General features: G+C 33.8%; 5 protein-coding genes across 5 annotated transcripts; 1 reads left to right on the forward strand and 4 right to left on the reverse strand.

Annotated features, from left to right (window-relative positions):
* Positions 1–24387: 24387 nt before the first annotated feature.
* On the reverse strand, positions 24388–26293 carry LOC115695523 (uncharacterized). The gene has a single exon (XM_030622581.2). The coding sequence runs from the start codon at positions 25934–25936 to the stop codon at positions 24998–25000; it is 939 nt and encodes a 312-aa protein (XP_030478441.1). The 5' UTR covers positions 25937–26293; the 3' UTR covers positions 24388–24997.
* Positions 26294–28967: 2674 nt separating this feature from the next.
* LOC115695524 (uncharacterized) lies at positions 28968–29643 on the reverse strand. The gene is made up of 2 exons (XM_061118309.1): positions 29085–29643; positions 28968–29002 (listed from the first exon to the last, which is right to left on the reverse strand). The coding sequence occupies exons 1-2, from the start codon at positions 29641–29643 to the stop codon at positions 28968–28970; spliced, it is 594 nt and encodes a 197-aa protein (XP_060974292.1).
* Positions 29644–41103: 11460 nt separating this feature from the next.
* LOC133039414 (uncharacterized) lies at positions 41104–42322 on the forward strand. Its single transcript, XM_061118310.1, has 2 exons — positions 41104–41404; positions 41489–42322. The coding sequence occupies exon 2, from the start codon at positions 41543–41545 to the stop codon at positions 42320–42322; it is 780 nt and encodes a 259-aa protein (XP_060974293.1). The 5' UTR covers positions 41104–41404; positions 41489–41542.
* Positions 42323–54379: 12057 nt separating this feature from the next.
* LOC115695884 (ribosome-inactivating protein gelonin-like) lies at positions 54380–56441 on the reverse strand. Its single transcript, XM_030622983.2, has 2 exons — positions 56313–56441; positions 54380–55478 (listed from the first exon to the last, which is right to left on the reverse strand). The coding sequence occupies exon 2, from the start codon at positions 55445–55447 to the stop codon at positions 54551–54553; it is 897 nt and encodes a 298-aa protein (XP_030478843.2). The 5' UTR covers positions 55448–55478; positions 56313–56441; the 3' UTR covers positions 54380–54550.
* A 6732-nt stretch (positions 56442–63173) lies between these two features.
* Positions 63174–63923, reverse strand: LOC115695892 (agglutinin-1-like). The gene has a single exon (XM_061118311.1). The coding sequence runs from the start codon at positions 63921–63923 to the stop codon at positions 63174–63176; it is 750 nt and encodes a 249-aa protein (XP_060974294.1).
* Positions 63924–72089: the final 8166 nt, after the last annotated feature.

The following is a 72089-nucleotide window of genomic DNA, read 5'->3' on the forward strand; positions in this document are numbered from 1 at the left end:
TTGTTAGAATTTTCTATATCTTTTTGCTCTACATTCTCAGTAACTATATACTAAAAATAATGATCATTATTTTTTTATTTTTTTTTAGGATGTAAAACCAAGATTTTATAATAACTTATATAAATAAAATTAGGTAGTTCAATTTGATTTGAATTATCGGTGAGGCTTCTGAATTTGTGGTCGAGCCAAAGAATAATAAACGGTCTAGATTCACTGGAACATTGATACTAAATTCATTCGGTCTCAAATAGTTGTTTTGATTGGTTAAAATCGCAAATTTCGAATTGTATGGACTGCCTTAATCTCTTTTATATATATAAAATCAAAATAACTAAAGTTCAACTATATAACTAATATTTTAAAGTACTTCACTTTGTACTTCATTATAATATGTTAAATCTGTATGTTTAGGTTCTATACACGTGTCCTTATGTCTTTAGTCAATTAGTTAGGTAGTTAGTTGTTAACAGGTTTAGCAGTTAAGTTTGTTAACTCCTCAGTCTTAACTCGAGTGTGTAAGTATTTTGTTAGTAGAGGTATTTAGCCTATGAATACCTTTAACTTCTTAACCGTAAAGTAATTGAGTCATCATTGTAAATACTCAGTATAATAAATATATAATTCTATCAGAAAGGTTTTACCTTGTGTGTGTGCTTATGTTCTATAAGTTGTGAGTGTTCTCAGATTGTTCTTGGAGCCATTCCTGACATGTGGGATTGAGCTCGAATTATAAGAGGTGATATCTGAGCTTGCAGATCGAAGAGGAACCTTGTTTTGGCTTGAAGGTTCAAGATTTTGGTGATCAAGCAAGAAAATGGAAAATGCGAAGTTTGATCTTGAAAAGTTCACAAGGAAGAATAATTTTGGTTTGTGGAATGTGAAAATGAGAGCCTTGCTAGTTCAACAAGGTCTGCAATTAGCTTTGTTGGGAGAGAAGGGTATGCCTGAAGATCTCACCTAAAAATAGAAAATAAAGATTCTCGAGAAAGCACATAGTGCTATAATTCTGAGTCTTAGTGATAAAGTTCTAAGGGAAGTGTCGAAGGAAGACTCGACTGCAGGGATATGGTTGAAACTGGAAAGTCTTTACGTGATAAAATTGTTAGCAAACAGATTTTTTCTTAAAAAGAAAATGTACTCTTTTAAGATGATGCTAGGATAGGAAATTGAAGATCATCTTGATGATTTCAATAAGGTGATCCTTGACTTGGAGAATATTGGAATTAAAGTTGAGGATGAGGATCAGGCCATCATTGTGCTAAATTCTCTTCCCACAGAGAATTATGAACACTTTGTGGATACCATGATATTGTATGGTAAGGATTCATTGACATGAGAGGAAGTCCAAAATCCATTAATGTCAATGGAATTGAAGAGAAAAGCAGAATAGCAAGATGAAAGTGTTGGAGATGGATTATTGATTCGAGGAAAAGAGTCTAAGAAGGAGAACAAGGACCAGAATAACATAGGGAAAGGTTAATCAAAATCCAAGTTTCAAAGGAGATATTTCATCATCAAACCATCTCACCTGAAGAATGATTGTCCAATCTTGAAGGATTACAAATTCAAGAAATTAATATGGAAATGCAGGCATTGTTTTAGATGTAGAAGACAGAGATGGCTATGATAGTGTCAGTATGTTAGCCATCTCAAAGAACAAGTCAGAAGTGAACTGGATCATAGATTTTGGATGTTCATTTCACATCTGCCCTGTCAAAGAACATTTCATTGAATATAGAAATGTTCAAAGTGGAACTGTCAAACTGGGAGACAATAGAGCTTGTGCAATTGCTGGTATTGGGATAGTCAAGTTGGAACCGGAAGATGGCAAAATTGTTGAGTTGAAATAGGTCAGACATGTACAAGATATTAAGAGAAAATTAATTTCTCTGTCCATATTAGACCAAGAAGATTTCAATGTCAAGATTGAAAATGGCACTTTGAAGGCTATGAAAGGTTCTTTAATTATCATACAAGGCAAGATTGTTAATGATATCTATGTCTTACAAGGGACCACAAAGAAAAGTCAAGCTAATGTTCTTGCAACTGATGGAGAGGATCAGACCTTAGTATGACATAGAAGGCTTGGTCATGTTAGTTATGGTGGTTTGAAGATACTAGGCAAGAAAGGTATTCTTGGACAGATTCATGTCAACCCTATAAGACTTTGTTAGTAGTGTGTTCTTGGCAAAGCAGCCAAGGTGAAACTTAGGGTAGAGATAAACACAAATCCAAATCTATTTTAGACTATCTACACGCAGATTTATGGGGATCATCTAGAACACTTTCAAGAGGTGGAGCCAGGTATTTTCTCACCTTCATAGATCATGACCTTTCTAGGCTTGTGTGGGACTATATTTTAAAGAACAAGATTAATGATGCCTTCAGTAAGTTAAGGAACGAAAAACCATGCTTGAAACTCAAATTGAAAGGAAGATAAAGAAGTTGAGAACTGACAATGGTTTGGAGTTTTGTGCAGACCAGTTTAATGATTATTCCAAGAAACTTGGAATTGGTAGGCACAAGTCTGTTCCTAGAAACCCCCATGGAAATGACCTTGCTGAGAGAATGAACAAAACAATTCTAGAAAAGGTAAGATGCACGCTCATCTACTCAGGACTACCAAAATAATTTTGGGCTGAAGCTGTTGTTACAGCTTGTTATTTGATTAACAAATGCCCTTCCTTTGCTATTGACTTTAAAACTCCAATGGAGGTATGGGTAGGAGTCTCAGCTAGCTATGATCACTTGAGGGTTTTTGGTTGTCTTGCCTATGCTCATATAAGGCAATATAAACTTGAGCCTAGGGCAAAAAGATGTATCTTTCTAGGGTACCCTGAAAAGGGTGAAAGGTTACAAGCTGTGGAACATTGAAGATTAGAAGAATGTGGTCAGTAGAGATGTGACTTTTGATGAGATGACATTGTATAAGGATCTTAATGCTTGAGGAGAAAAGCTCATCACATCCATTAAGAAACCAACGGAGAAAATTCAGTTTTAGGTGGATTTGGACAAAAAGTATAATGGAATGTAGAACCAAAAGTTGGAATGGAAGATGAGAATGAAGCTGAGAAAGTGCAAGAAGGTGATGATGACACTGAGGATGATCTTTTGGCAAGAGATAGAGAAAAAAGAACCATAAGACCACCATACAGATTTGGTTATGTAGATGTGGTTCACTATGCCTTGAACATTGCTGGTATTGACTATGAGGAGCCAAAGTCTTATGAAGAAGCAATGTTATCAGAAGATCAAAATGAATGGGATAATGCTATGAGTCAGGAAGCGGTGTCTCTAAAGAAGAATGGTACCTGGATTCTAGTGATAAGGCCTACTTGAAGCAAGATTTTATAAGCTGCAAATGGATTTACAAATATGAGGAAGGAATTCTAGGTGTTGAAAAGCCTAGATTCAAGGCCATATTGGTGGCAAGAGATTTCACACAAAGGGAAGGAATTGATTATAATGAAATTCTCTCCCCTGTAGTGAAACATACCTCAATAAGGCTACTGCTCATCATAGTTGCAACTGAAGACCTAAAGTTAGAACAGTTGGATGTAAAAATAACTTTTCTTCATTGAGATCTTGAAGAACCGATCTATATGAAACAACCTAAATGCTTTGAGTTCAAGGGAAAGGAGGACCATGTGTGCTCACTTAAGAGATCACTTTATGGACTCAAGCAAAGTCCAAGGCAATGGTACAAGAGATTTGATGACTTTGTTCTAAAATTTGGCTTTAAGAGAAGTGCCTATGACAATTGTGTCTATGTAAATAGCTCTAAAGCAGTTGTGTATCTTCTTCTATATGTAGATGTCATGCTTATTGCAACTAAGAATATGGAAGAGATAAACAATGTAAAGAAGGTTTTGAACAAAAATTTGAAATGAAAGACCTTGGACCAGCAAAGAAAATTTTGGGGATTGAAATCATTAGAGACATAAAGCTGAGAAGAATTAAACTGGCTCAGAGTGGATACGTCTCCAAGATTCTAAAGATTTGGTTTCAACAATGTGAAACCAATCTCACACAGACATTTAAACTCACCAAAAGTCAAACTTCAACAACAGATGAAGACCTCAGTTATACGAAAAACATACCCTACACTAGCATAGTTGGAAGCATCATGTATTTGATGGTGTGCACTAGGCCAGACTTATACTATGGGGTAAGTTTGGTGAGCAAATTTATGAGCTAACCAGAAAGAGAGCACTAGGAACACTAATTAATAAGGTGGAGAATCGTTAAATCTGTATGTCTAGATTTTATACATGTGTCCTTATGTTTTTAGTCAATTAGTTAGGTAGTTAGTTGTTAACAGGTTCAACAGTTAAGTCTGTTAAGTCCCAAGTCTTAACTCGAGTATGTAAGTATACTGTTAGGAGAGGCATGCATTAGCCTATAAATACCTCTAACCTCTTAACTGTAAAGTAGTTGATTCATCATTGTAAATACTCAATATAATAAAGATATAATTTCATCAGAAAGGTTTTATCTTGTGTGTATGTGCGCTTATGTTTTGTGAGTTGTTAGTGTTCTCATATTGTTCTTGGAGCCATTCATGGCATGTGGGACTGAGCTCAAAAGACAACACAATAGAAAATAGAAGTCCTCGTATGTATTTATGCCAAACAAAAACTTAATTTGTGTCTTCAAATGTTACATTATTATGCATTCACCTTTATGAGAGCATAATTAAATGTGTGTATGAAATAGGAAAATGTTCAAATAGACATTTTAAAAGAGAGTGAGAAAAGATACCTACATTTTTCTCATGGGATCGAGAACTCGTGTGGATTCGCTCCTAATAAGGTGAGGTGTGAATTTTTTTAATATAAGCTTAATTTCTATATAATTCATCCAGTCTCCATTAAGAAATATGCAAGCATAAGCATAGAAATACAACAAGAGCACGGACTAATATTCTTAACGAAAACAAAAATATGGGAAGTACTCCTCGCTAATTTTTTGTTCAGTGTGCATCCCACATTCTATATATTATAATAAGATTATGATTAGGCATCAGTAGTGTCTAGCACTTTCTATAGATGACGTTTAATGATTGGTTAGTGATATTCCTTAAAATTTATTTTCTCAAGTTATATAGGATTTGATACTTGATTATATCGATAGCAGTATGACACCAAAAAGGATGCTAGACACCACTGGTATCTTTTAGCAATTTTCATTAGAATAATTAATGAAGGAGTAGTTATAGTTAAGTTATTTATGATATTAATTTTAGATTAAGTTTAGTGTATTTTTAATTTAATTTTACTCGTATTTGGAGCAATTTTATGCTTGTTATTTTTTATTTTCGCAGATTTAAAATAGAAGAAGATTTGAAAAATATCAATAGAAAAAGATAAAAGATCGCAGAAAAATATCAATGTGAAAAATCGGAATCCTTACTAGAAGAAAAAGATATTACGTACGCGTGGAAAAATGGGGGCATTGGAGCACACAGGTTGCGACCCAGCAAATGGGCACTGTGACCGCCCATTTAAAAGCCAACATCCCACCAGCCACACGGGCCGCAACCCAGCAAAGTGGCGTTGCGGCCTGCCCCTCTAATGCAGCAATGTTATCTTTTCTCTCACGTGGGCCTGGGGTTCACTACTTCAATGCTGAATAGGATTTTCAGCATGTGCATTTTCTATCTTTTTAGTCCCTCAATGCCTATATAAGGAGTGAATTTTAATTGATTTTGTCAAGCAATTGGGAAGGAGATAAACAGCAGAATATAGAACACGAATTTCAGAGACCGAAGTCAATACTGGAGGCATTCTTCAGAGGGTTTTCATGACATTAGTTTCTTCTCTTTTCTTAAGTTAATATGTGTGATTTTGCTTCCATGAACATCCGTAGTTAAACACTTGATTAGGATTTTAGATGGATATTGTTTGACATTGCTTTATGGTTTTAATATGATTAATTTATTTTCCTCCAGTTTCTATGTATTCTATTTCATTCGTACTTAATTACTTTTAATTTTTTGGCCATCAATTAATTTTTTTATGATTTCGATGCGAGATTTGAGAAGTGAGTTTCGATTATGCTACAGTAAAAAAGAATTGAATTTCGATATAGGACGGGAGTACATGTATGGTTTAAATAGCTTATAGGATTTCTGTGTTTAATGTCTGTTACATGTTTGATTTATCACGATAGAAAATTTGCATGTAATTGAGATTTATATATCTGAGAAGACTATAAATTACCTTAGTAAACATAATATTGCATAGAAATTGATAATAGGAAGATAATCATATTAAGCCATATTCAATAGATACAATTGAAATCGAAACCCTAATTTTTATTAACTGTTAATTTCCTTACTTATTTATTTGCTTAATGATCTCTTAATTTTATTTAACCATATAGAAGTAAGAATTTAATTTTAAAGTACTTAACTATAATTCCTATGGGATCGACCTCACTCTTTGTTAGTCTGTTACTTGTTACATATACTTGCGTGTTGAAAATACCACAACAGTTACAAAAAAATATGATAGGGATATATGTGGGATTATCTCATGGCTTAGTCATTGACAACTATACTTTCCTTATATTTGACCAAGAAACTGTTATATCATTATTAGGTTTATTCACAATTAATATTGCATTTACTCATTAATTAAGTCATAATTAACATATTCAAACAATATTTAGTCTCCGGCTGACCACCACCAATCACAACCACCTCCGACACCACCCAAACATCATATAAAATATGAAATGAATATATATATATAGAGTACATATAATATAAACTCTTAATAAACACACTAATTAAGTTTCACACAACAACAACTATACTCCTTCATTACAACATTTTGTGGCTTTGAATTTTTTTCATTTCTTTTCTAGAATTATTAGAATATTTGGCTTCAATCTATATAATAATTATACAATTTAAAAATTATAATAATCAAAATATTACTCTTGTTGTTCATAAACGTTACAATATATATAGTAGCTATAGATATAACCTAGCAAATACATATAAATATAATATATATGAAATGAAATGAAAACGGTAAAATGGACTATATTTCCTTTTGAAAACAATGCATTAACTCCAAATAACCCTACATAAAAAGAGAACCAATGTCACATTAATCTTCACACACACACACCAAAAAGAAATTAAGTTCATTTCTCTCACTCTCTCTTACTAGCTCATATTCATGGAGAGATTAATTGGTGGTTCTTCGGAGGATATAATTATGAAGGCCATCATGCCTCCTCCTCCTCCTCCTTCTACTCAAGATCTGAAGCTCTCCGTCGAAAAATGGTTTTCATCGGGAATTGGTGGCAGTGCTGGTACTGGTGTTGGTGCTAGTAGTAGTACTAGTTCAAATAGTACTAGTACTACTACTAGAGAACTCAGTCTCTTCAATTCTTTTCTTTCTGACCAACGAGCAGAAGAAAAGAATGAAGAAGCAATAATTGTTGGGAGGATGTTTCCATGCAAGTATTGCAATAGACAATTCGATACCTCTCAAGGCCTAGGTGGTCACCAAAACTGTCACAAAAGAGAGCGTATCATGGAGAAACAACATCAATACATGATCGATACTCATAAAGGACCTCGTCGTGGTGGGCCTCGTGGGCGATATGGCCGCTACGCACCATATTATTATCCAACCAACTCTTCTCCTGGCTCTTGTGGTCATTGCAAGCATAGATCTATGGCCAATAATATCCTTAATGATCCCTATCAATGGCCACCTCCTCGTGTTTACAAAAACCGGTCATTTTGTGTATGTTCTGGTAGAGGCTGCGGTGAAACTGGTGACGGCGGCTCGGGGTCCAAGAAACCCTCCAAGGAGACTATGGAGACTAATGATGATAATACCAATGGTTCCAGTGATAATTCTTCAGGAGGGATTGATTTGACTCTTAAACTTTAATTATTATATTAGTTTTATTGTTGTTGTTTGGTTTTAATTATTTGTCTAGACACATATGAAACATAATATTGATTTAGATACATTAATCAATAATCCTCAAACATATAAAGATGTTTGTTGGTTGAATTAGATTAATGTTCAAGAGCTTATTATGTTTTGTTTACTTCTGTTGTTTTTTAATTTGGGTTTTTTAATTATAAACTTTGTTTGTACTTTGAAATGTTAATGCAATTGGTGCATTTCGTTTTCCAATATTATCATTCTAGTTTTCATTAATTAGACAAAAGTTTTCAATTAGTCATCACAAACAAAATATTGGGTAAATTTACTCTTAGATATACAACTAGACAAGTTTGTCTTTATAAATATTGATACATTTAAAATTATTTAGTTAATTAATTAATTAAGAAATATATAGATTCGTATTTGGTTAAAACTTTTTCCAAATTCAATTATACTTTACTTCTATAAAAAAAAAATTCTTCTGTGAGGTGCTATTGCTTAGCACTTTTTAGTTCAAGCATATTTATCTAACATAAATGTAAATATATGATAATAAAAATTAAATATTAAAACTCATTTGAAGATGAACTAGATAATCTTTACTTATATTATACATAATTATGTTTATAATTATATAGTTAATTAGTACATATACATTAATTTGTTGTATTTATTAACTGCAAGGAACATTAAAACTAAACACGCGCAAAAAATGCACGTGTCTTTGTTTAGAATTTAAAAATTAAAAACCGTTAATTTAATCTATTTAAATGGAAGTCTTGTGATCAAATTACGGCGCAAAAAAAATTAATCACTACGAATGATATGAATTTGTTTCCTTTAACACGATCTACATTAATTTTAATATCTCGATCACTTTGTTATGTCATGACTCTCTAACTTGTTTTTAAAAATCTAATAAGATTTCGTTTAAAAGTGGAAATTGATGAACCGTTAAAGTCTGGTGATCAAACAACAAATTATGATTCAAATGAATTAATCACTAAAAATGATATAATAACCTACTTTGGACTTATTTATTATACGATCTACATTAATTTTAATATCTCGATCTCATATCAAACCTAATTAGTTTCCCGAAATCTAACAAGATAAGGTAACGGAAATTGCTTTTTGTTTCTACATAAATTTTAATAATTGTTTAAACATACAAGTGTGTGGGTGTTTGATTCAGAGAATAATAAAAATAAAGTTACAAAACACATAAAATTTTGTGAACAACAAAAAACTTTTTGCCACAGTTTTTGTATTTTAAATCACTTTATTCAACTATTTATTTTCAACTTTCAAAATATGTCTTTCTTTTAATATATTATTAATTTTTAATTAAATCTTTTTAAAAAAAAAATAATGTAAAACCTGTTTTTAACCAAACATTTTTATGAAAATTACTAAAAAAAATCTTGTGTTATAATTTTGTTAAAATATTATTTAAATAATATAAATTTGGATACTAATGTTATACAATAGTACTAAAAAATAAATAAAAATTTATACTGTACTTATGAAATTTCAGACCCTTCTAAGTTGAAACATATACTTATGCTGAAAGGTTGGGAATATCACATAAGTTTTAAAGATAATTTTTTTTTACTATCTAGTGTATTATGTTGAATATAACTATACTATGTTTTATAAGCTAAAAAAGTTAGAACAAAAAACAAATTAAGAGATAAATTAGTGGTATGTGAAAAAAGTAAATATATATATATAAAAGAAAATAAAGAGAAGGAAGTAAGAAGTACAAATAAAATAATGTGTCTATACACAAATTTATCCTTCCAAAAAAGTGTAAAGAAAGTTAAGAAGTGTCGAGAATCATGGGGTTCCATCTCAAAATCAATTAGCAATGAGTGGAGTAGCTCATGTTCTTTTATATGGCTCAATTCTCTACCATTTATTCTATGTGGGACAATGTCCACAACATTCCTCCTCAAGATGATGGCTATTTTTTTGCTCATCAATCTTGAACCGTATCAGAGTGGACATGGGGTATGGCTCTGATACAATGTTGAGAATCATGAGATTCCATCTCAAAACCAATTGACAATGAGTGGAGTAGCCCATGTTCTTTTATATGGCTCAATTCTCTACCATTTATTCTATGTGGGACAATGTCCACAACAAGAAGAAACAAATATGATTACAAGAGTATTCTCATTAATTAATTGTAATTTTTATCTTTTCCTTTTCACCAAACAAAAAATGCATTTTTTTTTCTTCTTATGTTCTTTCTTAATTTCTACTATATTAATTTATGCTTCTCTTTTAATTTCTTTCCTCAAATGCTAAATATATGGGATTAGTATTAAGAATTGGGGTTTCTAAAGCATGTCTCCAATAAAGGAAAATAAAAAGGTAGATACATGTGAGAGCTAATTTGAAATTAAAATAATTAATTTATGGATATGAATAAGAAAAATAATAAAGGGAAAGAGAAAAACACAGAATAGGTATGTGAGTTTTTTTTTTTTTTGATTTTTTTGTTATTATTGTTGTGATAAGATTAACATAATAATACCATATTTCTTCTCATAAAAGAGCCCGAGTTAGAATTTCACCAACCCTAGTATGTAAAAATTAACTAAAAAATAAATAGATTTTAACCTCAATAAATTAAGTGTTTATCTCCATATTATTTTATGAATGAATTTAATTTTAACACTCTAAATTTTGAAACAAATCACAACTAAACATAGCATTTAATATGGTGTCTATCTCTAAATATTTTTTATTGTCTGTTAGGGTTTCTCTTCCTAAATCCTTAGCCACTTGTTGTCGTTTTTTCTTTGGCTAGGCTCGTTGGCCCTCCTTGGGCTTAGACGTGGCTTGGTCAGGGTCTGTGATTTTTCTACTACAATTAATCTTGTCTCTGTGATATAGTTTTGGGGTTTGTTTAGTTTACTATGATTAGTCTTATCTCTGTGACATGGTTTGGTTTTATTTTATTTCGTTGTTGGTTTATCTTTTTGTTCTTCTATTATGTCTCGCCATCAAATTTTTATTAGCGGTTGGGAATAACAAGTTCTCTAAAGTTGAAGAGAATTGTTAGTGGTGCAACTACATATCTTGCCAATAGTTGAATGCTCAAGCTAAAGGGTTGAATGAACTTTTTATAGCAAATCTATTGTTTTGAGTGGTCGAGAAAATAAATATAAGTATTTTTAAGGTTAACTGTGATGTTACAATCTTTTTCGTCTGACTTAATTTTGTAAAGCGCGATCCAGGAATTAGGTGGCCGGTTAGTTGGCTTATTCTTCTGATTTTAATCCTAGTTGTGTTTTCATTGGGAAAGATGTCCCGATTGGATTGCAGATTGCTATTAATAAAATTGCATGATTTCTTCAGACAAAAATAACAATTAATTTATTTGCGTGCTGTTGTAAAAGAAGAATTTCATGTTTAATGAAAGTTAATTTTTATTAAAAAAAAAATAGCAATTAATCGAATTCAGAATGGGGCTATAGTAGGGTTTCCTTTCTTCCTTGTTGCAACCTCGAAGGTTAGGTTTCTTCTTGGCCATGGTTGTACCATATCGTGATTGGGGCTATGCTAAACTGTGGCTCTAGTTGAGAGGATTGGCTTGTAGTTCCAATCTCGTCACATGTGTAGTTGTTATGTGGGTTGGGGTCCCGTTCTGACAGCAGCTTAAGTCCTCTGATAGCTTCCTTTCATGGTTTCCAGAGGAATGCTCCTTTGCATAAGGTTCGTTGCATGAGGTTAACGAAGGAAGGCTTCGACGAATCAGTAGGCATTGGTGTGGGAGGCTTTGCCTGCGGGTGGGGGCACTGGTTGGGTTTTGGGGACTGTTAGAGATACACATGATTAATTCCCTTAAGTCCTTGTTAGTTAGTCCGTTATTATGGTTGGCACTGTTTGTTTACAGCTGTCATATTCTGTTATTTTCAGCTCCTTTGTACTCTGTTGTAACCGACTTAGTCTTTCATATATAAAAGGTTTCCAAGCCTGCATTTCAAGGCAGAGCTTCATTCATTCACTTCATTCTCTTCATTCCATAGTTTTCTCTCTTGCTTCATATCTCAACATGGTATCAGATGCTTAGGCTTTAATGGCGTCCAAAGGAACCGAGCAATCTACTCGAAGCAACACACCAGAAGCTCCATCAACTACTGCTGCTGAAATTCCACATTTCCTCCCCAACAACAATCTTCTTCCACTAACTCTGCGCCTGGATCGATCGAATTACACGTTCTGGCGATCGTTAGTTCTTGCTGCCACTCGAGCCTACAATCTCGATGGTTACATTCTTGGAACCAACCCACCTCCAGCTCAAACTACTGCATGTAACAACCCTAACCCAGACTATGCTCAATGGATTCGTCTTGATCAATTCTTGATGCATTGGCTCATGAATTCTATCACTGAACATATGTTGGGTTATGTGATCAACTGTCGTACCTCGTCCGAGATCTGGACTGTCTTTGCACAGCTCTTTGCCACAACATCTCGTGCTAGACTCCTCCAAATTCGTGGCCTTCTCCAATCCACCAAGAAAGGATCCTCAACCATTGATGAATACATTTTAAAAATGAAAGGATATGCTGACTCCCTTGCAGCTGCTGGTCAAGCCATTTCAGATGAGGATCTTGCTCTCTATGTTCTTGGTGGCCTTGGCCAAGAATATGAATCTGTTGTGGTAAATTTAACCTCCAGATCTGAACCGTTAACTCTTCAAGAAATTCAATTCATGTTGCACAGTTAAGAAGTTCGACTACAACAACTCTCTGCTACTGCCTTAAACACAGTCCAAGCAAATCTTGCTAATCTCTCTGTTAATGGAACCACTCGTGGCCGTGGATACCGTGGTGCTTACAGAGGTGGTCGTGGTTACCAAGCAAATCGTGGTGGCAGAAGGAATCGGCCTGTGTGTCAACTCTGTGGCCGTGTTGGTCATACAGCTCAAAAGTGCTATCATAGGTTCGATATCACTTACAATGGACCCCCAACACAAGGTGCTTCTACCTCGAATTCTTCTTCAGATAATCCACAGGCAAATATATCTGAATCCTCAATTCTTGAAGAGTCCCCAGGAACTTGGTATCTTGACACCGGAGCAACAAATCACCTGACTTCAGACAATCAACAGCTCAACAATTCCACAGACTATAAAGGAAAGGCAAAAGTTGTTGTAGTTAATGGTGATTCTATCCCAATCTTACATGTTGGTTCTAATAGTATACCCACCCATCTCCCAACTAAATCTCTCTTACTCAAAGACATATTGCATGTCCCTAGTATAACAAAAAATTTGTTAAGTATTTCTCAGTTTATTCATGATAATAATGTTGTGCTTGAATTTGATTCTTTGTGTTGTCTTATCAAGGACAAGACAACGAGGCAAGTTCTTCTAAGGGGTTCCCTTCATAATGGTCTCTACTCCCTGAAAGTGCCTCACAAACACAACATCACAGCTTCAAATACTCAGTCTTTCCCTGCCGATTCAAGATTCAAAGCTACTGCTTTCAATTGTAACACTTCTAGTAATCCTGTTAGGGATAAATCTCAGTTTGCCTCTATTTGGCATTGTCGCCTTGGCCATCCTGCAAAGCAGGTGTTGCACAAGGTTCTAAACTCTGTATGTCCTGAAATAAAATGTAAAGATCACAGCTTTTGTGATGCCTGTCAATTAGGCAAGATGCACCAGTTTACATTCAAATCCACTACCAATAAAACTGTTTCTCCATTTGAAATTGTGCATACGGATGTTTGGGGTCCATCCTTTTATTCCTCAAGAGATGGCTATAAATATTACCTTAGTTGTGTGGATGATTACACTCGTTTTGTTTGGATATACCCTATGCAATCAAAATCTGAAGTCACTATCTTGTTTACTCACTTCCAAAATTTAGTTGAAAGAAGGTTCAATACCAAAATCAAAAGTGTTCAAACTGATCTTGGTAAAGAATACTTGCCTCTTTGCACACATTTTCAAAATCTTGGCATTACCCTTAGGCAATCTTGTGCCCATACGCACCAGCAGCAGGGACGTGTCGAAAGAAAACACAGACGCGTCGTAGATATGGGGCTAACATTGTTGGCTCAGGCCAAAATGCCTCTCACCTTTTGGTGGGAAGCATATGCTGCTGCTGCTTACCTCATTAACAGGTTGCCCACCCAAATTTTACAACATATGACACCATTTGAAAAACTATATAACCATAAGCCTGACTATAATCTCCTAAAGGTCTTCGGGTGTTCTTGTTTTCCCCTCCTCACTCCATACAATCAACACAAAGTTGCCTTTAGATCTAGTAAATGTCTTTTCTTAGGTTACAATAACACTCAAAAAGGTTATAGGTGTCTCCACCCTAGTGGTAAAATATATGTTGCTAGAAGTGTTACATTCAATGAAGCTGAGTTTCCTTACCATGAGTTGTTTTCCTCTAATATTACCTCTGTTCCAACTCCCAATATTACTCCCATACACGGCTTCCCCATACCTCAACATACTCCCAATAACAATAACTACAGAGTCAATACTCCCACAACTTCATCACATGATTGTAATGCCTCTGTTCAAACACCTCACTCCCCTTACCTCAGTACCCCAAACACTGCCACCAGCTCTAGCCAATACACATCAATAGATTCCTCCTTACCATATCCTTTACCTTCTCAGTCATCCTCTCTCACACAACCTGTTTCAGATCAACCACCAATTTCTACCCGTGACAATACTCATCCCATGGTCACTAGATCTAAGGCTGGGGTGTTTAAGCCAAAGACATACATCACTCAAATCAACAATATTTTAGAACCAACCTCTGTAAAACAAGCTCTAAGCGATCCCAAATGGAATAATGCCATGAACCAAGAATTTCATGCTCTCAAGAAAAAGAAAACTTGGATTCTTGTGCCCCCCACTACAGATATGAAAATAATTACTAATAAGTGGCTGTTTAGAATCAAATATAATGCAGATGGATCGGTGAATAAATTAAAGGCTAGACTTGTGGCACGAGGTTTTCAACAAACACCGGGGTTGGACTTTCTTGAAACTTTTAGTCCTGACATCAAGCCATGCACCATTCGAATTATCTTCTCACTTGCTGCAACAAATGGTTGGGATATTCAACAAGTGGATGTTAATAATGCGTTTCTTAATGTTGAATTAAAAGAGGATGTCTACATGCATCAGCCAAAAGGATTCATTGATCAAGAATTTCCTCAACATGTTTGCAAGTTAAATAAAGCTATCTATGGCTTAAAACAGGCCCCTCGCGCCTGGTTTGACACATTAAAATCAACATTACTGCTATGGGGGTTCACCAATTCCACTGCCGATACAAGTTTCTTCTTCTCTCGGAAACACAATAAACTTCTGCTTCTTCTTATGTATGTCGATGACATACTCATCACAGGAGAATGTCCTCCACAGATACAAAGCACGATTCAGGCCCTTCACAACAAATTTGCTCTCAAAATTCTTGGCTCGGTTCACTATTTTCTCGGTTTTGAGGTTCTTCGTGATGACAAGGCCATCTATCTCACTCAAACCAAGTACATCCGTGACCTCTTGACCAAGACTAAAATGCTTGATGCTAAACCCCAAACAACACCCATGTGTGCTAATACCAAGCTGTCTCAAACGTCTGGCACTCCTCTCACAGATCCAAAGCAATACCGCAGTGTCATCGGGGCTCTTCAATATCATGACAAGGCCAGATATTGCGTTTGCCGTAAATAAGCTTAGTTAGTATCTTCAACATCCCACTATAGATCACTGGGGTGCCTGCAAAAGAATCCTTAGGTACCTGGCTGGCACCTCAACAACAGGCTTGACATTCACTGCTGCATCAAGTTTACAATTGCAAGGTTACTCGGACGCGGATTGGGCTGGATGTAGTGATGACAGAAAATCTACCTCTGGCTATTGTATGTTCCTGGGAACCAATCTCATAAGCTGGTGTTCAAAGAAACAAAGTGTAGTTGTCCGTTCAAGTACGAAATCCGAATACCGTGCTCTTGCCCTTGCAACTTCAGAATTAATTTGGTTGGAGGCCATTCTTACAGAATTCTCAATACCGATAACAACTACACCAATATTATGGTGTGACAATATGGGAGCAGGTTCATTGGCCTCTAATCCTGTCTGCCACGCCCGTACTAAACACATCGAGATCGATGTTCATTTTGTCCGCAACAGAGTGCTGGAAAACAAACTTGAGATCAGATATGTTGACTCTCCATATCAGACTGCTGACATTTTAACAAAGCCCCTGCCTACAGATCAATTTGTGTATCTCAGAGACAAGTTGACACTCAAGTCCAATGAGTGCACCTTGATGGGGGATGTTAGAGATACACATGATTAATTCCCTTAAGTCCTTGTTAGTTAGTCCGTTATTATGGTTGGCACTGTTTGTTTACAGCTGTCATATTCTGTTATTTTCAGCTCCTTTGTACTCTGTTGTAACCGACTTAGTCTTTCATATATAAAAGGTTTCCAAGCCTGCATTTCAAGGCAGAGCTTCATTCATTCACTTCATTCTCTTCATTCCATAGTTTTCTCTCTTGCTTCATATCTCAACAGGGACTTTTTGATTTTTTCTTTGTTTTTAGTTTTATAGTTTTATATATTTTGCTTTCTTATTTTGTTGTTTTGATTTATTTGTGTGTACCGCTAATGACCCTGCTACTAATAAGTGTTGGGCCCTGCTCCTCCACCTTGTCGGGCCGCTATCTCACCTTGACTCCCACATTAGTATGATATTGTCCGCTTTGGACCTAAGCCCTCACGGTTTTTGTTTGAGGGCACCTTCCCAAAAGACCTCATAATAATGGAGTAGTTTCCATCCTTATAGACCCATAATTCTTCCCATTCCTAGCCAATGTGGGACTTTGGGTGTATTCCTAAAAATCCTCCCTAGGTACACATACCCGTGGCCTCCTTTCCAGCGAAACTACCTTATGCTGCCACTATCACCAAGCGAACTCGCTACCTGACCATCCCCTTTGTCAGGAAGACTTTCGACACAGGTCCTAACACTGATCTCCACCTTGTACCGTCATTATTATCAACGGAACACGCTACCTGACTACCTCAATATCAGATAGACTTTCGATACAAGGCACTATATAGATCTTCAATCGCGAGGTCATCACATTGAGGGTATCTTCCACACATCGCAAATCCAGCCCACTATCCAAGCACTTGAACCTTTGGCTCTGATACCACTTGTTGGGGCCCACTCTTCCACATTTTCGGGCCGCTACCTCACCTTGACTCCCACATTAGTATCATATTGTCCGTTTTGGGCCTAAGTCCTCACGGTTTTTGTTTTTGGGCACCTTCCCAAAAGGCCTCATACTAATGGAGTAGTGTCCATCCTTATATACCCATAATTATTCTCATTCCTAGCCAATGTGGGACTTTGGTTGCATTCCCAACAATAAAATTTGTGAGTTTCGTGATTGTACACACCTATTTGATCTCTATGAAATTTAGAGAGAGAATGGTGTGAATGAATTGATTGATTTCATCAATAAGAGAAAATGATACAATCAGTTTATATACAACAAGAGCTCTTAGTTGATATTAGTAATAACAAACTAATAACATAATAGGCAAGAAGCCAACTAACTGCTTGAGCTAAACAATCCTAACTAACTTAACTATATTCATCTTTTATAGTCCCTCCAAACTCAAGGTGGTTGTTAAGTTATTTTTAGTATTAAAATTAGATTAATTTTAGTATATTTTTTATTTAGTTTTACTCGTGTTTGGAGCAATTTTATGCTTGTTATCTTTTATTTTTATGGATTTAAAATAGAAGAAGATTTGAAAAACATCAATAAAAAAAAAGATAAAAGATCAGAAAAATATCAGTGTGAAAAATCGGAATCCTAACCAGAAGAAAAAAAGATATTACGCGTTGCACACGTGGGGAAAAGGACACACGGGCCGCGGCCCGCCTCTTGACAGTAGCCTCTCTTGGGTGAAGACCACACACGGGCCGTGGCCCAGCAAAGTGGGCGTCGCGGCCCACCCCTCTTCAGCAGCACAAATATCATTTTTAATTCTCTCACGTGGGCTGAGTGTGGTTTCCTAATTCAATGCTGAATAAGATTTCAGCATGTGCGTTTTTCTATCTTTTTAGTCCCTCAATGCCTATATAAAGGGTGAACTTTAGTTGAGTTGGGGAAGCAATTCAAAAGGAAATAAACAGCAGAATACGGAGTACGAATTTTAGAGATCAACTGCAATACTGGAGGCATTCTTCAAAGAGTTTTCAACATTCTTTTCTTCTCTTTTCTTAAATTAATATGTGTGATTTTGCTTTCATAAACATGAGTAGCTAAACACTTGATTATGGTTTAGATGGGTATTCTTTGACATTGTTTTATGGTTTTAATATGATTTATTTTCCTCCAGTTTTTATGTATTCGATTTCATTCGTACTTAATTACTTTTAATTGCATGGCCATCAATTAAATGTTTCATGATTTCGATGCGAGATCTGAGAAGTGAGTTCGATTATGCTATAGTGAAATAGAACTGAATTTTAATATAGGACGAGAGTACCTGTATGGTTTAGATAGCTTATAGGGCATCTTTGTTTAATGTCTGTTGCATGTTTAATTTATCACGAGAGTAGAAAATTTGCATGCATGTAATTGAGAATTATATATCTGAGAAGACGATACCTTAGTAAACCTACTATTGCATAGAAACTGATAATAGGAAGATAATCATATTAAGCCATATTTAATAGATACAATTAAAATCGAAGCCCTAGTTTTTATTAACTATTAATTTTCTTTATTTATTTATTTGCTTCCTACTTTCGCTAGTTTTCTTATTTTAAATTTTCTCTCTTAATTTTATTTAACCAAATAGAAGTAAGAATTTAATTTTAAAGTACTTAACTACAATTCTCGTGGGATCGACCTCACTCTTTGTAAGTCTATTACTTGTTAACGATACATATACTTGCGTGTTTAATTTACCACAATAGTGGCTTTAGAGACAACATTGAGTTTGATTCTCAATTCTGCAAATCTAGAGCTTGAGATTAATTTGGTGAGGCAATCAGCTAGTTGAACCAAAGTTAGAACATGCTTCACTTGAATTAGTTGCTGCAATACTTTGACCCTAACAAAGTAGAGATTAATCTCTCTATATATATATATGCTTTGTTTGGGCATGGAGGATAGGGCTAGCAGCTAGCAAAATTGTGCTCTGGTTGTCACACCAGAAGGAAGGAACGCCATGTTTCTAAATACACTCTGTTATCAGAGATTGAAAACAGGACACCTCAAAAAATATTTTCTAAGCTGCTAAACTCTGCCATTTTGGCCTTCCCCTTGTCATTTGCTAGATTGGAGGGTCCAGCCCAGAGATGGTTAAACTATCCTGCTGGTGGATTTTTCAGCATTAAGATTCCCTTTCGCTACCATGTTTTGTAGCTGTAAGAAAGTTTATATTGAATCTGGCATGTAGCTTCTTCTTGCTTTACCATTTACCTTTGTTGGTCTAAGACTACTTGTCTTAACCTCACCACCTTTGGGTCCTCCTCATAGCACTTCTCGTATTCTTTTGTCATTATTTTTTTTGTAGCCATCTCTTTGGTCCCTGTCTTGGCTTTCTTAGTAATCTTCGTCGATGGGAGTCTCACCAATGTATTTTTTTTGGTGTTGGATTTTTTGAGGTGGACGGTTATCTACTTTCGACACTTTCGCTACCCCCCACGTCATCGGCCTGAACATCTACTGGAAGGGGCCGATTTAAATTGTCGGTGGTAGCAATTCATTGTCATTGCGAATGGATGTCTTTCCCGACCACATTTCTATATGCAATCATGGTTGTAGAAGACAAAAATGGTAAAGACTTCCTTTCAAGTTCTTAATTAAAACACCAAAATGCTAATCAAGATTCTCAAAAACTGAATTAGTAATAGATTGAGCTTGAAGAAAAAAGATTATAAGTAAAGAATACAAATATTTTTACGTGATTTGAGCGATAATGAGTCTTAGTCCACGAGTCAATATTATTAAGCTCTTTGGAAATTTAAAGACTTAGTACAAAAATTTTCACCGAATTATTTATTTGATAGAATCATATCATCAAATATATAGTATTATATATGTTTTTTATTTTAATGATTAAATTATAATAATATAGCATTTAATAATATCTATGCACAAAATAACAATTTCGCATGTGTATCTTTAGTGTGAAAATTAGTTGTATGTACAAAAAGATAATTGTGTGTAGGTTGTCTACATTCTAATTTGAGGATCCTAAATGTGTTTTTACACTAACAAAGCTACTATTTTTTTCTTTTTTACAATCCTAATTTTTTTTTTTCAATTAAAGTTAATTTCACCAAAAATAAACAATAAAAAATATCTGATTATGATACTAAAATCATGTCTTAATTGTACAACTCATTAATTAGCTAGGCTGAAGAATATTAATTTTCACACTATTATATGTACCTCAAACACAAAAACTAAAAGTAAAAAGTATTTCAAAATAATAATTACTATAAAACACATCCAAATATAAATCATGATATATAGTACTATTCTTTAATTTGGATTTTTTTTTGGTAACATATATGAAGTCTAATTTTAGTAATTAATGCCAAGATTAAACTAATTAAAGTAGTATATATCAACAGTGGAATTAAAAAAAAAAAATCAAAATTCTTAATCACAAATACCTATTTCGACCATTTTCTTTTTTTGTTCATTATTAATATCTTCATTCACTCATTAATTATGCCAATTTGTTTTCACTTACCCTTTCCAACCTATATATATTTAAGTCATATTTATACTGTCGAGTTTCTTTTTTTGTCCATTATTGAAGACAAAGCTAATCCCCAATTTAGAGTATAATAAAACTCAGGAATAACTAAAATTTTATGGAAACAAATTTATTATTCCTTTATAAGATTAAAGATAAAATATATTTTGCAAATTTTTTTAGTAGAACATTTGTAAATTTACGGTTAAAATAGTTAATTATATATATTTGGTGTTTATGTAAATACAACTTGCAAACATGTATAGATGTTTATAAATATAAAAGTTATTGTGGGAAAATTACGATTAATCGTGCAGAATCAAATTAATAAAACTCTAAATAATTAAATGATTAACAATGATAAGATTATCAAATCGAAAACAACAATCGAAAATAAAACAGGGGCAAACAGAGTATGTGGATTTAGAAAACGATAAATGTAGAAAATAAAGAAATCAATACCAAGATATATACTAGTTCAAGTTTAATAGATCAATGTGATCTATAGCTCTACTCCAATTCTGGAACACCACCGTAATTCTCTTTTATTGATTGAGCAAGATTCTCTGTTTAGTCCTCACTAAGTGTTTCAACTCTCACACTTACACTCAAGAATCTTCTTCATCTAGAGAGGATTCTTTTTACAAAACCCAAACCCAATCTCTCTCTTTTCTCTGCACCTCTTTCTACATCTTAACATTTTCTCTTTCAAACTCTCAATCTCATCTAAACAGAGTTCTCCAACTCGTGTATCTAGTCTCTTTCTTAAAATGATAAGTGACAGTGGTATTTATAAGCTTAGGATAAAGATCCCAAAGTCGATAGTTACAAGAAACAAGGTTATTAAGTTAGTTAGAAAATAACTAACTTAACCAACTCTTCTTTGAGTGAAGTCTCCACGTCAGCTTAAGTATCAGAGCTTCTAGGAACATATATGAGCTCCCGAACTCGCGGACCAAGGACACTCGCTGAAGACTCTTTCAGATAGGATATAGCTTGATGGAGTCCACTATCCAAATTTACCATTCCAGGAGACAATTAGCTAACTGGAACTCTTTTCCAAGGAAAGGCTAGTTATCTTGAAGACTGAATCCGAAGTCGACACGATAGTCATCCAGGAATCTCTTCTGGACTCGATTATCAGTCTACAAGACTCCTTCCGGAATGGAAAAGCTAGCTGTCCAGGAACAAGGTCCAAGAGACACCTAACCTTCCAGGGACGACTTTCTAGGTATTAGAGGCTTTTTCATTTGGAGGAACTATATACCACAGTTATTATAAAAACAAAATTTATATTTTAGTAAATAAAATCAATAATATTCTACATTCTTATAAATAAAATCTCTATTTCAATTTTTGTAATGTTCCATATTTTTCATATTAATTATGTAATGGTATCATCATTAACAACATTGTTGTCTCAATGGAGTCCTGTGGTTTTGTGTCCACAAAACAACATTGTTTTTAGTTCAATAATTAGTGATGTTCAGTCTTTATTAGCTGTTGTATTGTAGGTGCTCTTGCAACTTCAGGTACTAGCTCTAATATGAAGTGTATTAGACAGATTCTTGTTCACAATTTTTGAGTGCCGGTATAATAATTAATTTTTTATTTAATGAAATACTTTCTTTCAATATATATGTCAATGCTTTCATTATATTACATTATTTATATAATTTATATGTTTTAAATTTTTAAATTTTACATGCTACAAATTCTTAGTAACATAGATAAAAGAGTTACTAAAAATATATTGAAATTATTGTCATTGATATAACTTAGTGGGATCATACTTTTGTTTACAAAGAAAAAAGGTCCCAAGTTTGAATCCCTTAACTATAATGTCAAAAAAATATTATAAATGTAGACAATTCTTAACAATATGTTACTTTTTGTGATTTTTTTGGCGTCACATTAAATTTGTAATTTGATCACAAGACTTCCATTTTAAGAGATCCAGATGAACGATTTCTAACTTTAAATTATTCATTTTTTCTACATTTCGAGTTGGTATCTAAGGAAGACATTAAAAAATGAGGATCGTAAAAAATAACAATTAAAGAAGTCTAACTAGGTATAGTATTATATTAATGATTCTATCACATATCGTAGTTTATTGACAAAATTAACTGTTTCCAATTTGTAAATAGTAATTGTCAAAGTGTAAGAACACGCGCCTTCTGGGCGTGTTTTATACACATAGTAGCTACGTACTTCTTTCGTGCATGCATGGATTATCTATTAATGAACAACATACGTAGTTTCTCTTTTTTCAAATAATTATAAATATAAAAAATTTATGAGGCTTTTTTTTTTCTTATTTGAAATTCATCTTACATTAAGTTAATACATCATCAAATATTGCATAATACATGTATGTATGTACAAAGAAATACTTGTTAGTTTTGTTATAAAAAAAAATACTTGTTATGATATAAGTTTGTTTTGATCAATAATGCTTATACATATCATTGCTAGTATATTACATGTAGTTTTATCCAAAAGTAATATTAGACCCACATTTATATTATATATACACTCAAATTATAGATATAATATAATTAAGTATACTACTATACATGTCTTGTGGTTTTGTCCATCCCTTAAGTCTATTCGGTTCGGCTGGTGTCTCCGGCGGTTGGACAACTCTTAATTGGGGTTATGGATATCATTTCCCAGTTGAAGAATTTTTTGTTCTTTGTTGGAGGATTTAGCATCGTCGTGATACCTATGTGCAAGATAAAAAGCTTTTTATTTGATGATATGGTGATTAGTTGGGCTCTTAGTTACCTTTGGCGCTACCATGAAGCTCTTACTTCCCTTGCACCGCCATCACATGTGACTTCCTCTTCCTTTTTTCCTACTTCTAGTGAACATGTGGGTTAGGAGCTCGGGAAATTATAATCTATCTGTTGATGTTGGTACTTGTTTTAAGAGGTGGAAGATTGGATTAGGTCGGGGTTGTTGTCACTACAAAAAATTTGCTACTTTTAATGACAAATTTCTAATCATAACATTATTTTTTTGTAACTAAATGTGACTTTTAGTCACAACAAAATGTTACTTGTGACTAGAAAACATAGTATTTAGTTTCAAATTGTCACTAATTTAGTTTTAGTCACAATGAGTATTGTGATTAAAAATACATTTAGTTACAATAAATTATAATTTTTGTGACTAATATATTTAGCCACGAACATTTTAGTCACAACATAAAAATGGTAATTTATAATTAGTCACAATTCCTTTACTTTTAATTACAAATTTTGTTGTGACTAAAAGTAAGATTTTGTTGTTAGGTGTGTCTCGGCCGAATAAAGATATTATACGTTCAGCTGCTGCTTCTTCCACCATTGTGCGTGAGCCTCATGTGGCGGAGGTATTTTTTGGATTGTCTTCGTTTAGTGAATTCTCTTTTCCTCGAAGATGAAGATTTGCAATGAATATTGTGTTTTTCTTGATGATATTTTACATGTTAGTCTTTTTTTCTCATTTATCATTGTAAACGAACTAATAATGCTCTTGCATTCGTTAGCTAAATTGTCATATCTTTAGATTCCGCTAAAGTTTGGTGGTCAGGTTTCCCTTCCAATTTGCCCTAGTTAATTATTTTGTGTATTGATCTTTGGATCTTCTTTGCTTTGTGTCTTTCAATGAAAATATTCATTTTTCTTTAAAAAAAATGATAGCTCTCTTATAAGAAACGGTTATATTTAAAACAAGAAAATAATTGTGTATATATACAAAGATTTTTGTTTAAAAAAGGGGAAAAAACATTATAAAATTTGGCTAAATTTTACCAATTAAAATTCAAAATATATGATAATAATTAAGCTGTATACATTGTAATTCATTTATTGTGTTATGCGTTTTTATTAATTGTAATAAAGACATATGCACTCACAGTTGTATATATTTAATTAGTCAAATATGTGTATTTGTATGAAACTAATTAATTAAAAAAATTGTCTAATATTATAAAAATTAACTAGAATGATTATGGAGAAATTATATATTTGGAGAATATATAAAAAATTAAAACACAAACACTTGTATTACATTAAAGATAGGATTAACACAAGTCATTACAAACAAAGTTCATAACAACAACAACAACAACAACAACAAACAACAGACTCTTACAGAAGACTCTTCCTTCAACTTCTATGTTTCAGGATATTGATTTGATTAATTAATAATTAAGTAAACTAATTTTATGTTCCACACAACTTAAACAAAAAACACAATAGAAAACCATAATTAATAATAATGATAATAATAATCAAAGTTTAAGAGATAAATCAATCCCTCCAGAATTATTATTATTATTATTAGTCTTCACAAACACCTTTCGGGTGACGAAATTGACCCCGCCATCAGCCTCGGTATCGGTATCGAGGACAGTTCTCGTAACATGAAAGGTGTTCGGAGCACCACCACCACTGAGGCTTCCACTAGAAAGGAATCTCTGATCAATTGATGAGCATTGTCCGGGGTTGAACGTCGAGGGCTGCCTTGACCACGCGCCTATGCCGCTGCCTCTTTCACCGCTGCCAAATTCGGGCCCGAATGATGACCTACTGTACCATGAGTAGGGATTAGGCCTATGATAGGATTCCATTGTGGAATTGGAGAGTGAGGATGGTCTATTGTAAGATCCATAGTAGGGTGAAGGGTAGTATGGGTAATAAGGCGAGTAGCGGTGGGGCCCACCATAAGGCCCGCCATAAGGCCCACCATAAGGCCCAAGCTTATCATGACCTTCATCATTCCCTTGGCGTCTTTTCGCCATGAGACGCTCATGTTTATGAGCGTTTTGGTGACCACCCAAGGCTTGAGAGGTCGGGAATTCTCTCTTGCAATAATTGCAAGGGAAAATTCTATTACCTTGTTCATTGTAAGCCGGAAGTAGTGAAGCAGGAACAGGGTTCGAAGAGAGAGAACTGATGAGATTTAGTTCTTTCTTTCTTGAATCACTGTTGCTGCTTCCACTACCTTCAGCTGTCGTCGTCGACATAGGTGACGGCGGCGACAGCTTCAGATCTAGCTCAAAAGAAGGTTGTTTTCCGAAATTATTATAATATGCAGGCACAAAGACAACAGTCTTAGAATCACCATTATCATACCTTTCCCCCATGTTCTTCATATGCAGTTCGTTCTCGGCTGCGGAGATCAGCCTCGGGATCCTAGATGAAAAAGGGTGAGCACCAAATCCCTCCATGAATAAGAACAAGTGAGAATAAGAGAGAAGAAGAGAGAAAACTTAATAGAAAATATAAAGGTGTTTTTGTTGATAGGTATAAACTCTTGTGTTCTTTTTTTCTTTGGGTGAAGATTAATGGGATATTGGTCTTCTTTTTATGTAGGGTTTGGAGTTAATGCATAGTCTTCAAGTTTGGAAAGATATCCAATTTTACAGTTTTAATTTGATATATTTGCTAATGTAATTAAGTTGATGACTAGACAAACACAGAAGCATGTATGTATAATGTGACTTGGTTATATAAATATATATTTATATATAAATATATATATATATTTGTATATTTATATATTGTAAAATGTGTTAGGTCTACGGTGCCGGAAAAGTGGTCGGCCGGAGATTGGTCAGAATTGTTATGTGAGTCAAATTTGGTCAAGTATTAATTATTGTGAAGAGAAGTTATTTGTTTGAATATGCATGCTAAGACTAAATAATTAATGAGTAAATGGAAATATTTATTATTGGGAATCATTTTATTAAATAATAATTTGTCATGGTTAATTTGTATAAGGAAAGTACAGTTGTAAGTGACTAATTAACCTCATATGTTATTCGTGACTGTGAAAAAAAAATCCTCTATTTCCATATATTTGTATATTATTACAATATCTCATTTGTGTAAAAAAAAAAAAATAGAAGAAAAAAAATCACAATATATCTCTCTACCAATATTATAATAATAAAAAGGAAGGAATTTAGAAGAAATAAATAATTATAATAGATAAACAATGATGCATATAGAACAAATAGTACTTTATGTCTATGCTTACTAACTAGCAAGTAAACTTTGTTAATTTAAGTGAGATAAAATCTAAATAAAAAAAATTGACATATTTGATACTTAAAATCATTTGAACTATGTAAAATTTAGAGATTTACTAATTAGTAATTAAACATTAGAAACCGTTGATACGATCTCTCGAAATGGAAATCTTGTGATCAAATTACGGCGCTAAAAAATTAATAACTAAGAACGCTAACCCTAGTTAGATTTCTTTGTTACCTCTTACTATCTACATTATTAATTTTTAATATTTACGTTACGACTCTTGATTCTTCCAAGACATTAATAAGATTACGTACTTAAAATTAGGAATAGGTGTTTCAGACTCTTAAAGTGAAAGTTTTTGTGATCAAAATACAAATTAACGATGCTAAATAATTGCTTAGAATTTTTCATTTTAGGAAATTAGAATAATGTATACTACTAAACCTAGGTTTTCTATCTAAATAAACTTAGGGTTTCTCTTTCTTTTTCAGTGTCTTCTTCGTTAATGCATCGTTCCATTCCTTGTGTGTGCTCAAGTCATGCATGGCTGAGGGGACATCTCTGTTCCATTTTGTCGATACATGTGCGGTATAAGGATCTCAAATTTTCAAGGATTATTGATTGGGGCTTTGGGGGTATGTTGCAGATAGGATAGTTGTGTTAAGAAATTAACAAAATCACTAACATTAGTAAACCTAGGTTTTCTCTTTTCTCTCTCTAGCTCTTTTATTTTTTTAACGTAATGATTAGAATCACTTATGAAATTACAATGCAGATATCAGAAACCTCCTCGAATTAGAATAACTCATCGTCTAACCGAAGGGCATATCTTGTCAAACCATGAACGGCTGAAGTAAGTGAGCAACATGGGACAAAACTGGCCTAAAAAAATTTAGATAATAAACTTATAACGTCCTCAAAATAACACACCAGAAGAGATAGAGCTTCAGCTTTGTAACACTGAAAAATTAACAACCTGAAAGGTCTCAAAACAAAAACCAAAAAATAAATTATATTATAATGTATCTACAAAGAAAATAATATATCAATAAAATACTAAGTTCTTAAATTTTACCACTTAATTTAAAACATAAATTAGTTATGAAAGAATTAAAAATAACTAGCTAAAGGTGTTACCCAATAATAAATAGTTAGTTTTTAAATTTTGCTAATATATCTAAATTTAAAAAATACCAAATTAACTTGAAAACCCAATCTAATTCAAATTAATTATATTTGGAAAATCTTATAAATTTTATTTTAATTATACAAATATCTTTATTATCTTCTCCTAGGTTACAATATCCCATAATAAATTTTCTCCTTAAAACTTTAATATTTTTATTTTATTACAATATCCCATCATCTTATAATTAATCATACCACAAAACCCAGTCGTGTACATTTAATTATAGAGTATTAATGTGATTTATAGATAGTTTCTACTTAAAATATCTTTAATTTAGTTCTTGTGTGTGAGGTGTTATATAATTTTTTTATAAGTACTTATAGTAATGTGAAAAACTACTCTTAAGCCTAATTAATGTATTTAATTTGTATGGTTAATAGTGCATAATTATGTCGTTATTTGTTTTGTTAAATGATCAACTAATGCAGTGAATACTTTTGCTAAAGCTACTAAATTATATTCTAATTGTCATTTTGATTTAAAATCTTTTTCAACTGATTTGCTACTTTACTGTGGCTGAACTTGAGATTTAATAAAACTTAAATTTCCATTCAATATATATAATTCTGAAAAAAAAAAAATAGATATTAATATTTCCAAAAAAAAAATAAAATTGAGATCTATAATATTTAATGGATTTTTTCTGAGTGCAGTTATATTATTGTTACAACTAAGAATCCATAAAGATTACAAATGTGTATGTATTTTGATTCTAAGATAGTCTTACTTTATATGTATCTTTCTTTCAAAAAAAAAATCTTCATATTTATGTTTCAAAAAAAAAATCTTAATATCTAGAAACTAATTATCATACACCACACTTATATTTTGATTCTAAAATTGTCTTGGGTATATAATAATAAATCTTGTTAATGTTACATCACTTTATGCTAATTATTTAATTGTTGTTGTTGTTGTTTGTTTTTTTATTTTTTTGAAATAGAGAATTTTTATTTAACACGAACGTTCATCCATTACAATAGATAATAAATTAAAAGGAGCATTTAATTCGCTAAAGATACAACCTGACATTAAACAAGACTGTCTCGCAACACAATGAGCAGCCCTATTTGCAGATCATTTAACAAAAGAAATTAACACATTGTTCAGAAAAGATACCATCATGCGACAATCTTGTACTAACATACCAAATTGAGATGGCATATGAATCTCCCCGTTAATAGCTTGAACAACTACTAAGGAGTCAGTTTCGATTTCAACATCAGAAAGGCTATGTTTTTTTATCCAGCTTAGAGCCTCCTTAACCCCAATAACTTCAGCAATTTCTGGAGTCACCACACCAACTTTACTAATTGACACAGCTTCAACTAGTTGAGCATTCTGATTCTGAATGACCATTCCCACACCAAAACGATTTTCAGCTTCAAAAATACCGCCATCAACATTGATCTTGTATTTATGAACAACTGGCTTTCTCCAATGCTTTGTATCATTACTATAATTGACATTAAGTAATAGATCTGATCTTTGATTCTGAGCATTTCTCCAACTAACAAGATTAGTCCTAGCCAATTTAACATCATCAAAAGCTTTAATACTTTTATTATTCCAAAGGATATCATTACGGGCCATCCATATACGCCAAGCAACCATTGCTGCTTCTTCCACCACTTCTATCTGGTTTTTTGTCAATAAATCTCCAAACCAGTTTGTAAAATCCGTGACCTCCTCCCCAACATAATCCATGACCTACTTTTATTATTCCACTTCTATTTAATTGTTGTTAGTTTTGTATAATCTCATCATTGAACATATTGCTTTTTATATCACATAATAAGATTAGCAAAAGTTTCAGTTCGATTTGTCCATTAAAGATTAATGAGCTTGAGTTTAATTAAGTTAATTAAAATAGCACCAGTATCAGGATACCAGTTTTCATCACAGACAAATTCAGATGTGGCATACAAGGCTTGCATTTCAGCAACATTTGTAGTAGCAGGGAAATTGTTGAAGGATTCAGGGCATGTGAAAGTTTTGTCAAATCGATAGAAACACTGTTTGATAGTGTGACCAAGCATGTGACAGAGTTGACACTGAACTTTCTGTCCATAATTGGTGTTTGAACCACGGCCAAAGCCAGGGGGACCACTTCCTCGACCAGCAGGACCACCTCTGGTAGGAGCAGAGGCGCCATTTCCATGAGATAGGGACTGATGTGGGGGACCACCATATACATGTTAGTAGGACCAGTAGCACTCCTGTTGATATAAAGACTGTTTTGAGAACTAGAGAAACTAGGTCTGATGAAAGGATTGTACCCCCACTGCTTTGTGTGAGAAAGGTTAGCCTCACCTTTGTTGATATCAAGATTCTTTCTTGTCAATACACACAGATTGACCCATTAGAAGAGCTTCAATCTCAGCCACATTATAGGCCTCTTTTCTTATTGTCACAGATGTAACAAAGACATCATACTCAGAAGGAAGACCATTGAAAATGGTTTCAATATGATCTTGAGCAGATTGAGAGTGACTGATCATGGCAAGGTAGTCAACTATCCCTTTGATTTTAAGGAGGTAGTCATTCAGTCAACCAGTCATCTTGGTGTTTTAAAGTTGAGTTTTGTATAGACCAATGTTGGCAGCCTTCAAGGCAGTATAGTATTCATTTAGGGAGGACCAAATTTGAGTTGTAATCTCACAACCGATCATTTTGATTGGTTGTCTTCTCCAACATGGAAGACAAGAGCCAAGAAACCAAGAGATTATCTTGTTGTTCCCAATCTTCAATGTAGAAGGTAAAAACCAGAGAAACCAGAGGAGCTAAAAGCAAGAATTAAGGCATCAAATGAATCTGAAAAGCATTACCCTAAAACAGGGCAGCCAAGCCTTTATTTATAGACAAAAGATTACAACCAAGACAATAACAGAAAGTTGTTAAAGTAACAGCAATTAACAGAAAGATTTAACAACTAAAACAACAGAAAATAAGGCTAAGTAATATCACTAGTAATTAGGTTGTTAACATCCCCCCTCAAACGAAAAGGAGTTTCTAACATCTTGAGTTTGGACCTAAGGTAGTGATATCGATCTGTTGAGAGAGGCTTGGTTAAGGCATCAGCAACTTGATCGACGGCAGGGACATACTGAATGGACAGTTGCTTAGTGAGAACTAGATCCCTCACAAAATGTAGATCAATTTCAATATGCTTTGACCGAGCATGGAACACCGGGTTAGTAGCAATAGTTGCTGCACTTTGATTGTCAACCCACAATATTGGACAATGATGGGAGTTGATATGAAGCTCAGATAGAAGAGAGACGAGCCATTTGATTTCAGCAGCCGCATTAGCTAAGGCTCTAAATTCACTTTCACTACTGGACCGAGCCACCACCTGCTGCTTTTTAGCAGACCAAGACACCAAATTACCACCAAAAAACATGACATAGCCCCCTGTACTTCGTCTATCATCGACACAGGATGCCCAATCCGCATCTGAATAGCCTTCTAAACTCATAGTAGAAGTTGGTGTAAGATGTAACCCGAGATGAATGGTGCCTTTGAGATATCTCATGAGCCGTTTGCATGCTTCCCAATGAATGTTGGTAGGAGCATGAATGAATTGACTCAGCTTGTTAATAATGAATGCAACATCAGGTCTTGTGAGGGTGAGATACTGTAAAGCACCCAAAGTGCTTCTGTAGAGAGTTATATCGGGAAACGGCTCTCCTTCAGTAAGAGATAGTTTGACCGATGAGCTTGTGGGATTAGTACATGGTTTTGCACCTTCCATGTTAAGTCGAACAAGCAAATCGGTGATGTATTTGGTTTGTGAAAGATACATACCAGACAAATCACGATGTATCTCTATGCCAAGAAAGTAATGAACTGGACCTAAATCCTTTAGAGAAAAGGATTTGTTGAGATCAGAAATAAGCTGAGAGATGAGAGAAGGATTTGGTCCAGTGATTAAAAAATCATCAACATACACAAGAAGTATGATTAGTGTGTTACCCGACCCATAGATGAACATTGAGGTGTCAGACTTGGATGCATTGAATCCCCATTCAAGAAGCTTATCTTTTAATGTTTGATTCCAAGCACGAGGAGCCTGCTTTAAGCCATAGAGAGCTTTGTGTAGTTGACACACATGAGAAGGTTTAGTAGAATCAACAAAGCCTTCCGGTTGGCTCATAAACACAGTTTCATGAAGCTCTCCATTAAGGAAAGCATTAGAGACATCCAGTTGTTTCACAATCCAATTGAGAGACACAGCTAAAGTGAGAATGATTCTTACAGATGCGGGTTTTACTACAGGAGAGAAAGTTTCCTCATAATCTATGCCTGGTGTTTGTAGATATCCTTTAGCCACAAGTCTGGATTTTAGTCTATCAAGTGAACCATCTGCATTTAGTTTGACTCTGTGTATCCATTTATTTCCAATGACTGTCATGTGAGGAGAATATGGAACCAAAGTCCAAGTACCTGCCTTCTTGAGAGCATGAAACTCTTGATTCATAGCATTGAACCATCTTGGATTTTTAAGGGCAGCTGTTGTAGTCTTGGGTTCAGAGGGAATGAGAGACTCAGGGAGAGGGAACTTGGTAGCACTATAAGCTTTTGGTTTCCGAATCCCACTTAAGGATCTAGTTTGCATATGGTGTATTCTTGTAGCAGGGGCTACTGTGAGATGTTCATTAAGAGAAGAAGGTGGGTCGGTTGTATGCTCATTTGTGGGAATGGGACATGAGGGAGCAGTTGCATTCAAAGGCACGGGTAAGGGAATTGTATTGATGTCAAGAGGTGAGTCATTTGTAGTTGGTGGTACACTGTTTGATGTGATATTACAAGGTATGGTAGGTAATGTGTCAATGTTTGTAGTAGTAATGGTGTTTGTCTGTTGTGGTAAAGTGTCTAGGGGTGTAGTGGGTCTAGGATTGGTATGTGCTGTTATGATAGGAAGGGAGTGGGTACTGTTGTCGATATGTAAAGTGGGTAAAGTGGCAGATGGTATGGTCTCTTGTGTGGGTAAAATAGTGGGAAGTGACATATCATTGGTCTGGTTTTGTGGAGAGTTGTTGGATAAAGCTGGATAGTGTCCTTCATTGAAAGTGACATGGCGTGAGACATAGACACGCCCACTATAGGATGTTCACACAAGTAGCCTTTGTGGTGAGTAGAGTACCCCAAAAATAGACATTGTTGAGATCTCAACTCAAGTTTGTGAGTGTTATATGGTCTCAAGTGTGGATAACAGCTGCAACCAAAAGATTTTAAGATAGTATAATCTGGTTTTTTTCCAAACAAACATTCATAGGGACTAATGTTTCCAATCACAGCAGTGGGAAGTCTGTTGATAGTGAACACAGCACACGCCATTGCATACCACCAATATTCCATACTAAGACCTGCATGAGCTAATAAAGTGAGACCCGTTTCTGTAATATGCCTGTGTTTGCGCTCAGCACGACCATTTTGTTCACTTGTTCTTGGACATGGATGTTGAAAATGTATCCCTTGATCGGCTAAGAAACGAGCAAAAGGTCTATATTCACCTCCCCAATCGGCTTGAACACTTTTTATAGGCAAGTTAAATTGTTTTTCTACAAGACTCTTAAATTTGATAAAGACATCAAAAGCTTGGTTTTTTTGTGTTAAAGGGAAAATCCAGCAATACCTACTGTAGTCATCAAGAAAATGGACATAATATCTAAATCCATCTTTAGACATAATATGGGAGGGGCCCCATAAGTCCGTGTGTATTAGTGCTAAAGGTTGTGTGGCTCGATCATTGGATAGGGAGAAAGGAAGCTTATGACTTTTGCCTTGATGGCAAGCAGTACAAAATTGTAGTGCTTTTAATGAGCCAGTATAGGGAATGTGTGGTAATAGTTTAGCTAAAGTGTTCTCTGCTGGGTGGCCAAGTTTAGAGTGCCAAAAATTGATATCATTAAACTTGGAAACCGAAAAAACTTGTGGAGAAACAGAGAAGTCAATAGTGTTTTTATTCATTTCTTGAACATTACAAGGTTCAGATATTACACTATTATGACAATGACAAACACAATTACAACAAGAATTGTTTTCCCTAGAAGTAGTAGTAAGATGACACTCTATGGCTGGACTGGAGGCATCCCCAAGCTGGTATAAACCATCTTTTTCTTTGCCTTTAAGTAGCACTGTCCCGGTTTGCTTGTCCTTGACAAAACAACAAGATTTGTGAAATTCAAGATAGACATGATTATCATTTGTGAGTTGGGAAACACTGACAAGATTTTTCTTAATAGAGGGCACATGTAAAATATTGTGTAAGTGCAAAGGAGAGGAATTGATTGAGGAGGGAATAGTGAACTGACCAATATGGGAGATAAGTAACTGCTTACCATTACCAACAGCCAAGGTCTCTGTGCCGTGGTAGGGTGTAGCCGTGTCCAAGGTGGTGGTGCCACAACTAACATGATTCGTAGCTCCGGTGTCCACATACCAGAGATCATCATCACCAAGATCAGGTAGCATGGTAGTTGTTAATGCCTGAGGATCATAAGGACAATCAATCTCAGTTAAAAAAGCTTGAGAAGAAGAGGAACTACCATATTTGGGTGTGACAAAGTTCTTGTCAAAGCGGTAATGGCACACAGCAGCTGTGTGTCCAAACCGAAGACAAACTTGGCACAATAATCTTGAACCAGTACCACCCCCAAATTGTCGACCAGCACCACGATTGGAGTTGTTGTGTGTCCCAGTTCTTGATGGATTAACACTCAAATTTGCTTGCATTCGTACAGACAAATCTGTCATGGAGTTGTGATGTTCCAATCGGGTTTCATGGGATAACAGTAGGGCCTGAACCTCCTCAAAAGACAAGAGATCACTTCGTGAGGTGATTCCAGACACAATTGAATCAAACTCTGGCCCTAGACCATTCAAGAGCTGCAAGACGAGATCTTGAGTGGTGACTGGGGATCCTGCGATGGCCAGAGCATCAGCTGTGGATTGAGCCTTTTCCACATATTCAGCAATGGATTGGTTCCCTTTGTGAAGCCGAGAGAAAGAACCTTTAAGTTGCAGCAACCTAGCCTTGGTTTGGCTCGAGAACCGTTGTTCAAGGGCTCTCCAAACAGAGAACGACGTGTTGAATGTGGCAACTGAGGCAAGAATCGGTTCGGACATAGATGACCGGAGCCAAGAAAGGAGAAGCTGGTCTTTCTTCTTCCATTGGACATACTCGGGATTGACAGCACCGGTGACTAGATTTGTTGGCGGAGTGACATCTGAGAACAAGAACTGATCTAGGTCATGGCCGATTACAGTGGGGACGATTTGTGATTTCCAAGACAAGTAGTTGAGACGATCAAGCTTCACTGTAAGAGAAGACGAAAGAGAGTTAGCAAAAGGATTCCATTGAACCTGAGAAAGAAGAGGAGCAGCGGGAGTAGCAGTGGCCATTGTAGCCAGAGGATCTGAAGTGGAAGATTCCATGGACGCTAGTCAAGAACTCTGATACCATGTAGAAGGTAAAAACCAGAGAAACCAGAGGAGCTAAAAGCAAGAATTAAGGCATCAAATGAATCTGAAAAGCATTACCCTAAAACAGGGCAGCCAAGCCTTTATTTATAGACAAAAGATTACAACCAAGACAATAACAGAAAGTTGTTAAAGTAACAGCAATTAACAGAAAGATTTAACAACTAAAACAACAGAAAATAAGGCTAAGTAATATCACTAGTAATTAGGTTGTTAACATTCAAAGTCAAGATTGATGTTGTTGGTTCTTTCATCTTCAGCACTCAAGAACTTTGCCAGAACATTAGCAGAATCTAAAAACTTTAAGAGACAATTGCCCTTGATTGAAGCAAGGACTTGATGCTTCCATGGAAGGAAGTTATGTTCATCGAGTTTAATGGACAAAGAATGATTAAAGGAGATAGGATAGGATCTAGGTAAAGGTACCTGTTGATTGTTTTGAACCTGAGCATTGTTCAATCTTGATGCTCTTTTGGTTTGTGCTGAAGATGCTTCCATTGTTGAATGATCAATGGAGCCCTGATACCATCTTAAGTTCAGTCTTAGAGAGAGAAAACAGAGAGAGTGAGAAAGAAGATAAAGTAGTTGTTGTATTGATTAAGGTGGAAAAGATTACAGAGTAGTATTTATATAGAGATATTAGTTACAAGAATTAACCAAGCCAACTACAAGAAGTAGCTTGAATAGACACTGTAACAAACACAACAACTACTAACTAAAACCTAACGGTTGTTAGTATAGGCGTCCTTGACAATTAGTTAGCTTGCTCTTCATATTTTTCTCCTCATGGTATTATCTTTGAGGGGAATGTCGCTTTGAGTTGAAAGTAATTTTATTGGTTGATTGTTAATGAAATTAATTGAGTTATTTTTCAAACAAAAAATTATGTGTATTTCATGTATTAATACTTGGTTCCTTATCAATTTTGGTAGAGTATGGACAAAAACGTGAAAACATAACGTATTAAAAATAGTTTGGGTTCATTTGACAGTAATATATATAAATATAATTACCATTGTAGAAATTTGAATATTGACTTTCTAGCTCAATCTAAATAAAAGGACTAATACATACGTTACATTTTTAATTTAATTTTGTTCGTGGCAAAAATAAAAAATGAAAAGAAATTTGAAGAAATTACACTCTATACCATTTTTTTATTATTCTCTTTTATTTTTATCCTCTTTTGTAAAATTTGTCATTTTTACCTTTTTTTTTTAAATATTGTACCAATTTTACCCCTGTCACTTCAAGATACTCTCCATGTGACTCTCTTATGTCAGGGTATTTTGGGTACAATACATATAAAAAGAAGTATGTTTCAATTAAATATAAAATTAGAGGTAAATTTAATTAATTGATTAATAAAAGTTGTATTTTTCAACTTATCCTAAGAAATTTTAACATAATAAATGCAAAATTTAACTTTTATTACATTTTTACTTTCACAACAGTAAGATTACTTTTATACCTCTTATTTTTTTATTAAACAAAATATCACTTGCACACATGATTCTCTTAATGTTGATGTCATTATATTCTTCCATCATACTCAACGAACCTATCTTTTCAATTTCTTCTTCTTTTTTTTTTTTTTTCGTTTTGAACTACACATTTAAATTTCCCTATATGATTTAAAGAAGAAATATCTCTAAGAAAAACTGAATTAATCTCACAATCTTCAATTGCTTTTAAAGAATCAGCCCAAGTTTTTTTTCTCTTTTTTTTCTACAATTTCCTATATATAATTCATTCTTCATCTTCTCCATTTTCTTTTGTGGAAAAGTTCTAATTACATGCCCTAAAGCTTCAAAAATGGGATTGAAATCTGTCTCCACTCTCCAAGAGGAAAAGGAAAAGGGAAAAAGAAGTTAAATGATAATTTTTCTTATGATAATTTTGTTGAGCCCATACCCAAATAGGAGAAGGCTCCTTTTAAATCAACTGTTATGTAACTATTTAAAAATCAATATGCGCAATGTATTAAAGAAAATATTTCTTCCTGTATGAGTTTTGAAAAATTAAAAAAGTCAAATAAATTTTCTTTTAATATATAATTACTTGGATCATGTAAAAAAATAGACTTGGATCGTCCTTTATCTCAACGATTGGTAACCTTCTTTCACTTAATATTTCAGTTATAATTGAGTGTTTTCTTTGTTGTATTCCAGCACTTGTTTCAACTTGTGTACAAGTTCTTCATATTTTCAATCAATTGAGATGAATTTGCCACTAACTTTGTAATTTGCACAATTCATTCCTTGATCAAACTGCCCATTGTAAAATATGAGAAACGAAATTACATCCCTTTCTTGACATTTTGAAAATTAATTTATGGTCACTCTACTATGAGAAAACTGTAAGAAAAATATAATGCAACAGTTATATCTATTACGAGCCAACTAACCAAAAATCACAAAACAACTAATAATTTCACATATTTAAATGAATATTACAACAATTGTGTTTTATCTATTCAGGTGGCGTATTTGACAAGTCCAATCCTTATTTTTATAATACTATGATATTGTAGTAGCAAAATTATTATTCAACTAACATGCAACTTACTTGTAACTAGAAATGATAAATGCGAATTTGTATCTGTAAGAAATTATTTGTCAGTATTTTTTTATCACTGATTGATAATTCATTATACTTTAATATTAATATGTGAAGAAACTGTTAGACCTCTGCAAAATACAATCTCAAAAAATACATAAATCCCAAAATAAAAGTAATAGAGATTAATTATTTTGTGAACCTACAGTCGTCGACGAGGAGGCACCACCAACCCTCGAGATCTACTTTCGTGTTGAACTATAGAGAGAGAGAGAGAGAGAGAGAGAGAGAGAGAGAGAGAGAAAGAAAGAGAGAGATAGAGAGAGAGAGAGAGGGAGAGAGAGGTCTTTGTGGTGATGGTGGTGGGCTTCGTGGTAGTGGTGGTGGGTTGTGGTGGGTTCCATCGTGAGTTTGAAGAGAGAGAGAGAGAGAGAGAGAGAGAGAGAGAGAGAGAGAGAGAGAGAGAGAGAGAGAGAGAGAGAGAGAGAGAGAGAGAGAGAGAGAGAGAGAGAGAGAGACGATAGCGGTGCCAGATTTAAAATGTTTTAGAAATAAAATGTTTTTGGATCTTTATATGTTTAACACGCTATCTCTCACAGTTTAAAACTGTCCGGTATACTATTATTGTTGACGGTTTAAGACCGTCAGCTATAATATACTCGACAATTTTAAGTCCTTGGGATAGCGTTATAACTCATTTTTCAATTTTAAAATTATGCATGTTTTATACAGTCGAGGATTCTAAAACGGCTGTTTAAAAACATCGAGATTAGTGGAGTATTCTCGATGGTTTTAAACGGTCACTTAACTTTATTAGCAACGGTTCCCTAAAAAGCCAATTTGAAAAACTGACGGGAATAAGCCTTTTTGTAGTAGTGTTGGAAACTTTTTTCAATATTCTTAGTTGTGTGAGATTGTCCTATCTTATACGTAACTTCCAAATTAAGTGCTCTAGATGAGTGTAGTTTGATGGATATGGGTTATTCTGGATCAAATTACTTAGTGTAATTCTCATGAAGATTCTTCTTTTACCTAAGTGATTATGGGTTACAAATTTTGCCAAAATTACCTCTAAAAGCTCTTTTTGTAGTAGTGAAGAGAAATTAGAAAGGGTAACACATAAAAGAAGGAAAAAATTGAAAAAATTGAAAGATTTGTGGATCTTGCAATTCGAATTAAGGATTGGAGGATTAGACCAGTTGTAACTCCATTTTTGATAGTGCATACTTTGAGCTTCTCTGAGGTGAGATCACCAACAATGTAACTCGGATTTTGAGTGAACTGTTGATAAATCCACCTTGTGCCAACCTGTCCAAAACAGTTTAATAGTAAATTAATTCCCAACAACTATTCTAACCGAATTCCAGCTCAGACAAATTAGTTAGAAGTCGTTACCACAAACCCCTTGACCCCAGCAGTATTTAAAGTGCTCCCAAAAGCCAAATCAAATAGAGTTCGAAGTTAGTTCACCTCCCAGAGAAGAAAATACACAGATTGAATGAGAGAGAAAGAGAAGAAGCTTTGAGAGAAAAACAAGCTACTGAGAGTTGTGAGAAGAGAGATCTTTGAGAGAAACAAATATAAATCGATTACCTTCTGAGATGTGGTTGGAATCGATGAACTCTAATGTAATCTTGGCTTGAGTAATAAGATTGACTGAGCGATTCTTCTGGCGAGCTCGACAAAGGACATACCCTAGAATTTTTGGGCGAACCTCTATAATATGTTTGTTCTTCTTGATCTTCTCTCTATTTTTTTTAATTGTGTTGCAAATCTCTGTTGATTCTTCTTCTTGCTTGAATGTTTTGAAAAAACCCTACTGCTTTTCATTTTGTGTTTGATATTGGGTTTCATTCGAAAATGGTTCTGAAACATGTGAAATCAAAACAATATTAGTAAAGTAGATTGTGTGTGTATGTTTTGTTTGAACTGGTAACATGTGTGGTTGTGTGTCCAATATGTGGTTCAACAAAACACAAAGATAGCTGACCTTAATTCTTGTCTAAATTGATATTGGGAGTTGGTGTAGGTGTGTGTGTGTGTGTGAACGTGTCAATTCCTACATGAACCTCGTAAAATAAAATCTGGTTGTGTCTTTGTTTACTCTCATTTTTCTTTGATTATTTCTCTCTCTCTCTCTGTGATTGAATGTGTGTGTGTGTGTGTGTGTGAAACCTTAGTAAGGTGCGTGCGTTTGTGATTTTCTTGAACATTCAAGCTTAGGAAGAAGAAAACTATACTTAGGTTTAGGTTTCAATTTTGGGATAATTACTTAAGGGTTCGTTTGGTACGCTATTGTATTGTATAGTATTATATTAAATTGTATTTTATACAATATTTTTATATAAAACTATATGTGGTATTAATTTTTAGGGAAAAAAACAGGAATATTCCAAAAAGGGTAAAATATTACAACAATACTGTGGGCCGGCCCAATCAACATTTGTACAGCCCAAATTGAAAATATTACAAAAATACCACTTGACCTTACCTTCAGCCGCACGTCACAAACGGAGAGGATGAATGAACCTCCATCGATGCAGTCGGCTACGCAACCAGAATGAAACCAGATCGAACGTAAAACAACCATAAATTCCGTCGAATTTCAATAGGAAACGAACAAATCCAAGGATCTAAACAGAAAAAAAAAATGACCAGGAAAACCGTGGAGAAACTAAAATTCAACATTTGATTTCGGTTTTTATAGTGCAATATCACTCAAACGAGCGTCGAAAATTCAGATTGAAGCAATGTAAATCTGTATTGAACAGATCAGGAGCTCCCCCTCAAATCAAAAAAAAAAGGTATGAACTGAAATTTTTTTTCAACAATGATACACGTCATTTACAGTTGCATTCTGGTTGATTCACTGGTGTACAATAGGAAATTCAAATGGTAAAAACAATAAACAAGAACTGATTCTAATTAAGGAACCACGTGATACTAATAAGGTATTTTTATTTTTTTGCGTTGGCTTACAGTTGCATTATTGTTTTAAAATGGTTTAGAAATCATGAAGAAGTGTCAAATGACAAGTACCAAGAGCTAGCATATATACATGGTAAGATGTTAATGGTAGCAAATTAGTTTTATAATAGTTGGAAATCGATCTAATTCGAATAAACATGATGAAAAATGACAATGAGTAAGAACTATGTAATTTTGGGGATAGAATTGTGGTTTTTAAGTTGGTTTACAGTTGCATAATCATTTAATAATAGTTTCATTACGTTTTTTGCAGGAATTTATTTTGGAAAAGATAGAGGACAGAACAGTTTGAGAAATGGTTAGTTTCCCAAAATTTAAATGAAGTTTCTTAATAGTTTTATTCTCGTTTCTTTGTAGTTTATTAACAACAAAAAAATGGCAAAATCAGGAATCAGGACAGGAAATACAATGCTTGAACAAAGGGACAGAGATAGAAGTAAGTTTGTACTCTATTTCATAATAGAATCAAACCAGTTTTAAAATTCGTTGCATCGGACTAATAACCATTGCAAAAACACAGGAAAGGAAAGACATTCCATTCCTAGTCTTCTACAATGGACAATTCGATGATCGAATGAATTATGAAAATTATGAAGCCAGTGGACATTACATTTCAGCCAATTGTAACTATGAAGATTTGCAACGGAAACTCAAAGATGTCCTGGAGTGCAACCAAGAAAACACTGTTTTGCAACTGAAATATCAAGTGAAGGAAGGATACCAACCATTGAGGATAAAGGATGATCAAAGCCTGCATTTCTACATACAACTCAAACTGAAAGACCCCGACTTCACAACATACCCAATGTGTGTGAATGTCATCAACAACCCAACAACAACCATCGATGCATCATTCTTGGGAAATGACAATTCATTAATTACACATACAAGCGCCTTCCAACCAATCGAATACAATGCAGCAACAACAGAAGACTCAACAAATCAACAACATATAATTGAAGCTACAGTACCAGAATTTGGGGGAGAAAGTTTTGACTTCATGGACTATGAAAAACTTGTGGCAGAGGAGATGGTTGAGCAACTGGAAAACAACAGAAAAAAGGAACCAGAAATCACAGATTATGACAAACTACTAATCACAGATCCGCAACATCTTGAAATAGAAGAAGCACAAATATACAAAGACAAAGAAACACTGCAGAGTGTGCTTGGTTTCTATGCAATTAGGAACAACTTCCAATTCAGAGTTAAAAAATCATGTGCAAGAACATACAAGATTTGTTGTTTGGATCCAAAATGCAAGTGGGCACTAACAGCAACCTTAGCCCAAAACTCTTTAGGATTGGGCTGGAAAACTTCCCTTAGTAATAAACTATGTACGACTTGCAGATGAAAAACAAACTCAGGCATATCCAGAAAATGCCCAAACTGAGTTTGACGAAACAAAGAAAGCAAATTAACAGATAAAGTGTTCTTAATATTATCTATCACGGAAAAAACACTGGTGCATACACACTTAGATCTATAAAAATCAGAAGGACTAAATTTGTAGTCCCAAACCTGCAACATAACGAAAATGGCCACAATAAATTATAAATCGTGAATAAAACAGTATAAAAACTATAATACAACTATAAACAAACTACAAACAAACTACGTACCAATAACATACAACTACACAGAAAAAAACAGTAAAGACCTGAAATCGTTTTGAAACGTAAAAAAAACAGTAAACAACTAACCCTAAAGGAAATCGAAAAACACATCAAACATAACAACACAATAAATTTTTAATAGTGAAAAATACAGTATGAAAAGAACAATAAAACTATATACAAACAACAAACAAACTACAAAACAGATACAACTATAGAAAAATATAGAGCAAAGATTTGAAAATCGTTTTGAAACGTAAAATATAACAGCAAACAACTAAACCTAATGAAAATCGAAAACACATCAAACATACCATTATCAAACTATTAAAAAACTTATAAGAAACTACAAACGACTGATTGAAAACACTAAAAACGAAAACAAAACACAGAACCTGTAAGCACAAAAAAACACTGAAAATAAAGAAAACAAAACCAAATTAAAGAACAACACCCAGAGAAGAACCAAATGAAATGTTCAAAACCAACAATAAATAACTAAAAAATTTAAAAACATAAAACGAAATGTGCAAATGAAACCCTAAAATTACACAAAGCAGAATGAACAAAAAAACGCCAAAATCTGGGTAAAGTGTAAATGAAGGAAAAGGGGGAAACGATAATGAAACTAAAAACCAACCTGAGTTCGATCTTCAGCAGATGCAAGAGTTTTCTTCCCAGAAATTTCTGGAACCGTGTGCTCCTCCAAGTTGAGCTTCGTTTTCTTCGAAGAATGGGGTCTCCCACGCTTGGGCATTGGAGCATCAAAATCAGAATCATAATCTTCAATGATCGGGCGTTTACCCTTGGATTCGTTGGCCAAAGTTTTCTTGCCCATTTTCGATTTTTGTTTGAGAACTGGAGAAGGGGATGATGATGAACGAGTGATTGCCATCTTATAAATAAAATTGAAAAAAACTGAAACAGAGAGGGAATAACAGTTGATAAATCGTGGGCTTAGAGGGAGTTGAAATTTCGTGGATGAACAAAAAAGAAGAGGGAAAAACGTGATCAATAATGGGTGGTTAATCTTATGAAGGGAGGTTACTTGTATTTAAATGAAGTTAGAAACAGAAATGAAAAATCGAAAATGAAATGAAAAGAAAATGAAAACAGAGAGAGAAGCGAGTAGGATTTGATTGATGAGGGATGGGGAAAGCACACGTGTATGTGCATGAAATGATGACTAAGTGGTATTTGTGTAATAAAACAAACATTGTAAGTAAAAAAGTTGATATAGGCGTGTAGGAGTATTTTTGTAATAAATTGTGCAAAATGGATTTTTCATGTAAAAATTTCTAATTTTTATAGGCACTTAAATATATAAGTTACATTTTTTATTTAATTTTGTTCGTAGCAAAAATAAAAAATGAAAAGAAATATTTGCATAAAAAATGCAAAATTTAACTTTTATTACATTTTTACTTTCACAACAGTAAGATTACTTTTATACATCTTATTTTTTTATCAACCAAAATATCACTTGCACACATAATTCTCTTAATGCTGATGTCATTGTTCTTCCATCATATTCAACGAACCTATCTTTTCAATTTCTTCTTCTTTTTTTTTTTTTCGTTTTCAACTACACATTTAAACTTCCCTACATGATTTAAAGAAGAAATATCTCCAAAAAAAACTAAATTAATCTCACAATCTTCAATTGCTTTTAAAGAATCAGTCCAAGTTTTTTTTTCTCTTTTTTTTTTCTACAATTTCCTATATATAATTCATTCTTCATCTTCTCCATTTTCTTTTGTGGCAAAGTTCTAATTACATGCCCTAAAGCTTCAAAAATGGGGTTGAAATCTGTCTCCACTCTCCAAGAGGAAAAGGAAAAGGGAAAAAGAAGTTAAATGATAATTGTTCTTATGATAATTTTGTTTGAGCCCATACCTAAATAGGAGAAGGCTCCTGTTAGGCTAAAATTAGTCTAAGTTTCGGGTCATATTTTCGGTTAGTTTTCACTCTTTGTTTCTAGTTTTAGGGCTATTTTACGCTTGATTCTTTTGTTTCAGGTCCTTGGGTGTTTAAAGAAAGTATTTACAAGAATTGAGGACAAGTGGTGAAAGAATTGAGAAAAAAAACCAAAAACATATGTTGCTGCCAAATCCCGTCACGACGGGAAATGCCCTAGTCGCGACGGGAACTGGCAGAAAGATTTTCAAGAAATCGCTGCTTAACCCCGTCGCGACGGGGGCATTGCCAGTCGCGACGGGGACCCCAGTGATGGGATTTTTGGGCAGTTTCGTAATTTCACGAATTTTTAAGTTGAGACTTGGTTTAAATAGTGAGAGTTCGTGAAAATTAGGGATTATTCAGAATTGGAACCCTAGAAACAAAGGAGGAGGCTAGAAGAGCGGCTTGTGGCGACCCGGATCAATTGCTTCAACTAGTTCTTTCTCTTCTCTTTAATTTTTCTATGCTATTTTCTGTTTCAATATTAATTATGGATTTGATTATGGATGTTTTGAACTAAACTCCTATTTAGGGAGAATGATGAATGTTGTTTAAGCTTTTCCTAGTTAATGATTAATTGCCATTCCTTCATCTTGATTGTGAATACTATTCATATTTGTGTTTAATTTCCATGTGCAAGATTGATCACCTTTTACATGTTTTATGATCTCAATTCGAAATCTGAAAAGTGAGAATTGAGAATGCTAAAATTGGATAGTCTAGGTTTTGATGTGAAACGAAAGTATTTACATAGCCTTTGTGACATTTAGATTATTGCTTAATGCTGATTTCATGTTAGTTTAATTAAGAGATTAATTAGAGAGCATGAGATTTAGAACCTAGAAATCTGAAAAGAGCTAGGTTAATTCATAATCTGTCATTCACTTCAAGAGAAGGATAGCATTTAGACATTAACATTGGTAACTTAACAACAGGATTCGTCTCCCTATTTTCTTATCTTGATTAATCTTCCTTTGTTATTTTTAATTTTCTGAATTGTCTTATTTAATTCATAAAAGTATTCTTTTACCAGATAGAATCAATAGTATAATTTAGTAGTAATTAGTCCAATTCCCTGTGGTTCGACCTCACCTGTGTGAGTTTACTACTTGATTGCGTATACTTGCGTAGTGTTTAATAATTTTCGCAACAAGTTTTTGGCGCCGTTGCCGGGGAATTGTTTAAAGATTAATATTACATAAAATTATACTAACTTCTACTTTGGTTAATTCTTTTGCTTATTTCTAATTTGTTTCTTTTAGATTAAATTTTGTAATATTATTAAAAATTAAATTTTTTTTTTAATTTGGTTTTTCTTTTTAGTTTTAGTATTAATTTTGTTGTTTCAAATTTTTTTTTTTTTTTATCTTTTTAGTACTAATTTAGTTTTATTTTTTAATTTTACTAATGTTTTACTTATGAGTTTGAACTGCAAGATAAATCCAGATGCTATATCTTGATGATTTTGTCCAACAACACAATGAACCATTCTATTCTGCTTGGATGAGATTTAAAGAGCTTGGAGAGAGATGTTATCCCACTTTCTCAAGTGGATGTTTTACATGGCTCTTGTATAATGGACTTAACGATGAAACAAGAAGCTGGGTTGATTATGCAGCAGAGGCAACGGGAGCGCCTTTATTAATGAGAGGCTATGACGTAATAAATTTGTTGAATGATATGGCAGATTTTGATTACGATTGGCATTGGAATCCATCACTTCAGGGTTGGAGTCACCAATACCCACCTTATTGCCCAAATTCATCCCAACAAACAGAAAAAGAGGAGCAACTACTATCACTTCTAAAATCACTTCCAGGAGAGATTAATCGCTTAACTGACATGGTGAGATCTTTATGTGATAATTCAATGACTCATGATTCAGAATGTAATAACTCCAATGATGAAAGTTATGAGAGTTGTTGGTACAATGAAGAAGGGTCATTATTTGAATACAAGGAAGATAATGAGCCTACAGTTGAAGATCAAGATCCTTGTGAAAAGGAAATCATTGAATATGAAATCATAAGTGAGGGTATGGATAGCCAAGTGAAGAGTGAGCAACAAGAAGAAGGGTTGTTAGATGAAAGTGTTGAAACTGTGACATTGGAGGATGAGGAAGAACATGACATCATTGATTCAACTGCATCAATGATATTGACAAACAAACCACCAATGGATCCATATATTTCATCAACACCATATTATATCCTCTACGAGCTTCGAAAGGCTTCTCCCCAAGCTCATCATCGAAAGTCTTGTGTTGTTGGTGTGGTTTTTGGTTCAAACTCATTACATGCCAAGCTTGAGGGTATTTTTAAAAACAACTTTCAAGTTGTCCAACATGATGCTTATTACGGGCGTCAACCGCTTGTTGATGTGGCGCTCAGGTAAGTTTCCTTTCCTTTTTCTTTAATGTCACATTGGGGACAATGTCATATTTAGTTTGGGGGAGAGACTTAAAATTTTTAAATTCTGCATTTTAATTATCTGTTTTAGTTTTTTTTGTTTTAGTTAAGGAATGACAATAAGCTAGAAGATAATTGTGTGCTGCTGATTAGTGTGATGTGCTCTAAAATTGCAAAATAACTGTGTGCTTAATTCTGTTAACTCTTTGGATTAGTTTGGATGCTTGTATAACATGTGTAAGAATGCAATTTGATGATCTGTGAAATATGTTATAATTATTTTACTATTGTTTGTGGTAAGATTGACTGGATAGCTTAGAACTTGCATGTTTTATTCTTTTGAGGCGAAATCCTTGACAACATTCAATAGGAATATGATTTAGGCATTTGTTGGATAGTTTGAGCCTTTCAAGCCTACCATGAAATGATTATCCTTAGTTAACCCTCTTGAGCCTAAACTTGTTTTATTCTTCACCTGTTGAATCGAAATATGTATCCACACTATTAAATTTTGTCCTCACTATTTTATCAATGATATCATAAGCTATATAATTAGTTTGGGGGAGCAAAATGCATGGTGTGAGAGAAGATAGAAAAAAAAAACGTGCAAGATTGAGAAAAAAAAAATATAAGTTGCAAGATCAATATCACTGAAAAAAAAAGAAAAAAAATAAAGAAAAAAAAAAGGAAAAAAAAACATGATTCAGGAAAAAATAATAAATTTCAGTGACGTTGAGGATAAGAAGGAAAAGAAGAAAAGTCTCAATCTTCGGTTATTTTTGTGCTTATGATATCTTTAGCCAAAATTGTTTTCATTTTCCAAAGATCTAAGCCATACTCTCTAAACCTCAAAACTTCCTATTGATTCCGAAAGGATGTTGTCAACATTAGTGGAGAGAGGTAAGCATGCAAGCATATGAGTTATCGGGTAGTGGAATGGATGGAAAGCGTAAAACCATTATAACACTGTTTCGATTGTGAAGTCATCTTGTGTTTATGCAGTATGTGACAAACTGAGCATCTAAATTAATTGTTAGAGTTGGTGGAATTGAAATTCTAGTTTGAGCAATAGAAGAGAACAACACATGAGGCAGTAGTATTGTGATTATCTGATAGTGTAGTTAGTAGATTAGTAGTTAGTAGTATTTATCTTACTCGAGGGCGAGTAAGAATCTAGTTTGGGGGAATTTGTTAGGCTAAAATTAGTCTAAGTTTCGGGTCGTATTTTCGGTTAGTTTTCACTCTTTGTTTCTAGTTTTAGGGCTATTTTACGCTTGATTCTTTTGTTTCAGGTCCTTGGGTGTTTAAAGAAAGTATTTACAAGAATTGAGGACAAGTGGTGAAAGAATTGAGAAAAAAAAAACCAAAAACATATGTTGCTCCCAAATCCCGTCGCGACGGGAACTAGCAGAAAGATTTTCAAGAAATCGCTGCTTAACCCCGTCGCGACGGGGGCATTGCCAGTCCCGGCGGGGACCCCAGTGACGGGATTTTTGGGCAGTTTCGTAATTTCACGAATTTTTAAGTTGAGACTTGGTTTAAATAGTGAGAGTTCGTGAAAATTAGGGATTATTCAGAATTGGAACCCTAGAAACAAAGGAGGAGGCTAGAAGAGCGGCTTGTGGCGACCCGGATCAATTGCTTCAACTAGTTCTTTCTCTTCTCTTTAATTTTTCTATGCTATTTTCTGTTTCAATATTAATTATGGATTTGATTATGGATGTTTTGAACTAAACTCCTATTTAGGGAGAATGATGAATGTTGTTTAAGCTTTTCCTAGTTAATGATTAATTGCCATTCCTCCATCTTGATTGTGAATACTATTCATATTTGTGTTTAATTTCCATGTGCAAGATTGATCACCTTTTACATGTTTTATGATCTCAATTCGAAATCTGAAAAGTGAGAATTGAGAATGCTTAAATTGGATAGTCTAGGTTTTGATGTGAAACGAAAGTATTTACATAGCCTTTGTGACATTTAGATTATTGATTAATGCTGATTTCATGTTAGTTTAATTAAGAGATTAATTTGAGAGCATGAGATTTAGAACCTAGAAGATCTGAAAAGAGCTAGGTTAATTCATAATCTATCATTCACTTCAAGAGAAGGATAGCATTTAGACATTAACATTGGTAACTTAACAACAGGATTCGTCTCCCTATTTTCTTATCTTGATTAATCTTCCTTTGTTATTTTTAATTTTCTGAATTGTCTTATTTAATTCATAAAAGTATTCTTTTACCAGATAGAATCAATAGTATAATTTAGTAGTAATTAGTCCAATTCCCTGTGGTTCGACCTCACCTGTGTGAGTTTACTACTTGATTGCGTATACTTGCGTAGTGTCTAATAATTTTCGCAACAGCTCCTTTTAAATCAACTATTATGTAACTATTTAAAAATCAATATGCGCAATGTATTAAAGAAAATATTCCTTCTATGAGTTCTGAAAAAATTAAAAAAGTCAAATAAATTTTCTTTTAATATATAATTACTTGGATCATGTAAAAAAGTAGACTTGGATCGTCCTTTATCTCAACGATTGGTAACCTTCTTTCACTTAATATTTCGGTTATAGTTGAGTGTTTTCTTTGTTGTATTCCAGCACTTGTTTTAACTTGTGTACAAATTCTTCATATTTTCAATCAATTGAGATGAATTTGCCACTAACTTTGTAATTTACACAATTCATTCATTGATGAAAACTGCCCATTGTAAAATATGAGAAACGGAATTACGTCCCTTTCTTGACATTTTGAAAATTAATTTATGGTCAGTCTACTATGAGAAAACTGTAAGAAAAATATAATGCAACAGTTATATCTATTACGAGCCAACTAACAAAAAATCACAAAACAACTAATAATTTCACATATTTAAATGAATATTACAACAATTGTGTTTTATCTATTCAGGTCGCGTATTTGACAAGTCCAATCCTTATTTTTATAATACGATGATATTGTAGTAGCAAAACTATTATTCAACTAACATGCAACTTAATTCTAACTAGAAATCATAAATGTGAATTTGTATCTGTAAGAAATTATTTGTCAGTATTTTTTTGTCACTGATCGATAATCAATTATACTTTAATAGTAATATGTGAAGAAACAACTGTTAGACCTCTGTAAAATACAATCTCAAAAATACATAAATTCCAAAATAAAAGTAATAGAGATTACTTATTTTGTGAACCCATAGTCGCCGACGAGGAGGCGCCACCAACCCTCGAGATCTACATTCGCGTTGAACTAGAGAGAGAGAGAGAGAGAGAGAGAGAGAAAGAAATAAAGAGAGAGAGAGAGAGAGAGAGAGAGAGAGAGAGAGAGAGGTCTTTGTGGTGATGGTGGTGGGCTTCGTGGTAGTGGTGGTGGGTTGTGGTGGTTGTGGTGGGTTCCATCGTGAGTTTGAAGAGAGAGAGAGAGAGAGAGAGAGAGAGAGAGAGCGAGAAAGACGATAGCGGTGCGAGATTTAAAATGTTTTAGAAATAAAATGTTTTTGGATCTTTATATGTTTAACACGCTATCTCTCACAGTTTAAAACTGTCCGGTATACTATTATTTTTGACGGTTTAAGACCGTCAGCTATAATATACTCGACAATTTTAAGTCCTTAGGATAGCGTTATAACTCATTTTTGAATTTTAAACAATCACTTAACTTTATTAGCAACGGTTCCCTAAAAAGCCAATTTGAAAAACTGACGGGAATAAGCCTTTTTGTAGTGTTGGAAACTTTTTTCAATATTCTTAGTTGTGTGATGGTGATTTAAGTAAATTTTATATGCTCATGAAGAAGAAGGGGCGGGTGTGAGATTGTCCTATCTTATACGTAACTTCCAAAGTGCTCTAGATGAGTGTAGTTTGATGGATATGGGTTATTCTCGATCAAATTACTTAGTGTAATTGTCATGAAGATTCTTCTTTTACCTAAGTGATTATGGGTTACAAATTTTGCAAAAATTACTTCTAAAATCTCTTTTTGTAGTAGTGAAGAGAAATTAGAAAGGGTAACACATAAAAAAAGGAAAAAAATAGAAAAAATTGAAAGATTTGTGGATCTTGCAATTCGAATTAAGGATTGGAGGATTAGACCAGTTGTAACTCCATTTTTTGATAGTGCATACTTTGAGCTTCTCTGAGGTGAGATCACCAACAATGTAACCCGAATTTTGAGTGAACTGTTGATAAATCCACCATGTGCCAACCTATCCAAAACAGTTTAATAGTAAATTAATTCCCAACAACTATTCTAACCGAATTCCAGCTCAGACAAATCAGTTAGAAGTCGTTACCTCAAACCCCTTGACCCCAGCAGTATTTAAAGTGCTCCTAGAAGCCAGATCAAATAGAGTTCGAAGTTAGTTCACCTCGTAGAGAAGAAAATACACAGATTGAGTGAGAGAGAAAGAGAAGAAGCTTTGAGAGAAAAACAAGCTACTGAGAGTTGTGAGAAGAGAGATCTTTGAGAGAAACAAACATAAATCGATTACCTTCTGAGATGTGGTTGGAATCGATGAACTCTGATGTAATCTTGGCTTGAGTAATAAGATTGACTGAGCGATTCTTCTGGCGAGCTCGAGAGAGGACATACCCTAGAATTTTTGGGCGAACCTCTATAATATGTTTGTTCTTCTTGATCTTCTCTCTATTTTTTTTAATTGTGTTGCAAATCTCTGTTGATTCTTCTTCTTGTTTGAATGTTTTGAAAAAACCCTACTGCTTTTCATTTTGTGTTTGATATTGGGTTAAATTCGAAGATGGTTCTGAAACATGTGAAATCAAAACAATATTAGTAAAGTAGATTGTGTGTGTATGTGGTGTTTGAACTGGTAACATGTGTGGTTGTGTGTCCAATATGTGGTTCAACAAAAGACAAAGATAGTTAACCTTAATTCTTGTCTAAATTGGTATTGTGAGTTGGTGTAGGTGTGTGTGTGTGTGAACGTGTCAATTCCTACATGAACCTTGTAAAATCTGGTTGTGTCTTTGTTTACTCTCATTTTTCTTTGATTATTTCTCTCTCTCTCTCTGTGATTGAATGTGTGTGTGTGAAACCCTAGCAGAGCTGCGTGCCTTTGTGATTTTCTTGAACATTATTCAAGCTGGTAAGGAAGAAGAAAACTATACCAAGGTTTAGGTTTCAATTTTGGGATAATTACTTAAGGATTCGTTTGGTATGCTATATTATACCGTATTATATTGTATAGTATTATATTAAATTGTATTTTATACAATATTTTTATATAAAACTATATGTGGTATTAACTTTTATAGGCACTTAAATATATAATATTTTAGTATAAATTTAATATTATATAAAAATATGATATATAATCTAATTCAATATAATACAATACAATATGACCTAACAACATGTTCCAAACGAGCCCTAAGGCACCATTTTTTGTAAAAAAAAAAAATTACATTTTTATATTTAATGATTTTTTTAACATTTTTACAATTTCCCGTAAAAACAATACAAAAATAACAAGAAAACTACATAAAAGTAATATGAAAATAACATCTAAATAACATCAAAACAACAACAAATAATAACATACAGATAACAAAAAATTAACAGCAAATTAACGTGAATACAACATAAAAAGACCGTACTTTCTATAAATAAAACCAAAAAATTCGTAAAAATATTTAAAATTCCGTGAAACCATATTTTTGTAATTTTTTTATTATTTTTGTGTATTTGTGAAATTATCCCTTCAATTTTTGGGTTGGGTCGAGACTTTTATTTGGGTTGTGTTATTGGTTTGGGCTATTTTCAAAAATATGGGAAAAATTATTAAGGTTATGAAAAATATGGCATAAAAAGTAAATACCACTAAATATGGCATTATTTAACCAATCAAACTAAAAATATGGTTTTTTTCTAAAAAAAACCATACAAAACATTAAAAAGAAATCTGAATTTAAAATTCATAAAAAATAAAAACTTAATTAAATTACTATAAAAAATATTAAAATTCCCTTCATATTTATTTTTTTTAAAAAAATAAAACAAATAAAACTATAGTGATTGCCGAAGTTGTCACTCGTGCTGGAAAAGTCACCGGAGTTTACTGTCGGCACCGGAAAAGTCGTCGGAGTAGCCGCCGGTGCCGAAAAAGTCGCCGGAGTTGCTGCCGGCGCCGAAAAAGTCGTCAAAATTAGCATTGTCGCTGGAAAAATCACCAAGAAACCGGTTTCTTGATGTTAGAAACCGGTTTCTTGGTGATTTTTCGGTAATTTTACCAGTGACAATGCCAAGTCCGACGACTATTCTGGAGTTTGATGTCGGTGCCGAAAAAGTTGCCGGAGTAGTTCCTGGTGTTGGAAAAATCGCCAGAGTTATTGCCGGCGTAAAAAAAGTCGTCAGAACTGGCATTGTCGCCAGCAAAATCATTAGAAAAATCACCAAGAAAGTGGTTTTTTCGTCAAGAAACTGGTTTCTTCACCAAGAAATTGGTTTCTTCATCAAGGAACTAATTTTGTTACACAACAATAATAAAGATTATGAAAACAAAACAAAAATGATATACACTGAAAATAATTCAAACCAGTTTCATCAATCAACCAAATAGAGAAAAAAAATATAAAAAAATTACCAAGAAACTGGTTTCTTCATCAAGAAACCGAAAAAAAACCAGTTTCTTGGTGATTAGCCCGATAATTTTTCCGGTGACAATGACAATTTTGACGAATTTCCTAGAGTTTACTGTTGGTACTGAAAAAGTCACCGGAGTAGCTGTCGGTGTATTAGTCGTCAGAGTTGCTACCAACGCTAGAAAATTCGTCAGGCCATTGTCGTCAGAAAAATTACCGGAAAAATTACCAAAAAACCGGTTTCTTCATCAAGAAACCAGAAACCAGTTTCTTGGTAATTTTTCTGGCGACTATGCCAATTCTAATGACTTTTCTGAAGTTTACTGTCGGTGCCGGAAAAGTCGCCGGAGTAGCTGCTAGCGTCAGAAAAGTCGTCAAAATTGGCATTGTCAACGGAAAAATCACCAAGAAACCGGTTTCTTAGACTTCAAGAAACCGGTTTCTTAGACTTTAAGAAACCGGTTTCTTGGTGATTTTTCAGTGATTTTTCCGGCGAAAATGCCAATTCCGACGAATTTTCCGGCGCCGGCAGCAACTCCGACGACTTTTCCGGCACCGACCGCTACTCCGGTGACTTTTCCGGCACCGGCAGCAAACTCCGGTGACTTTTCCGGCATCAATGACAAATAAAACTTCCTAAACAAATAAAAACAGTAAATATGGGATTTAGAAACCTAATTACATATATATGGCATATCAAATACCATACAAAAACCTAAAAATAAAAAAATACCATATAAATTGGCCAAACTTAAATGTGCCATATTTATCATAAGAACTTTTAAAATCCCATACTAAGTGTAATTTCCTCTATTGGTTTACACTGTAAACACATAGTGTTTTCAATAATACCGTTATAATTATATCACTCAAATAGAAGTGTCTCATAATCACATTAAAACATTATTATAAATATAGTATACTAGGTAGGAGGATATACGAAAATATTACTTCAAATTGCATACAATTTTCAGCTACAACTAATAATCTAGCTAGTACTCTTGGATAAGTTCTTCATTAGTAGTAGTAGTTTCTCCTTGTCCAAATCTTTCTTCACTCATTTTTGTGGCAGAATTCAACAAGAATGCCAGGTCCTTTTTCACTTCAGCAACTGTTGACACATAGCGAAATTTATAATCTTCATTCTGCAATTGAATTGGAGGAATTATTTTTCCATCTTTAGATTTTTGGATTGCTTTCGAAAGATCTTCCCATTTATTCTCATAGCTGATAATATCAGCTCTTGGAAAAAATCCAGTTTCAAATCCTTTCCATTCCAATTTTTGTTGAATATATTTCGATCTTGCAGCTTCTGCAATCATTTGGATAACAACTAGAAGGTTTTGGCGAAGCTCGTCTGTAGGATTCGCGCTATCAAACCTCTTAAATGCTTGGAGCGAGTTGTCTAATGACTTGAATCCCAAATTGGTTTTTTCTCTATTTCCTAAGATATCATAATTTGTTTTGAGATTAACTTCAACTTTTTTAGTACATTGTTTGAAAAGTAGAGTTTTTGAATTCGGCGGAGCTTCTTTAAAGAAGTAGCAACGCCTTTCTGCGTCTACTTGATAGGCAACAACATACGAGTTAAGAGCGGATATTGCAAATGTTATGGCAACACTTGGATTGTTAAGTCTCACATATACAAATTGTTTGTCTTTGACCGCCGCAGATTTTGTGCGCAACAATGGTATGCCATGGCTCTCGATGTTACTAGACAATTCTCTTCGAAGAGATTGCATGAAAATTTGATATGATCCGACGCTCATACCTTTGAAATTAGTGTTGAAATTTATTGTGCTGTAAGATTTAGCTGTTAAACAGAGCATACTCCAACAACATATCCATGTTGCCACAACAATCTTCACCATCATGTTTGATCCTTTCATTTTTGCAACTATATATTCTCACTTCAACTTCCTGTTGAAATATATGAAGATATTAAATTTTGGTTTTGAAATATGTAATGAAATAAAAGTCCACATGGGTTGGGTTGATCAAGTTAGAAATATATATAAATAGACATCTCTATAACAATGGCATTTTTTAGGAAAATTATTTTCAATAGTATTATTAAGATTTTGAAAAGAATGCAGAATCCTTTTTTTACTGCAGATATTAATTTTTGTAACCTATATATATATATATTACAATTTTGTAAATATAATATTTATAAAGTAAATAGCAAAATTAAAGCTGGCCTTGAGATTTGGTATGCCTTAAAAAAATTAATATTATTGGGCTCTTTATTTAAAAAATATATAATAACTTTGAAAATTATAGAAAAAAAAATATGCATATTTTTAAAAAGAAATTAAATATATTTTTGGACTTTTATGCTGAGTGAACCCTAGGCGCGAACGTAGTTTAGCAAGAACGGGCCCTAAGCAAAACTGATGGTACATTTGTAATTTTAATACTTTCCCCAAGTATATAAGGGTTAGAATGGTTCAACCCAGCAATATATACAAAGGCCTAATAAATTATTGGCTTTAATATTTGAACCACTTTAAAAAAAATAAAAATAATAAAAATAAAATAGTTACATAATCAATTATAATCATATACAGCAATCCAGCCCATAATAATAATAATAATAATAATAATAATAATAATAATAATAATATAGGGTTGCTATTATTAATTAATCCTAAGCACAAAATATTATTGATAAAAACAATCATAATAATACCAATAAAAAAAAAAAGCACAGTTTGTTGTTTTTGGCAGCCAACAAACTATTATGGTTCATACCTGGATATTCTGTTCTATCTTTGTTGATGCTTTGGAAGAACCTGTTTAGTGTTTTAAGTATTTCGATACTACTAATCTTAAAGCCTATTTATTACCTCAACAATATTAATACACTTCAATATATAGTGTGCATTATTCAACTAATCTTGATGAAAGTTATTTAAAAAAAAAAATGAAAACAATTGGTGTATTAATTAACATATAATACTGCAATTGATTATTAATGTTGATTAATTAATAATATATAAATATATAAATCTAATACAAAGCAGCCATGACAACGTGAGCTCATTGAGTTGGTCAACATATGCATGTATTTTTCTTTTTAATAATATAATAAGGAAATAATTGGTCAACATTTTTCCCATGTGGTGACCCCATCAATTAAGCATTTCTGTAAATTTGAAAATTGGATATATTAGAGAAAGAAAAAAAAAATATTAATTTCTTCATTTAGTTTTCATTGTATTGTATTCCTTTTTCCATATTTCTCCATGAAATATTTTAGACAATTTTTTATACTTGAGAGAGATATAATCCAACAGTAATACTCAAATTAATTCCATTCCAGCTCATAATTCCATTTAGTTTTGGAATTTATCTACTTTTTGTTATAACGACTCTCAAGCATTTATACCAAATCAATTATATATATCCATGGAATAATTCCAACGAAAGCTCAGTGCATGGGATCTCTGTCCAAATTAGAACAATATTTATCTCAAATTTTTCACAAACATGATTCCAAGTTTGGATGTTTTCTTTTCAAGACTTAATATATAAATATATTCGAAATTTTATAGTGTGGCCCTAAAAATAAGTGTATGCTTTCTTTTTGTGTTTTTGACATCCAAAACAGTTTAGTTTTTTTATTTATTGTAAACCAGAAAACATGTGCAAATAACACAGTTAGTTAGAAGTTCTGGTAGTTAGTTGTTTTCTGTTAAGTTGTTACTGATATTAACTTTGTAATTCTTGATCAATATAAATAAATGAAAAGCTGACCATTCAAGGTTAAGCTTTTTTTGGCAATTTTGGCTCTGCCCTTACTCTGTTTCTTGCTCTGCTTCTTCTTGTTCCTTTTCTCTGCCATTGAGCTTCTTCATGGTATCAGATGCCATTGACTACCGTCTTTAATGGCTTCTCCGGACAACGCTTCTGCCTCTGATATTCAAACCGATCTACCAGCTTCTGCTACGACGACTACCAACCCTAACCCACCACCATGGAACCCTTTCTCCCATTCCCTCTCATGTTCTTTCCAAAGATGGATATAAATATTATGTCCATTTCTTGGATGATTACAGCAGGTACACTTGGATATTTCCTCTTACCCTCAAAGGACAAGCTTTTGAAGTCTTTATAAAATGGAAGGCTCTAGTTGAGAAGCAATTTAATCTTCCAATTAAGGCAGTTCAAGCCGATTGGGGTGGTGAGTATAGGCCATTTAAAAGATTTTTGCTTGACCAAGGGATTCACTTTCAAAGTCCATGTCCCCACACTCATGAACAAAATGGTCGTGCTGAAAGGAAGCATCGTCATATTAATGAAACCGGCCTTACCCTCTTAGCCAATGCTGGTCTTGATCTCTCCTATTGGTGGCATGCATTTAGTTCGGCTGTTTTTACCATAAATCGACTTCCCACCCGAGTTCTTGACTTTGCTACTCCATATGAAACATTATTTCACACAAAGCCTGATTACAACATCCTTAAGCCCTTTGGATGTGCTTGCTTCCCGCATTTAAGACCCTACAACAGGCACAAATTGGATTTCAGAACTCATCAATGCATTTTCCTCGGATATTCCTCTCACCATAAAGGGTACCTATGTGAAAATAATGACGGAAGGATCTATGTTGCAAGAAATGTTGTCTTCAATGAAGCCTTTTATCCTCACAAACATACTTCAGCATCCAACTCTGCAACACAGCCGCAGGTATTGTCCTCTGATTCAACTTTGCATTGTTTTTCCACATTTAATACTCAGCCTAGTACCTTTACTAACATTGGTTTCACCACTGGTCATTCCAATGTTGCTGAGGATCACAATGCTAGACCATGCTCTACTGGTCAAAGACAAGCCTCTGCCCGATTACAGCCTGCTGCAACACATGTACCCGCTGCTACAGATGTTTCCCACGCCCATGATGTGTCACATCAACTTCATGACACCTCTCCCGATAATGCCCCTGCTGAAAGTCCTGTTGCTGCAGCTCCCATACATGATGTACCAATGCTTTCCACTTTTAATACACCCACTATACCTACTGAACCATTGCCTCATTCACCACATACCACTACTCTTGTACCAGACCACCCATTACCTCAGCAAACCAGTCCCAATGTCACTCAACCGTCTGCTTCCACAGCCCCTCAACCCACAAGAACTCACACCATGGTAACACGATCTCAAAACAATATCCATAAACCAAAAGCATATATGGCCACCAAACACCCACTTCCAGAGTCTCTCTTACCTACTGAACCCAAATCACTCAAAGCTGCCCTCAATAACCCTCATTGGTTTGCTTCCATGAATGTTGAATTCACTGCTCTAAAGAAACAAGGCACTTGGACTCTTGTGCCATATGCACCTCATATGAACATTATTAGCAACAAATGGGTACATCGTGTTAAACTAAACCGAGATGGCTCTTTGGATCGGTATAAATCTCGGTTGGTGGCCAAAGGGTATCTACAAACTCCTGGGATTGACTATGAAGACACATTTAGCCCTGTGGTCAAACCAGCAACTGTTCGGGTTGTGTTGAGTATTGCTGTCACTCAAAGCTGGATAGTTAAACAATTGGATGTGAGTAATGCTTTTCTTAATGGTACTCTTCAAGAAACGGTTTATATGCAGCAACCCCCAGGATTCATTGACAAAGCCAAACCGAATCATGTTTGTCTCTTGCACAAAGCACTCTATGGTCTTAAACAAGCTCCCCGGGCATGGAACGATAAGCTGAAACAAACACTTTATCAATGGGGTTTTCATGCGTCCAAGTCTGATGCTTCACTATTCATTCATGGATCTCATGATACTCTTGTTTATCTACTTGTTTATGTAGATGATATTCTCATTACAGGTCCTAATTCTTCTCTAATAAACGCTCTTATTAAGAATCTCAATGCTGCCTTCTCTCTTAAAGACTTAGGATCTGTCCACTACTTCCTTGGTGTTGAGATTTATAGAGACAACACAGCTATGTACCTAAGTCAAAGCAAATATATTGCTGATTTGTTGACAAAACTACATATGGAGGGAGCTAAATCTTGCCCAAATCCAGCCAGTGCCACTGCCAAACTTAGCTTACATGATGGTGATCCATTTCCTGATGTTACTCTCTATAGGAGTACTCTCGGTGCTCTACAATATCTCAGCCTCACTCGACCCGATGTTGCATACATTGTTAATAAACTGAGTCAGTTTATTCATGCTCCTACAACAACTCATTGGGAGGCTTGCAAACGGTTACTCCGTTATTTAAAAGGCAGTATCTCGCTCGGGTTAAAGCTTCACAAATCTGATTGTCTAAATCTTCAAGCCTACAGTGACGCTGATTGGGCCAGCTGTGTCGATGATAGGCGTTCAACGGGAGGATATGCTGTGTTCTTAGGCCACAATTTGGTATCTTGGTCTGCCAAGAAACAACAAGTCGTGGCTCGCTCAAGTACCGAGAGTGAGTTTCGTGCTTTAGCCAATGCGGCTGCTGAGGTTAAATGGCTCACGTATCTTCTCTCTGAGTTACAGGTTCCTATGTCACAAGCACCAGTATTATGGGTGGATAATCAAGGTGCCACTGCCTTAGCCGCTAACCCCGTGTTCCATGCTAGATGTAAGCACATCGAGATTGACTTGCATTTCGTTCGTGATCTCATTCTTGCAAAACAGCTTGCTGTTCGGTACGTTCCTTCTGTTGATCAAACTGCCGACATTCTCACAAAGTCACTCACAACAGATCGCTACAACTATCTTAAAGACAAACTTCATCTGGCAATCTCGCCATTTCGTTTGAGGGGGGATGTAAACCAGAAAACATGTGCAAATAACACAGTTAGTTAGAAGTTCTGGTAGTTAGTTGTTTTCTGTTAAGTTGTTACTGATATTAACTTTGTAATTCTTGATCAATATAAATAAATGAAAAGCTGACCATTCAAGGTTAAGCTCTTTTTGGAAATTTTGGCTCTGCCCTTACTCTGTTTCTTGCTCTGCTTCTTCTTGTTCCTTTTCTCTGCCATTGAGCTTCTTCATTTATATATATATTTTTATATATATATATAATGGTGCACTCTTAATGGATATTACCCATGAATAAGTAAAATTAGAAAAAATTGAGTGTTTATGCTTAATTTTTCTATCTAATTAGAAAAATTGAGTAATGGATTGTATTTCTTAGATGGAAAGACAATCTCAGGTTGTGCAGCACCTGTTTTGGACTCAACCAAACACAGTCAAGCAAGGCTATGGCACCTCAGATTGGGGCATGTAAGTCAGAGAGGACTTGAGGAAATGAATAGGCACCTAGGCAATGGAACTTAAGGTTTGACACTTATATGTTGAATATTGGATACACTAAAAGTAAGTATGACTCATGTGTATTTCAATAATCAAACCTATTTGCTACTCTATGTTGATGATATACTGATCTTTAGCAAAGAAAAATCAGAGATTGACAAGCTGAAAAGGAAACTCAGTGATGAGTTTGAGATGAAAGATCTGGGCAAAGCAAAGAGAATTCTTAGGATAGACATAAAGAGACCTAGACCTGGCATGATAGTACTTTCTCAAGCTGCCTACCTGAAGAAAGTATTGAACTAGTTTGGCATGGACAAGTGCAAACCTGTTGCAACACCACTTGCTCAACACTTCAAGTTGTCTGCATCTCAGTCACCAAAAAACAGATGCAGAAAGAGCCAAGATGAGCAATGTTCCCTATGCAAGTTGTGTTGGGAGTCTCATGTACTCCATGGTGTGTTTAAGACCTGACTTAGCTCATGCCATGAGTGTGGTAAGTAGGTACATTTCAGACCCAGGCCCTGAACATTGGGAAGCACTGAAATGGACAATGAGGTACTTGAAGGGTACTCTGGACACTGGTATTGTGTTCAGTAAGAAGAACCAGTACAAGGAAGAAATCACTGGTTTTATGGATTCAAATTTTGCAGCAAACCAGAAGGAGCCTAACAGGGTTTGTGTTCACTGCTCATGGGGGCTGCATCAGCTGGAAATCTAACCAACAGAAAGTAGTAGCCTTGTCATCTACAGAAGTTGAATACATGGTTGCTACAGAAGCCATCTAGGAGGCTATATGGCTTAAGGGGTTGACAGAGGAGTTGGGTTTCAAATCTGACAATCAAAGTGCTTTACATCTCATGAAAAATCCAATGTTTCATGAGAGGTCAAAGCACATTGATATCAAGTTACACTTCATAAGGGATATTGTGTCATCCAAGAAGGTGCAAGTGAAGAAAATAAGCACACATGATAACCCTGCAGATATTTTCACCAAAAGTGTAACTAGAGACAAGTTTAGGCACTGTCTAAACCTGTTGAGCATTCAGGACATTTAATGTCCTCACTCATTTATTTCTTTGGAGCAGAGATTAAGTGGGTCTAATCAGGTGGAATTGTTGGGATTAAACTCACTTAACCTCTCAAGTCAGTATGTCCATCTATTTGCCTATCAGATGAATATGAAGAAAGTTGCTGCAATTTATAATAGTTGGCTTTAATACCAACTTAAAGGGGACCCACCAGTAACTATATATAGAGGTTATTTCAGAGGTCTGAGGGGAGAGTTCTGATCTCTAATCTCCAATGCTCATACTTTAGATTCAGTTTAGAGAGAGAGAGTCCAAGATCATAGTGAGTGTGTGTGGATGGATGTAAAAAGAGAGTATCACTCTTGAAGTGATTTCTCTCAATGTGAGGCATTTTTGTAATTACTTACTGTGTTGAGTTGTAATCTTGGGCTCAATCTATTGTGTACTACTGACTATTCCTATTCAATAAAGATCCATCATTCATCCATTATTGAGTTAAGTTTTCTTTGTCTTATTTCATTTAAGTTCAAGTTTTGGTTTAGTGATTGGTTTTAGTTTTAATTTGTGTTTCTTGAACATTGTTACTGCTGTAACAACTTGTTTTGAGGGTGAGTATTCACCACAAACATATTATACAACTATAATATATATAATTATCATATTCATTTTACTAATTCTTAGCCTACTTCACACAATAAATTTTTGGAGAAGATGATCTTCATTCATAAAGATATGGAGAAAGTAGAGACATGAGTCTAATTTTACTGCATTTGTTGTTAAATCATCAGTAGAAGAGAGATTGGAAATGAATAGCCAATAAGTTGTATATATGATCAAGAAAAGAATTCAATCAAAAAAAAATTATGTCCAAATAAAGTTCTTAGTGGTTACACATGAAAAACAATTTTACTAAAATCAAGCTCGTTATATCAGTTTGATCTGAATTATTATTATTGAACAAAATAGAGATGATAATTGAAGAGAAACATTACAGAAAAAAACCACACATGCATAATAAAATACATAGGACATCATCAAAAGATTGATGTCATTTATTTTTTGGCAACATTGATAATATTAACTAAAATCTTAGACAAAGCTTCATAATTTTTTTTAACATAGTGATTAGAATCACTCATAACTTTGTAATGTAGATATTCGTAATCAAGGCAGGACCCTCCTCGAATTATGATAGCTCATTGTCTAACCGAAAAGCATGCTTTGTCAAATTATGAGTTACTAAATTCTTAACGCCAATCACATGAGACAAAACTGCTTCCGAAAATTTAGACAATAAAGCTTCATAATTTGCTTATGGTGCAATATTCAACAAGAAGGCCAAGTCCTTTTTCACTTCTGCCACTGTAGACACATAATAAATACTATAATCTTCTTTTTGTAGTTGAATTTTAGGAAATGTTCCATTTTTAGAATTTTGGATAGCTTTAGAAAGATCTTCCCATTTATTCTCATAGCTAATAATATCAGCTTTAGGGAAAAATCCAGCTTCAAAGCCTTTCACCTCCAATTTTTGTTGAATATATTTGGATCTCGCAGCCTCGGCAATCATTTGGATAACAAGTATAAGATTATGACGAAGCTCTTCAGTAGGATTCTCGCTATCAAAATTTCTAAATTTTTCGAGAGACTTATTTAACGACTTAAATCCCAAATTAACATTCTCTCTATTTCCTAAAATATCATAATTTGTTTTGAGATCAACATCGACTCTTCGAGTACTTTCTCTAAAAAGTGAAGTTTTCGATTCAGGAGCTTCTTTAAAGAAGTAACAACGCCTTTCTGCGTCTACTTGATAGCCAATCACATACGAGTTGAGAGTTGATATTGCAAATGTGATTGTGAAACTTTGATTGAAAAGTTTCACATACACAAATTGTTTGTCTTTGATCGCTGTTGATTTTGTACGCAATAACGGTATGTCATAGCTTGTAGTTCCGCTAAACAATTCTCTTCGTAGAGATTGAATGAACGTTTGGTAATATCCCACACTCATATTTTCGAATGTAGTGTTGAAAGTCACAGTGTTATAGTTTGCTCCCATTTTTTTGAAAAAAAAAATATCCACTTCCTTGTGAAAACCTACAAATATTATGTTTCACACTATTAGTTAAATCATAAAAATAAAATGTTGTATTTCAAATCTACTTATTGAAACCACCCAATACTAATATATTTTCAATTTTTAAATACAAATTCTTGAGACCGCGCAGTATGAATGAGCCAACCCAATAAAATCGGTTTATAAAAATTATAGGACATTTACACTTTTTTATTTTTTTGAAGAAACATTTACACTTATTTTTATTATTACATAAATCAACCATAAGCATATTAGAAGTGGATTAGTCCTACTATATATAGTTTATTCACTATACATTAAAATCTAAAATTTAGGCCTTTATATAGTAGGACTAATCAAAAAAAATAAACTATAAAATCAAAATATCAGAACAACACAATCAATTAAATAATTTATTTTAGCAATTTAACCTATCATAACACTATAAAATTATCAATCAACATATACAATTATCATTTATATGTACTACTAACCCTAAATATATCTTTTTAATAATAATAATAATAATAATAATAATAATAATATATCTCTGTATATATAAGAGTATTGCTATGTAAAGATTGTAAAGAAAAAAGAAGAAGAAGAAGAAGATTGTGGTATTTCATACCTGATTTGATTTGTGATGCTTTGGTCGATGGAATAACCTGTTTTTAGTATTTTATATATTTTGATACAATTGGTGTGAATTTTCTAATTATATTGAAATGAAAACATTACATATATAGGCCTAAACAAGATATATGAAAATCCCTAAAATACCCCTACATAAAGTAGTTGGCTCATATTATGATTATGCCCTTATCTTTTACATCATATTGCTTACTTCACATGTAAAAGGAATTCGTGCATCACGAGCCAAAAACAAAAAAATATAGCATGTATTTAATTACCCTTAAAATAATAAATTAATTTTTTTTTCTTTTGAGAGGAAATGAAAATATTCATTAATAGTTAATCGGTAAATTAAACAAAATTCATTACATCAAATATATAGTTCAAAGAGCAAAATTATAAAAAACTAGGCATACCAAATCCTTTATAACAAAATAGAAAAAAAATCCTAACAACAACCTGATCTCAATAAGCTACCAACAGGCAACAGTCAAGTATTAAAGAAGTATGAAGTATACTAATTAAACTTCCAAACCTATTCAACTATCAATAATTATCAGTTAATGATTTTCTACAAAAATTTAAACATAAATTAATTTTTGTATATGATAAAATATACTATATTATTTTAATTATTTTGGAATATTTGTTTATTTTATTTTACAGGTATAGTAAATTATATTTTTGACAGCATAAATTATATTTAAAATATAATTTTCTAACTCTTATGCCATAAATATATAATGTTTGTCTTGTTCTATACATATAAATACATATATATTTTTTAAAAAATATACTTCTTATTAATTATTAATATTTTTTTAATAAAAATAAAAATATCTTATTAATGATTATTAATGTTTTATTTATTTTTTTTTTTTGAATAATTTTATAATTTTTTTTATTCTTTTTACTGAAAAGAAAAAGAGATCATGTGGTGCAAATCTCTTCCCAACCCTTATGATCATTTTTTACAATCTCGGGAACCACGTGTCAGCTATAGGAGCCTTATATATACATCAACCTACTTTAATTGGGTCATCGATAGTCACTTTAAGGGTTCACATCACACAGATTGCACTATCTCTAGTAAGGATCAAGCCTAGCTTGAATCCCTTTGATCCCTTACAAGAGGGGGACTGGGGTGTATTTCGAACCGTTGATCCAAGCAAGGAAATATGTCAATAAAGGCAATTCCTACCACTACACCACACAACACGTACTAATAATCTTATAATTATTAATGTTGACTAGCTAATATATATACAACTAATGCATCGTTTAAGAAAAATAAAATTGTTATTGAATACTTCTTAGAGTTAATACTCTATGATTGATTAGCAATATTCTCAAAAAATTATCTTACATTATATAAAATTTAATATTTAATTATACCAATAATAATATAATACCGAAAATATTCTACACGTGAACTTTTTACCATTTCTCAAAAAAAATAAATAAATAAATAAGTAATGAAACCAAGACCACGTGAGCTGGTTCTTTTCAGTCCAACCATGTGCAAACACGTGTCTTAACATCAAAAGTCAACACTTTTTAAGGATAAGGACGAATCAAAAGTCAACTTCCCATGTTATCCCTCTATAATATATATCCTAATATTTTTGACATCCGATCGAATATTGGACAAATATAAAGTCTTAATTTAATTATTTTGGAAAACAAACAAAAATAAAAAGAAACAAAGTCTTAAATTAATGTTAACACAAGACTTTCCAACCCAAAATACAAATAAACAATAGAATATATATATAATCGATTCAAAATATAATTTAACAACCAAAATATAATCAATTCATAGAATTATTATTACTAAACAATAAAAAAGAGTAAAAATTTATATATATTCTTAATAAAATATATTTTTTAAATAATAAAAAATAGAACAAAAATATTTATACAGTGGCAAATCAAACACGTCCATTACATAATTGTATTCTATTTTTTTTTATGTAATTTGTATGTGTTCGAGATGGTTGTTATATTTCCTTTTCCAATTTATTTATTTTTTGTGTGAATGTGTTATTATTTAATTAATTATCACTATTATATGTTGTGGTTCACCACTGCATTTTAAATATACCATTTTGACTTTGTATAAATGGCATTGATTATTTCTTTGATGATAAAAAATAAAGTAATTATGTCATTAAATTGATTACTAAGAAAAAGGATTTAAAAGACTATTTCAAACAGTCAAATATAGTATTATCGTCAGTTCATATAATCGGCACGTGACTGAAATAAAACGAGACAGAATAAGTATCAGTTAAAACAATTGTTATGAACATTATCGATCATTTATAACTGACGCTATAGGGAGAAAGGAATAGGTGATTATTTTAAACAGATGGATAGAGTATTGTCATCAGTTCTAGCCTAACACTAACACTAACACTAACCCCCTTTAAAAAAAATCAGATCTAGTCGAGCACAAACTACTCGTCTGAGTTAAATTTGAGATAACAAACTCATAATATTCACATCATAACAATTGATCCCAGTACAATATCTCTAGCTATTTTGTCATTCCAAATCCAAAGTACATATATTCTTATCCAAAATATGATCAAATCCAAAAAAAATACACATTGTTAAATCTAAAATAGTTTACAATCAGAAATAAGATTCAAAAATAAAAAATAAAAAATTAAAGAGAGAGGAGAGAATGATGTTTAATAGTTGTTGACCCCAAAATTCTCCCAGTGAGAATCTCAAAGTCATAATAAGGATAGAAAAATTTGAAGGGAGACAAGGAGACCATCTCACGAAGCTCCCGAGGGTCTCACTAGGAAGAGCCATCTCGGCATTGCCAATAGACATTTTGGCATGCCTGGTGAGGCATGCATCTTGACAAGTCTTGAGCTCCATGCCTCGACCATAAATCTCAGCCAAGCATCCTTGAACCATCTCGGTCAAGCTTCCTTATTAAAGCATCTCAACAAAACTTCCAGCTGGGTCAAGGCTCTGATACCATTTGTAACGTCGGACCCCGTAAGGGGGGGTGATTGCGACAGTCAGTAGTCCCGTGATCCGCAAGGGGAAATACCGGGTAAGCTGTGCAATCCCACATCGCCTAGGGAAGGTCAAGTGGGATGATTCTGAGATTGTGTAGGTATGGGACTGCACAGTTGAAGAGAGCTTAAATCGATTGATTGGTACTACCTATATTAACAAGGTGCATCTTGTTTTTCGGTAGCCCATCACGAAAGAACTCCACAGTTAAGCGAGCTTGACTTGGGAGTAATTTCAGGATGGGTGACCTCTTGGGAAGTTTTCCCAGGAAGCGTGCGAGTGAGGACAAAGCATGCTGGAAACACTCGTGTTGGTCTGTAGCGTCAGTCATCAATCCAAGAAGCATTTAGAGTGGCGTACCCGTGTATAAGAGCAATTAGTCCGTGGGTGTAAGGGCCCAATGGAGGCTTGAAGCGGGGACGTTACAGCTATAGTATACCTGACGACGTTAAACTGTCGAGGATAGCATTATAACTCATTTTTGAATTTTAAAATTATAATTGTTTTGCACAATTAGAGATACTAAAATAACTGTTTAAAATTAAACATCAAGAATAGTGGAGTATTCCTAGTGGTTTTTGTTGAGTAAATTCTACTTATAACCAATCCCGTATACAAATATCCACATCAGCAAAAAAATAGAAACAAACAAGTTGACTCGATCCTAGGGTGGCTTCGCCTCTAGTGGATCAAGACTTAGTAGTTAGTTACAACTGAAATTGTAACTAACTTCTAAGACCTTGATCAACCGACTCTACTACACTATAAAAGAACAAATCAAAGCAAATAACCCTAAGATCTAAGCCAGAAAATCAGATCAGAAAAAGAAAGAGAGAAAGAGAAGAGATAAACCCTAGATTTAGTCTTCTGCTCCAAGATCAAAACATGAGAAACCAGTTCTCATGGTGAGAAGCTCGAAGGAGGAAGTACATGCACAAGAAAAACAAAGTAGAGAGTTAGATCGAGAACAAATCTAAAGAAAACAACAAAATATAAACTGTAAAGAGAGGAATCGAGTTTACCTGGTCGATTTCTGTGACAGGAAGCTCTAAAAGTTTGTAAATCAACCTTGTGATAATGGATATCAAGCTTCTATCTCTGAGAAGAGCTTGACAGAGACATAGCCCAGATTTGGGTGAACTCTGAAACAAATTCCGGTGTTTTCTCTCCTTATTTTTCATCTTTTACTCATCTAATCTAATCTGTGTTTGTGTGTGGGTATGGATCTGGGTTTCAGAGCTAGAATCGAGCTTTGAGAACTTGCTCTGCTAGGGTTTCGAGTTTGTGAGGCTGTGTGTGAGTTGTGTCTGAGTGTTTAGGGTTCTAGACTCTTCTACTGAGTCTTTGAACCAAAGGTTCAATACGACATCAAGATTGGTGTCGTGGGGGTTTAAACGGTGCCGTTTAGTCTAAGTTTTTTACTTGGACTAGGAAAGGTCATTTCTGACCTTGAGACTGATATTTAATCTTTGTTGGTGTAGGGTTAAAGCAGTAAAATCCTACAGTGGTATCAGAGCCTGGTTTGGCTAAGGAAGATCAACAAAGATTCAAGAAAGTATCAGGAAGGAATTGGCAAGGAAAATCTTGAAAGAAAGATTGACAAAGGAACAACACTCAAACAGAAAGAAGATCAAGATTCTGATTCAAATTCAAAATTCAGAAATACAAACTGAGAAATTCTAAAACTCTATCTGTTTCTTTTTCAATTTTATTAATATCAGTAACATAAAAGTTGATATTGATAAATTTGATGGTACAGAGGATTACAGAATTTGGAGAAGGAAAATTAGGTCTCTCCTAGCACAACAAAAATTACTAAGGGTGCTAGATGAACCTATTGAATGGCCAGAAGGAACTTCTAAAATACAGCAAGAAGAATACCTAGAAACTGCTACTGGAATTCTAATCTTCAATCTATCAGATGCAATAATAAGATTGGTAGATAAAGAAGAGACTCCATCAAAGATCTGGAAAAAGCTAGAAGAGCAATTTCAACAGAAATCTTTGACAAACAAGATTTATCTCAAGGAAAGGATTTTTGGGTTCAAAATGAACCAATCCAAGTCCTTAGATCAAAATCTTGATGAGTTCTTGAGGATGCACATTGAGCTTGCAAACTCAGGGGAAAATGAGGCTCTTAGTGATGAAAACCAAGCCATCATCATACTTAATTCATTGCCAGAAACTTACAGAGAAGTTAAAACAGCAATTAAGTATGGGAGAGCTCAATCACTCTTGATGAGGTTATCTCTGCCTTAAAATCTAAGGACCTAGAGATGAAGTCGGAAAGAAATGGTGGCACTAATGGTGAACTAAATCTGAGTAGAGGCAGATCTACTCAGAAGAAGCCTTGGCATGGAAAAGGGAGGAGTCAAAGCCATAGCAGGGGTCCAAACATAGGACAGAACAAAGGCAGATCTAATTCTAAAGGATCACAAGACACAGATATAAAACTCATTTCAATATAATCAGATTTACTTATTAATATAGATCAGAAATAACATTTAATGTTGCATGGTTCACATGATTTATTTCATGATTATATGTACATAATGTATAAATTCATCTGAAACCCTTTTCACATACTTGATCCTGTTTATTGTGTCGTCAACACATTGGAAAGTAAACATGACTATGTGAATAAAGTTTCCTAGATTTATCAGACACAGGGTTTTACTGATATGATAATCTACAACAAGAGTTTACTTGTATTTGGAGAAATACTATGTTCTTTCCAGAACATTGGTTAAAGTAAAGCTCAGGTTGGATGCATGGAGTATGCATCGGAAGGGACCGATATTGAACTTTGACTTAGATTTATTAAACTTACCGTAATATCTATTCAAGTCAATATCGCCTAGTTGATCCTAGATCAAATGATCTTAATCCTGATATGATTAGGCTCAATCTTGAAAGGCTATTCGTGTTCTTTGATTTGTTAGTTAAGCCTACTTTTAGGTCAGGGTGATACGTACATTTTGGGAACACGGTAGTGCAATTGAGTGGGAGCGCTATCATAAACATAGAATCTATAGCTTCTATCTGGCGAATAGTAAGCAAAGGATGATCTCCTTCGAGCTTGACCAAACGAACATAAATGGTGGAGTACTCATTTCACATAAGCTGAAATATCATTTATACGGGGTCAAGTGTTTTAAGGAATAAATACATTGTAGGGTGTAACGGTAATTTAATCCCTTTACAGTGTAGATCATTCATATAGAGGATCATTGATCACATTAGGATTATAACAATGGATAACTAATGATGTGTCTATATGGTGGAACATATAGAGCATTCTATATACTGAGAGTGCAATTCTAAGTTCTATGCGTGGATTCAACGAAGAATTAATAAGTTAGTGAATTTTAGTGCTAAATTCTTGATCTACTTATTGGAAGCTCGGTTATATAGACCCATGGTCCCCCCACTAGTTGAGATAATATTGCTTGTAAGACTCATGTAATTGGTTTTGATTAATCAATTATAATTCTCAAATTAGACTATGTCTTTTTGTGAATTTTTCACTAAGTAAGGGCGAAATTGTAAAGAAAGAGTTTATAGGGGCATATTTGTTAATTATGATACTTTGTATGGTTCAATTAATAAATATGATAAATGACAATATTATTTAATAATTATTTATAGTTATTAAATAGTTAGAATTGGCATTTAAATGGTTGAATTAGGAAATTGGCATTTTTGAGAAAATCAGATACAAAAGGTGTTAAAATTGCAAAATTGCAAAGCCCAAGGCCCAATCCATTAAAGGCATGGCCGGCCACCTTTGTAGCTTTTTTAAATTGATTTTTTCATTATTTTAATGCCATATAATTCAAATCTAACCCTAGTGGAATGCTATAAATAGATAGTGAAGGCTTCAGAAAAATAACACTTTTCTTCTGACTTTTTCTATTCAGAAAAACTGAGCCTTCTCTCTCCCTATCTTTAGCTGACCACTCCCTCTCTTCTTCTTCAATATTTCGAAATCCTTAGTGTATGAGTAGTGCCCACACACATCAAGTGATACCTCAATCATAGTGAGGAAGATCGTGAAGAAAGATCATCAGCAAAGGAGATTCAGCATCAAAGATTCAGAGAAAGAGATCCAGGTTCAGATATTGATAATGCTCTGCTACAGAAAGGAATCAAGGGCTAGATATCTGAACGGAAGGAGTCATATTATTCCGCTGCACCCAATGTAAGGTTTCTTAAACTTTATATGTGTTTAATTTATCGTTTTAGAAAGTTCTTATTTAGGATGTTAATAAACATACTTGTGAGTAGATCTAAGATCCTGGTAAAATAATTTCCAACAACTGGCCTCAGAGCCATGGTAATTGATTTACTTGCAAGAAATTTGGACTTTAAAACGATTGTTTGTATGTTCTTTGGATGGTATCATGTTGTATTGAGTGTTATTTGATGATTGATTGATGTTTGTGAAATATTCGTGAAAAATAATTGTGATTTCGTTTC

This window comes from Cannabis sativa, chromosome 6, assembly GCF_029168945.1.
Source record: "Cannabis sativa cultivar Pink pepper isolate KNU-18-1 chromosome 6, ASM2916894v1, whole genome shotgun sequence".
Classification (NCBI taxonomy): Eukaryota; Viridiplantae; Streptophyta; class Magnoliopsida; order Rosales; family Cannabaceae; genus Cannabis; species Cannabis sativa.

Bases quoted from the DNA above. Each gene is read 5' to 3' on its own strand.
- LOC115695523 (XM_030622581.2), bottom strand. From the start codon at position 25,936: ATGGAGGGATTTGGTGCTCACCCTTTTTCATCTAGGATCCCGAGGCTG.
- LOC115695524 (XM_061118309.1), bottom strand. From the start codon at position 29,643: ATGGATTATGTTGGGGAGGAGGTCACGGATTTTACAAACTGGTTTGGA. The intron at 29,003-29,084 runs GTATGTTAGTAC...ATCTGCAAATAG, and splicing joins TCATATGCCATCTCAATTTG to GGCTGCTCATTGTGTTGCGA.
- LOC133039414 (XM_061118310.1), top strand. From the start codon at position 41,543: ATGAATTATGAAAATTATGAAGCCAGTGGACATTACATTTCAGCCAAT.
- LOC115695884 (XM_030622983.2), bottom strand. From the start codon at position 55,447: ATGAAAGGATCAAACATGATGGTGAAGATTGTTGTGGCAACATGGATA.
- LOC115695892 (XM_061118311.1), bottom strand. From the start codon at position 63,923: ATGGGAGCAAACTATAACACTGTGACTTTCAACACTACATTCGAAAAT.